This window comes from Eptesicus fuscus, chromosome 5 (assembly GCF_027574615.1).
Source record: "Eptesicus fuscus isolate TK198812 chromosome 5, DD_ASM_mEF_20220401, whole genome shotgun sequence".
NCBI classification, from domain to species: domain Eukaryota; kingdom Metazoa; phylum Chordata; class Mammalia; order Chiroptera; family Vespertilionidae; genus Eptesicus; species Eptesicus fuscus.
The window spans coordinates 75,445,861-75,517,949 of NC_072477.1; the positions used below are offsets into that span (position 1 = coordinate 75,445,861).

Here is a 72,089-nt window from a genome sequence, read left to right on the forward strand (position 1 = left end):
GTGGGAACCGGGTGGAGGGGAGTTATGGGGGGGAAAAAGAGTAACAATTGTAATAATCTGAACAATAAAGATTTATTAAATTTAAAAAATGAACAAAAGTCATGAACAGACATTTCACCAAAGAGGATATATAAATGTTAGAAAAGCACATGAAAAGATGACCATCATCATTAGCCATTTGAGAAATGCAAACAAAAACTACAAACAAAACAAAACCCACTACATACGTATAAAAAAAAAAATGAAAGAACTAGTGAGCTCAGCCAGCGTGGGCCGGTGATTGAGCATCAACCTATGAACCAGGAGATCACGGTTCGATTCCTGGTCAGGGCATATGTCTGGGTTGCGGGCTTGATCCCAAGTATGGGGCATGCACGAGGCAGCCAATCCATGATTCTTTCTTATCATTGAGGTTTCCCTCTCCCTTTCCTTTCCCCTCTGAAATGAATAAAAATATATATTTTTAAAAATAGTGACAATCTCAAATCCTGGCAAGAATGTGGAGAAAGGGATTTATTATACACTGTTGGTGGGAATGTAAAATAATTTGAGCAACTTGGAAACAGTTTGGCAGTTTCTTACAAAACTAATCATATACTTAATATACTACTCACCAGTCACCACAATCACAGGTGACCACACCCATTCACCACATCCAGAGAAATTAAAACTGATGCTCATAAAAACTGATACAGAAATATTCATAGAAGCTTTATTTGTAATAGCCCCAAACTGGAAACATCAAAAATGTTTTTCACCAGATAAATGGGTAAGCAAACTGGTACAATAAAAAGGAACATTGATACATGTAACAACTTGAATGGAATTCAAGGTTACATACTGTATGATGCCATTTGTATAACTTCTTGAAATGGCAAAATTATAGTGTTAAAGAGCAGATTAGTGGTTTCCAGGGGTTAGGTAGAATAGTGGGAGGATGGAGAATGTGGGGTGATAGTAAATAGTACAAAGGGTCCTTTGTGGCAATGGAACAGTTCTCTACATTCATTGTGGTGGTGGTCACATGCATTTATACATGGATAAAATTGTGCAGAACTACACACACACGTAAAAACTGGTGAAATCTAAGTAAGGTCTGGAGTTTAATAGTAATGTACCAGTGTTGGTTTATCAGGATTTTGAGGGGTGAGGGTTTAAATTGATTTTAGAACGAGAGCCAGCAAGAGAGATTATTATTCCACTTAATTATGTATTCATTGATTGATTCTTGTACATGCCCTGACCAGGAATCAAATCTGCAACCTTGGTGTATTGGGATGATACTCTAACCAACTTAACTACCCTGCCAGAGCTGATTTCTCAGTACAGTAGGTCCTTGGGTTACGTGGGAGATCCATTACTACGGCGCGATATAACGTGATTTTCGCTGTAAATTGGAACCCACCTACATAAGCACCTAGGTCACTCACATGGAGCACATACACAGCAGTAATGAAGTGAAACAGTAAAATAATTTAAAAGAAAGGTAACAATTCCTGACCTTTACTTGTGGTAAATAAATAATAAAAAACATAAAGCACATATGTACATACGCCGAAATGACAGAACTTTTTTTAAATAAATAAATGGGAGATGGCGATGTAACCACGAAACAACTTACGTCGAGTCCAATGTACCCCGAGGACTGCCTGTACTGACAAGTGTATCATGATAGTTTTAAAATGTTAACATTAGGGGAAACTGAACAATGGGTATGCAAGGAGCTCTCTCTACTGTCTTTGCAACTTTACTGTAAATCTAACATTATCCCAACATTAAAAACTTATTTTTTAAAAAGCAAATAATTTTTTTTCATTTTAAGTTTTTAATGAAAGTTGTATATAAGATTACTTTATTCCTGCATCTTCTCAATTGTTTCTTCCTTGTATTTTCCCTTTTCCTTTCCTACTTGGCGAGATTTGGCTTCACGTTCAAGGATCTTTTTGCGGTCTTTGTCCAGCTTTAGTCTAGTGATAACCACCTTGCTGGGGTGAATGCCCACAAGAACTGTTGTACCATTAGCTTTCTCCCGTTGCACTCGTTCAACGTATATGACATATTTCTTCCTGTAAACCTGGACTACTTTGCCAGTTTGCTGCCCTTTGTAATGTCCTCGAACAACCTGAACTTAATCATCCTTTCGGATGGGCATGGACCAAACACTGTACTTCTGTCTCAGCTCTTTGGAAAGAGGAGACAACATAGTCTTCCTTCGAATGTGGGAAGGTGCATTGAAATGCCTTTTACGGTTCTTGCTCCGGTCAGAAGTCACAAAGGGATTGAACTTCATTTTGATCGCTGGCGCTCCTACGGTGGCCGCAAGAGGGAAGAGACCCACACACTGTTTCCGGTTCTCAAAGGTTTTTTTTTTTTTAATGTGACACCTCTACTAGAATGGCTAAAATTGAGGGGAAAAAAACAGCAGTTAGACAATGGTGTGGGGTAATAATCTATATCCCACTAATTTCACTTTTTTAAAATGTTTATTGATTTTAGAGAGAGAAACATTGATTGACTGCCTCCCACATGCATGCTGGTCTGGGATCGTCGATGAGGGATCAGGCCCCCAACCTGGGCATGTGCCCCGACTGGAAATCGAACCAGTGACCTTGTGGTGCATGGGATGACGCTCAACCAACTGAACCACACTAGCCAGGGTATCATTCTTAGTTTTATTGCCAGCAGAAATAAATACATATGTTCAAAAACAGACGTGCTCCAGAATGTTCATAGCAGCTTTATTCATAATAGACAAAATTGGAAAGTCCAAATGCCTGTTCACAGGATAAACTGCAATATATTTATACACTGTAATACTATACAGCAGTATGAATGAAAAAACCTCAACATGCCACCAATACGAATTGACAGACATAATGTTGAATCAAAGCAGCTAAACAAAGAAAACGCCTACATATTATCCCATTGAAGTTCAAAAGCAGGCCAGACGGATCTCCAGTGTCAGGATGGTAATGTTATTGGTGTGGTGGTACAGTGGCGGGAAGAGGGCACACATGCATGGGACTTTGGTAGTGCTGCTGATCTTCCAATTCTTGATTTCCTGCTGTTGTGTGTTCAGTGTATGAAAAGTAACAGCAGTACACATGATTTATGTACTTTTCTGTATCTAAATTATGCTGCAATAAAAAGTTTACCCAAAAGGTAACAAACACAAAATGAGATACCACTGTACACCCATTAAAAAACCTAAAATACTTAAAATTTCATTTACAGCTAGTGAAAATATACATTAGTACAATCACTTTGAGATGTTTGGCAATATCTATTAAAACTGAATATACACATACCCAACAATTCCATCTGTATATATAACTAAAAGAAATGTGTACACATGAGTTCTCAAAAGCCATGTACAAGAATGTTCACAGAAGTATTATCCCAAACTGAAAACAATCCAAATGTCTTTCAATGATGCTGGAATCTAAGATCAGTTACAGTCCAGAATTGCAGGGAAGTTAACCTCCTTGTGGCATCCCTCAGTCAATGGGGAACAGGAGCCAGTAGATAAATAGGGTCTCCTATTCTCCCATCCTTCAGACAATTCTGGGAAGGATTATGTATCCAATCTCAACAACAAACCCTTATATTGGTTTTTCCTCCTTAACTGTCTGGTTCTTCTCACTTCCTCACTTGTTTCCTGGAATCACCCCCCAGATAAACTCTCTCAAGGGGAGCCCAAACTTCCAACAATAAAATACTATGCCATCTATATATAACTCAGCCAAAACCTATTATGGTGATGCAAGTTAGAGGAAGGGTTCCCAGTGGGGTAACCACTGGAGGGGGCTTGAAGGTTTCTGGGTGCCAGCAATGTTCCCTATCCTGAGCAGGATGGTGTTTAAACAAGCATGTTCACTTTGTAAATCTTCATGAAGCTGTATGCTTAAAGCATATGCATTTTATTATATGTATACTTTCATTTAAAAAAATTAAGATATGCGAGGGGGCTTTTAAGGGAAATGGGACTTAAAGACAGGTGAATTGCAATGAGCACATCCATCTTTTCTGATAATACCCTCTCTCTCTCACCCTTGGCATCAGACGCAGGTTACTGAGGGATTTGTTGGAGGCTGACATTGGAAGAGGATTGTGAAATTACATTACAGTGAAAGAGGGCCACAAAATTCACCTGTAGGAATGCACCCCCTTGAGTTAGGCACAAGGTATTACAACTCCTTCAGATTTTTTGTGTTTTTTCCCCCTTCAGGTGTATTTTTGAAAGTTTGCTCCTTCAGCCTTGCTTGGCATTCCTGATGCCTATTTCCAAGACTGCCTCACCCAGGACTAACCTTCCCCTACTTCTTCCTTTCCCTTTCCCATTCATTCAACATATATTTATGTCCTAGACACTATGTTAAGCACTTGAGATATATATTGAACAGTAATAGATGTGTTCTACTCTAACAAAAACATATCAAATAATTATACAAATTGATGAGTGTGACTGTAATTTACACTATCAAGAAGATTCTTGGTTCTATGATAGCCTATTGACCTACTTAAGAAAGGCAAGGTAGGCTTCCTGGAAGAAGCAACATGAGCTCAACCCTAAGGATGAACGTAAGTTAACTAGGGAATCAATTGGGCAAAGGTGGCAGGGGAGAGAATGGGGAGTAGAGGGATAAAGAGAAGTCCATTATAGTTGGAACAGGTTAAGTGAGGGATCATAGGTTAAAGGCTGGACAGATGGGCAAGGAGTGCCATTTATAGTCGAGTAAACTGTGTTAAAAAGTTTTGTCATTATCTAAGGGCAAGTAAAGTCAGAAGAGTTTTAAGTGGAAAAGCGCCATGATTATATGTATTTTGAAAAGATCACTATGGCTGCTGTGGAAGTGACTGGAAAAGGATCACAGTGGATGTGGGTATACAGGAGGCTACTGTAGTAAGCCAGGAGCAAGGTGATGGTAGCTGGGAATGGGATGGTGGCAGTCAAGATGGAGAGAAATAGAACAGTTTAACAGATATTTAGGAGGCACATGAACTTTATCCACAGCTATACAATATGGTATGTCATCTGATCTGAGCAAATATATTCGTGTTTGTATCAGTTAACAAATTGCATTTTGTTAACATTGGTTCTTTTTTCACTAGCACATTTCTTCTTAGAAAAAAAGGTGTGTGGCTACATTGCAAGTGCATTGTGCCTGGGATATTCTGAAGCTGCTAAGTACAAAACTAGTGAAGAACAGAATTTAAAATTGCAAAACTGGGGGCGGGGAGATGGCTAAGGAATCAACAGTAAGGAGAAAACAACACCCAAAGGGCATTGTAAAGAAGACAACATGAAAAACAAATGTAGAGGACAGGTAGGAAAGGGCCATCTTGGTGGGAACAGGATTCCTCAGATACACCAAAGGTAGGATAATACTTTCCTAGATCTGTAGAGATCTAGGAAAAAATGAACCTTTGAGTCATTTACATGAAGACTGAGGACTCCTTGACGAAGTGAGGGACTCTGCATTAACCTTTTGCACTCGGATGTTGAGTGTGACTCGACACGGTTAGCATTAGTAGCATTAGAATAAAGGAATCGAGAAAAAAGCGAGTGCAAAGGGTTAATATTCTTACTCAGGTGAATGCATAAGAGGGCAAGTCAGCATAAACTTCAGGAGTGCTGCCATGTGGTTGGTCCACTGGCTGTAGGACCCAGGTTATGTACCCAGGTAGCTGCCGGGCCTGCCAGAAGAATGGATCAGTATTGTAGGAGGGAATGAAAACACTAACGGCAAACACCAAGGCTGCTGTGGAACAGTGAGAATGAGGATATGACTACTCCTGGGGGGCGGCGGGGGGAGGAGTAGATTCTACTAAGGGCTGCTTTCCCTCTGTCCAAGGCAGAGAGCTGGAAATTCGCTGTCATTGCAGGATGGGAGACTTGGCAAGGACAGGGCAGACCACCATAGCATTCCCAGCAGTTACAGTCAACTTTCTGGCAACTAAACCCCAGTAGCTTCAAGGACTTTGGGAATGACCTAGCTGCACTAAAGAAGTTTTTGTGGAGAGTTCATATCAAGTTCTGGGAGAGGGGCAGGTTTGGCTGGTTCCTAGGGAGAGAAATATTGTGGATGAGGTTGGGCTGGCAGTTGGCTCTGGCTGGCTCCTTAGCAGACCACCTGGCCCCACTACAATTTCCCCCAGCACGGCCAAGAGGGACTTTTTAAGTGTCTCATACCTGTCTGTTATCAAGTATTCTTTAGGGCAAGGAGACAAGAGGCCAAAAAGTAGCCATCAAACTTTAAGATTTTGAAGTCTGGGAGAAAAAAGTAAACTATGGACCAAGCTAGCTGGAAATGTGTGGGAGTTTGAGTCACTGAACAAATAGATTTTCAGGCTCACCTTTCTTCCCAATTCACTTGTCCCCAATTCACACCAGAAATAATTATTGTGGCTTGTGAGGATTTGCAAAGGTCAATCAATCCGTGTCAGTGAACCCCTTTCACATTAATTAACACTTTTGGTGTAAAGACCAGTCTTTTTTAGGAAATTCTTGCAATTACACTGCCAGATGTTTTTAATGGGCCATGAAGGCATCAAGGTACAGGGCCAAAGTTGTGTAATCAAGTACTCTGACAGAGAGGAATTTTTACAAGGTATTTGGAAAGCTTATGTTGTTTGAGGTAGAAGAAATGGTTTAAAATAGGAGTTTCTGGGTGATCCAGGAAGAGCTAAGGACAATGGGTGGAAGTGTAATCTCTGAATTTTTGCTACATTTCTAAAGCCCAACCATGTTGCATAAAACAGCATTTCAGCTCTTAGCCAGGCAATTTTCAATGTGCTTTTGCAGCTATTATGACTATGAGCCACTCTAGCACAATGCATATACAACATTCTGTAATAGTGGTATCTGCCTTGGGCTTCAGGCACTTTAAAAAAAATATTGTATACTGCAAGAGGCATTGCTATATCAGTGTGACCTACATGGACTGGGTCTGCAGTTGTAGAGGTTCTCACACTAGGAAAATCTTTTCAACGTTACGGTCTAGGTCCTAGAAGTATGTTATTTTCAATGAACTCAGCACATAAAATATGTTGGAAACAGACACATTTGTAGAACTTTGAATTAGTAATCAAGCCTTCTCTAGCATGCTATCTAGTAACTTTAAATCCAGTTTCTCAGTCACACTAGCCACAGGGCTACTATATTTGTCAATGAATAAACAATTCCATCATCACAGAAAATTCTACTGGACAGTGCAGAAGCTTTAAGAGTGGTGGGCCAATCAAGTTGGGCTTTAACATGCTTTCCTCCAACCTCAGAGAATAAAGATTTTTGTCTTCAATCCTAGCTTTTCTCTCACCTTTACCCCTACCCACATACCTCCTTTACGTGATTTCTATACTTTGGCCAGATTTTAATGCAGGTATATTCTCAACATTTCAAACACACACATCCCAATTGAAAAATGATGATGCCTGAGTCCCAGTGACTGAGATTTAATATCTGGAGTACACACCTGGGAATCAGGATTCTAAAGCTCCCTTGGTCATTTTAATGCACAACTAAGGTTGAGAACCATTAGACAACTAATTTGATCAAGTACTGACAACCATTGTAATTACAATTTTTTTAGGTTTGTGAAAAGCATGTTATTTTTGCACAAGGAAATTTGTCAGACTTCAGAACATCTTTTGTCCCTCAAGCTCTTTTATTCCTGTGTGACCTTAAAAAAATAATCTGGCATGCTCAGGACTGAAAGAGAGCACCATGCTTTCTTATCCCCATTCATCTTGGGCTTCAACATATTTCTATGAACTACCCTTTTTTTGGCATTCACCCCATTGTACTATTTCTTCTCTCTTGCTATTACAGTCTGCACCTCTAATTTAAGCTGTGGGGGAAGTGTCCCACCTACTTCCCAACAGGGCTAACTTCACTACTCTTCAAACAGGTCCTACTTTTCATAATTGGGGCTAAATATTTTTTTAAATTAACGAAGTTACTAATACAACCACATACTGTTTTCAGACCTTTTCCTTGGTTTACTTAACTTCAATAGGATTAATTTACCAAAAATCCAAACCTGGAATTTTACAACATCCCTAATTTAGTCAGTCTCCTCTGTAAACACCTGGAATTCTCTCATCAGTCAGGTATAAACCCATATCTAGCTTTTTCTCTACTTTAACTAAATTTTTAATTTATGCCAAACTCTTTCTAAACACTAAAAATTCTCCCAACATAGTGTCCATATTAGTCAAAACCAGTATAGATGATATCTGTTCTCTGTGAAGTACAGCATTGATAAAGCCTGTTAAGTACTTTTAAAGTTACTTAATAGTCCATATTCTGCGTATTACATATAAATCATTTTTCTGATTACCCTCATTTCTGTCATAGCTGTGTTTTATTCTTAATTGGTTTCCTCCAGTTACCAAGGCGCTTTTTCTTTAAACTTAAATGCATTTTCTTGGTCAAGGTAATCTGAACTAGGGTCCAGAAACTCAAACCCCAATTGACATTAGTGTATTTCAGTGATTTTTCAACTGATATGCCACAAGAATTAAAATATGCAATACCTGACTATTTAGTCAGAAATTCTTACCTCTTTTCCTTTAGACTGTCAAATTAAAACACGACAACAGCCAACACAATAGCTGTCCGGTGTGAATGAACTGAAATCTACTGGGAATCCTCTTTTCAACTATTTTTTGTCAGATCAGCAAAAAAAAGTACTTTTTGGTGTGCCACATAATTTTAATGTTTGTGTACTATGAGATGAAAAAGGTTGAAAATCACTGGTGTAGTTTAACTTCTCTTATTCTAAATAGAAAGGTCAGTAGGAATGTTTATGTGGCTAAGTCCTTCATTTCCCCAGTCCACAGTCAATAATGATGCTTTCTAGTTCTCGCCTAAAAATTACTGAATCACAGGCTGGCCACATATTCTCAGAATAAAGTACATCTTTCAACCAATCCCATTAAATATACAGCTATTCCCTAATCCCCAACTATTTCTGTAACATTACCTAAACACTAGTACTTGTAAAGTTTAGTTTGTCACCTGTTGTTTTACTTTCCCTGTCATACCCCTAGGCTTTGCTGCTAAATTGTCCAATAGATTCCTTTGACATTTTATAATTACTGGATGGCTGAAATGAGTGAATTTTCTTCTACTCCTTCCATTACATTCTCAGTCCTCATTTGACTTCAGTTTATTCCTTTCCAACTTACCATACCTTGCTGTTCCTGTTTGCATTTTCTTTTCTGTTACACCTAAGTTTCCTCTGTAAAAGGTTTAAGAACCTGCACAGACTAGCACAAATCTTATAATCTTTATAGGCTTAGGATGTTAAGGTAACATTTGAACTGAAATCTACTGGGAAACCTCTTTTCAACTATGAAGGCTTTAATTCACAGTAGCCTGAGAACAGGAGTGTAAAATGACTTTTCCCTATGAAAATAACCTAGACACATCTTTTGTCAATAACCCTGCGTGTGCAGAGGATGGATGATCATTTCTCTAGCTATTAGAAAGAGCTATTCCTCAGTTTCTTTCAATATTTAGTTTGGAAAGAATTAGACACTTTCGCCTTAGCTGGTTTGCCTCAATGGATAGAGCGTTGGCCTGCAGACCGAAGGGCCCTGGGTTCGATTCCAGTCAAGGGCATATGCCTGGGTTGTGGGCTTGATCCCCAGTGGGGGGTGCAGGAGGCAGCCAATCAATGATTCTCATCACTGATGTTTCTCTCTCTCCCTTCCTCTCCGAAATCAATAAAAATTAAAAAATGAAGAAAATAGACACTTTCCCCTTGGCCAGTATGGCTCAGTTGGTTGGGCATCATCCCGTGCACTGGGGGGATTGCACATGCCTAGGTTGGGAGCTTGATCTCAGGTAGGGGGCATGCAAGAGACAGCCAATTAATGTAAAGTTCTCACATCAATGTCTCCCTCTTTCTTTCTAAAAAATCAATAAAAATGTTTTAGCCTGGCTGGTGTGACTCAGTGGTTGAGCATCTACCTATGAAACAGGAGGACACGGTTCGGATTCCTGGTCAGGGCACATGCCTGGGTTGTGGGCTCAATCCCCAGTAGGGAACATGCAGGAGGCAGCTGATCAATATTCTCTCTCATTATTGATGTTTCCTATCTCTCTCCTTTCCTCTCTGAAATATATTAAATAGGTGTTATTAGTATTTTAGAACAATGACCCCTTTCTAAGAATCCAGCTAAGCATCCTACTTTGTCATGAGTTATGTGTAAAAAGTGAGTTTGTGTAGCATAGGAAATCACATGACTAGAAAACAAGGTGGGTAGTAGTATGTTTATCAACTTAACACAAAAGCTACTTTTATACTGGGGATCTCAGATCCAAGGGCAGCCCATAGTTCAGCCTCTTTCTATTCTGCTTTGTTATATAATGATTTAGGAGATTCTTATAAATAGAACTTAAGAAGTCTGGGTGTACCCTATGCCTAAAAATCATTGCAAGAAATTGGGGAGGGGCGCACAAAAATTAGTTCATATGAATTGAACTGCAAGTAAAATAAGTGTGTAAACCTCACTACGTTCTCAGTTACCTGGGAAAGAGGTTTTCTATTTTCAGTAACACTGGGGCAAAGACTCAGAATCCAGAAGGTTAACTGGTGCTACAAACAGTAATTGAAAGGACAAAAATGGAAGAAAGTAATTGTCATTCTCCAGTTGTTTCAACTTCCCTAAAATACTGACATGTTTGAATCTTTTAAGGATGAAACAATTTAGCACACAACAAATATCTCAAAAAGGGCACAACTGGACCACAAAGCACTGGTGGAAAAGCTTAATCTATTTCCCAATTTTTTTTCATTAGGGTATAAAAGCAATTTTGAAAACCCTCCATTCCACAAAGTTACTTTTCTCCTTAATGTTTACACTCACCCCAATGAAATATAATTTGAGTAGTGTGTGTTGTTATGCACAATGATTATGATTCAAATAAAAATACACGTGGTACATTCTAGGGGTTTTGTAGAAACCGCTGTGAAACAAAGTATTTGAAATAAATATAAAATACAAAAATAAAAAAAACCAGGTTTTTTTTCCTCCAAATTCCTGGTTTAATAAGGATGTGTTTATTTTGAGAAAAAACGGTCCCAAACATCAGGCTGTTCACAAAAATAACCCACAGTATCAACTTTAGAAAACAAATCTTAAGACTATTACACTAATTATTTACCTAGAGGATGCATTTGACATGCCAACTCTCATTCACAAAAATACATTGTTACATTTGTGTTGAACAGCCCCACATAGCACTCTTATATGGGGTATAACACATACCTCTAACTCAAAGCTGCTCTCGGGTGCTACTCAACTAATGCGATTGCCTTTGCAGTTAGGAAAGCAACTACTGAACTCATATATGAATGAAAAGAACTGTACTCCCTACATAACAAGAGATTATTTTGGAGACAGTTGATAAAAACCATACATCCTTTTTATTGTTAAGTCATAAAGAGGTATCAAAATTAAAAGCAAAAATTACAGGGTAAGACTTAACACAACTACTAGGAGCATCAAAGGAAGTGAAAATGGGACTAGGCGCAGGGCAATATGAATTAATGAACATGGGAGGGACAAGATAGGGAGAACAGTGAGCATGTGCTGAAGGTACTAGGGAGAGGATCTGGTGAAAATTTTGATCTCAGACAAGCGCCTAGATAAAGAAATAATGGGACAACATTTCTAAACCCCACTATGTGCTTAAGAGTCATCCTCGCCATTGGCGCTGTCTCTGTCATCCTCTCCTTCCTCAGCCTCTTTTTCATCATCCTTGATCAACTCCAGCTGTGAGAAACAGACACAAATAGGATGGAGTTAGAGGCACTCCATGTGTCCCTGATCCCCCCTCCACCACCTTTTTCTTTCCTTTCCCGTGGTTTTCACCTGGTCATCCCCCCGATCTTCATTATCATCATCATCCAGTAGGTCCCCCTCCTCAGCAGAGTCCTCTGCACCCCCCTCGGACTCCATCTTCACATTAGTCTCATCTTTCTTCAGGGAGCTGGTGGTCTGCTCCTCTTCTGTCTTATCATTCTTCATCTCTACTGGGGATGAGAAGGACAAGTCTGTCCAGGGATATTAATGTCCATAGGGTGTAAACAATGCCCACAAAACTGCACCACAAGTCTAATTCCTCCCACACAAATGCCCTTCCCAATTCAAACTCCCCAAGTTTCACATTCAATTGCTTTATACCCACGATTCCAACATATACTTTCAATTACCTTAGGTAATTAACCCAACTCTACACCCCCCCCAAAAAGTAGCAATACCATTTACCTGCTTGTTTGCTCTGTTCCTTTTCAATTTTTTCCAGGCTTTCCAGTAGATAATCCACTTTCTGTTTTATCTGGGTCAATTCCTTCTTAATGGCCTGAAGGTCATCTCCTTTCACTTTTAAAATAAATAAAACCTTAGATGAGAATCAAATGTAACAGAAGCTACAAGTTACCAAAAACATTCCTACCATACTATACACTAGTAGCCAACAGGAAATCCCTAGGGAGAAATGGTATTAGTCTCAGAGGTAAGGACCCTTCAACCTTATAACCGATAAAGGAAAACTCAATCTAATGTGCTTACTCCATTACCAGTAGCATTCTGACTTTTGTGGACCTGCTAAAGACTTCAATTCCTTTTTATTGTATTTTTTTTCAATTCCCTTTTAAAGCACTTTCTCTGTACAGTTTTACTGACATACATTACAAATTTAACAGGTGCCTCAACTCCCTGAAGTATTCAAATTACCAGGGTCTTAAGGACAGAAGGCAATCTAGAGTTGGTCCCTTAATCATTATATTCTCTTCTTTTATTATGCAAAGACTTTTCTACAAAAAGTGAAATTCTTAGCAGCATTAATTTCATTATTTCAACATAGAATAAATACCATGAAGCTGCAATAATACATACACTTTGCAGACTTGGAAGAAGATCCTCGCTGTCCACTCTTAGAATTGAAGCCACTTTTGCCCCTTCGTGATGTGTTTCCTGATACACGTTGGCGTTTTGAGGGCACTACAGCCCGAGCAATAGGAGGAGGAGGAGGAACACGTGCTGGGTAACTGTACATCCTATTGGATAAGAAGAAAACAGAATTCCTTCACAACTAAATTAAGTCAGCAAGACCAAACAACTGTTAACTTATAAAATAATAAATTAGCCCAGCCATTGTACTGTTTGAGCGTTGACCTATGAATCAGAGGTCACAGTTCGATTCCTGGTTCAGGGGCACATGCCCAGGTTGTGGACTCGGTCCCTTTGATCAGGAGGCAGCCGATCAATGATCTCTCATCACTGATGTTACTATCTCTCTCTCCCTTCCTCTCTGAAATCAATAAAAATATATTTAAAAAAAGATAAAATTAATGTATAATCTCTCAATCACATCTTTAAACACACACACACACACACACACACACACACACACACACACACAAACACTCCTCCTAGTAACTATAATATAATCAGGTCCACTCAAGAAAGATACAACCAACAAAGGGGATCTGAGCAAATGTAAACTTCCTTCTTATTTAAAATGTCACCTTAGGTGACACAAAAGAGCCATCTCTTAGCTTTTCCAAGTAGCCCAGAATCCTCTTGCTCTCTTAATCACATGCCTTTCCAAGCAGGTGCAGCATTGTTCAGGAATATTTTTAAAAAATGAAAGAAAGGGGGGGAGGCAAGATGATAACTCCTGCCCTAGCTGGTTTGGCTCAGTGGATATAGTGCCAGCTTCTGGTCAGAAGGGTCCCAGGTTTGATTACGGTCAAGGGCATATACCTTGGTTATGGGCTCATTTCTCAGTAGGGGGCGAGCAGGAGGCAGCTGATCAATGATTCTCTCTCATTATTTTTTTTTTTAAATATATTTTATTGATTTTTTTACAGAGAGGAAGGAAGAGGGACAGAGAGTTAGAAACATCGATGAGAGAGAAACATCGATCAGCTGCCTCCTGCACACCCCCCACTGGGGATGTGCCCGCAACCAAGGCACATGCCCTTGACCGGAATCGAACCCGGGACCCTTCAGTCCGCAGGTTGATGCTCTATCCACTGAGCCACACCGGTTTCGGCTCTCTCTCATTATTGATGTTTCTCTCTCTCCCTGTCCTTTCCTCTCTGAAATTAATAATTTTTAAAAAGATAGCTCCTCTAATCCCAATAAAATTGAGTTAATCCAAAATCTAAAACTTTGTGAGCCTAGAACAAAATAAGGGCTCAAGTATTAGTTTAAGGAATAGATGATGGTTAGCTTCTTTCACCCATCTTGCAATTCAATGGAAAGTCTCCCACCACTGTATAAACTATTTTTCTTCACCTTTTATCAATACACCTTGATGGAAAAGATATATAGAGTAAGAATCAACAAAAAAATTGCCTGACCTCTTCCTGTAACCTTTATCATATAATCCTAGTCATCAAAGAGAAAATCTCAACTATACTTGACTCTTCTCTCCTACAAAGCATCTACTTATGTAACTTTAACCCAATAGTAGTAAATCTCATCAAGACCTCCCATTTCTTTTTTTTTAGAAATATATTTTATTAATTTTTTACAGAGAGGAAGAGAGAAGGAGAGTTAGAAATATCAATGGGAGAGAAACATGGATCAGCTGCTTCCTGCACACCTCTTACTGGGGATGTGCCCGCAACCAAGGTACATTCCCTTGACCGGAATCGAACCTGGGACCTTTCGGTCCGCAGGACGACGCTCTATCCAATGAGCCAAACCGGTTAGGGCAAGACCTCCCGTTTCAACAATTACAATGGTAACTACTTGCACCTTTCCTCCCCTCCAGTTCCTCTTTTCTGGCCATGGGGCTGTTTCTAAGATATCAGGATAGAAGATAAAATTCCTTCATGTGCCATACAAAGCCATTTACAATCCTCGTTCTTCCCAACTACAGCTGGCTTCTTCCCCCAAATACCCAGATATACTCACAACTATGTATCTTTATTAAAGTGAAACCTTCTCACCCTATCTACCTAAATGCCTCCTATCTATTATCAAAGGCAGGTTCAAATACAGCCCTTTGTGAAACTAAATGGGGCTCTTTGAATCTTAACAGGGAAGCTTATAGCTACCCAAAGGGCAAGACAATTCATCTTTCTATGAAACAATCCTCTACAATGCAGGACACACAGTAGCCCCTGTTAATTTCACAGCACTTTCTTCACGGTATACTATATTGCTTGTCATACAAGTGTCCTATTTAATCTATGAGTTGATGTATTTCATTCCCTTTCTAATCACGGTATGGCGGTATGGTGGCATATTTACTTATTTAGAGGCCCGGTACATGAAATTCATGCACTCATGCGCGCATGGAGGGGGGGGGGGCGCGGTTAGATCCCCTCAGTGCAGCTTGCACCCTCTTGCAGTCCAGGAGCCCCCGGGGGATGTCCAACTGATGGCAGGGAGCAGGCCTAAGCCGTCAGTTGGACATCCTTAGCGCTGCTGAGGAGACAGGAGAGGCTCCTGCCACCACCACTGCGCCCACCAGCCATGAGCCCGGCTTCTGGCTGAGCGGCGCTCCTCTGTGGGAGCACACTGACCACCAGGGAGCAGCTCCTGCATTGAGTCCCAATCTCGCTCAGTCCCAATCAGCTGGACCCCAGGAGCAAGCTAACCTACTGGTCGAAACGTCTACCCCCTGGTGGTCAGTGCAAGTCAAGGCGAGCGGTTGAGCAGTCTTAGCATATCATTAGCATATTACACTTTGATTGGTTGAAAGGCCGACCAGACAACTGGACACTTAGCATATTAGGCTTTTATTATATAGGATACTATATTGCCTAATATTATATGGCTTCTAATGATCAGTAATTTCAAAAGTGCATAATAAAAATTAATGTAAAAATATTTTAAATAAATTACAGAATTTTAAGAATCTGAAAAGAAACGACTGCAAAGTATTTCAATGGAACTGTTCACACAAGAAGACCTCTATAAAGAACTGCTACAGCAACAATTTTTCTAGAAGCAAAAAAATTCTGAACAGGACACAAATGAAACTGGATCTTTGTCATGACCTTCTAGGTTTATTAGACCTTCAACATCAACAAATAATGTTTTGCACACAAGGGTGACTTATACAACTTCCCTAGTTTTAAACATAGATTCCCATAAATACTCATCCTAAAAGAAAAGGCTATTTTGGGCTTATATTCCTACCACAAAAAAAGTATGTTTGTTAACAAATCTTTGGATAATTATAAACTATGTATGATCATGAGTTTATAGTGTACTTGGAACAGTTATAGTGTATCTGAATGTCAGATATTAATTTTTTTAAAATGGTAGTTTCACATAGACAATTTCTGTTGAATTCATAAGAACTTTCACACCTGTAACATCAGCAATGGCCTTAGGAACAACTAGAATCCAAAATTCCACAAGAACAAGATGGCAAAGCAAAAACTTGCATTAAAAAGTCTTCCAAAGTAGATAATCTTTAATGATTTCAGGTTAACAGTTCTTAACACACACACACACACACACACACACACACACACACACACACACACACACACACTGAATATCAGTAACCTTACTGGAGTAACAGGCAGCAGCATTAAGGACACAGAATCCAAATCTGTGTTGTCTCCTGCTCAGAAGACAGCATATTAAAATGTCAGAGATTCAGGTAAGTTTTATTGTTTGATTATCCTCTCCAGTTTTAAAGGTATTTATTTACAATCATTGGGACTTGCTAATTAACACCCATTAATATCAAAGCAAATATACAAATCACTGCAATTCACCTAACAAAACAGTTAATAACCAGTTTCCTGATATTTAAAATTTGTTTTCCCTTACAAAACACCCACTGCCTATATTCCTTAAGTTTATGTCAAAACTCAGACTAGGCCTGGTGGGTGTGGCTCAGTTGGTTGTGCATCATCCTGTGCACAGAAAGGTTGCCAGTTTGATTCCTGGTCATGGCACATGACCAGGTTTCAAGGCTTAATCCCTGGTAAGGGGTGTGCAGAAGGCAGCCAAATCAAGCCCACAATCTGGGCATGTGATCGGGAATCGAACTGTGACCTCCTGGTCGACGCTCAACCACTGAGCCACAGTGACCAGGCTGTACCTTCTTATAATAAAGAATCCAACATAGTTGGTTTAGGATCACTAATTAGGATAACAAATATCTTAACCTTACAAATAAAGTAACTTCAGAAGAACTTCTGAGTAAAAGAAAACACCATTTTCCTGAGTAGTTTTTTCCATTCTTCACTAAGCCTGTTCATTTTCCTATCACAGAACTCAGTACTATACTTGACCAACTCTTTAATAGCTATCACTTGCTTATTCCATTAGTCTTCAGATTAGAATGGAAGGGGGAAGACATTCCTTTTAACAGACACACCATATCATCGAGCAATACATTAAAGAGTAACTAAAGGTATTCTCTTGCCTCTTTAAAAACAAAGAGGCCAACAGTGTGTTGCCATCCATTTTTAGGACTAAATAGCAATGGTAAGAAATTTGAAGATATTTCTGCAAACATCTAAATTTCTTCACTGTCCCTTGCCGTCTGTATCTTTTTTATTAAGTTTTACAAAATTCCTCACTTAAAACTATGTTTCCAAACAAGTAGGATTGTCCCAAAAAAATGTATACACACTTTATAACAACTGATAGGTCGATTGATGCTGCTTCTTTGCCGATTTAACCCATTGTAATAATTCAAAGTGTATATACATTTTGGAGGAACACCCTGTATTTACACTGTGAAATGATAGGGATGTTCAAAGTTTTGCTGCCTTACCAAGACAACTAAAGTAAAACTTCAGAAGACTATTTTCTTTTCTTTTTTTTTTTAAAAATATATTTTATTGATTTTTTTACAGAGAGGAAGGGAGAGGAATAGAGAGCTAGAAACATCGATGAGAGAGAAACATCGACCAGCTGCCTCCTGCACACCCCTCACAGGGGATGTGCCCGCAACCAATGCACATGCCCTTGACCGGAATCGAACCTGGGACCTTTCAGTCCGCAGGCCGACGCTCTATCCACTGAGCCAAACCGGTTTGGGCCAGAAGACTATTTTCATAAAGATAGGGTTACACTGTCTGAATTTTATACATACAACTAGAACCCTGATGCACGAAATTCGTGCAAGAGTAGGCCTTCCTTCCCCTGGCTGCCTCACAGCCCCAGCTTCATTTGGAAGGTCCTCCAGAAGGACATCTGATTTTAATTAGCATATTATGCTTTTAGTATTATAGATTTGAAAAAGAGTTTCTTACCTAGAGTTCACAATACCTCAGAAATTATATCCATAAAACGTGTATTAAAATTTTTCTAAGAGTGTCATGACAAAGAAATAGGTAATAGTCACAGAATTAAAACTACTTCCTTGTTCTATGTTAGCAATGATTCTCAACCCTCCCAGGACATTAGAATTCCTTGGGAGCTTTAAAAAACATACACCAATAAAGAGTCTACCTAACCCAGCTGTATAAAAACCACTACAGGTGTACTTGGGCATGTGTATTTTTTAAATGTGGCCAAGAGATTCCTATGTGTGGGATGGTAGTGGATAAAGTGTAACTGCTTCAGACAAATCCAGTTATTCACAAAATTTCAGGACCTTTAAGTCACTCTATCTGTGACCAAGTTTTCCCAGATTTGTTCTCCCAACTAAAGTCTGCCATTTTTATAACTTTAGTATTTTTGAAGTAGAAAAATATGTGTTTAAACAAAAAAATCTGAAATCTCTGAAGACAAATGAAATAATGAACGAGATTCAAATCATACAACCTTATGGCATTCGAGGATTTTTACGATGTAGATTCAAAACATTTTTCCAGTCTTATTCCTTTGGCCTTTTAATACTTAGCTACCATAGTCTACCTGATATTTCTCAAATACAAAGGCAAAACTAACACTTATTTATCAAGTCCAATGGATAAGTATGGTCAAATACTACCTGCCTGATCCCCCTAATTGCCTAACTGCTCTCTCCTGCCAGCCAGATGGCCCTAACTGCTCTCCCCTGCTGGCCTCATCCCCCTAACTGCCTATCTGCTCTCCCTTCAGACCCCTGCTGCAGGCATGCTGAGAGCTCTCAGCCACAGCCCTGCCCCCATCCTGATTGGTTGTTATGTGATGGTGTTACAGCCAATTTGCATATTCCTCTATTGTTAGTATAGCTGTTTCCTTAATAATTCCTGAAGATTATCTGAATGTCAATATAATACCAATACTTTCTGCATATCATGCCACTCCCCAATAATTAATTCCTATTATCAGCTGGAGGTGGAAGAGGGCATAGAGGAGATAAAAGGTGATGGAAAAAATAGAGCAAAATAAAATTTAAAAATTAAAAATAAAAGCCATCCATAATCTATCCCTACCCACACATCTTTTAATTTTATTTTCAATTTTATTTCTTAGGAATCTCCAAAAAATATTAATGCTGTTCTGAAAGCACAAGAAGAAATCATTATTCCAACCTCCTTATCTTTCATTCATTCATTCATTCATTCATTCATTCATTCATTTTTAATTGATTTCAGAGAGAGGACGAAAGAGGGAAACATCAATGATGAGATTTGTCGATTGGCCGCCTCCACTGGGGATCCAGCCCGCAGCCCAGGCATGTGCCCTGACTGGGGAATCAAAGGATGACCTCCTGGTTCATGGTTTGACGCTCAACCCTGAGCAACAATGGCCATGCCAACCCCCCTACCTATTAGAACTATATCACTATGATTACTAATCTATAATATAAATCTTAACACTCTAACATTAACTCTCAAAGCAATTTGTATTGTTAATTCATTATATATACTGATTATAGCCTATTTTGTATTAGTTTATTTGCTTAAAGTTAACTGTACAAAAAAGTTAGGAATCATTTTTTAAATTTTACTGTAATCCCATACAATGCAAAGCCAAGTGGCAAGTATGCCATAGGGAAATAATGAAGAAACATAACACTGCTATTTAAGTCTCATTTCATCATTAGTTAAGTCAGGAAGTCCTTTTACTTGGCATACAAATTAAAACAAAAAGAAAACTGACGTGTTTCAAGAAAAAACCTTAGTCTAGAAAATATTGGACATGTCCCAATATGCCCTAAAGATATATAAACTGATTCTTTGAAATCAATAGAAATGTCACCTTACTAGTCTACCTCAATTTGTGAAAGGGAAGTATTTTTCATTTTGTTTTTGGCAGAAAGAAGAGATTTTGTTTGAGAATATGTTGTTCGTTACTACAAAGTAGAAAAACAAAATGATTCTCACTAGCTGCTTTTTATCAAGATAGACAAAAACTTTTAACATACCTGTCATAATAATCCCGTTGAAAGTCATAGTCCAAGTCAAAAGAGGAGCTGAAAAATAAATACCAAAGAGCATTAATTTGAAGCCATTAATGTCAATTCACAACAGCAGATAGGGGAAAAAACCCCAAAGCCCATGCCAAACCAACCACAACAAATAGATCAACAGATTAGCATGGAACAACTTCCAATCATTCAAATAACATCACTGAATTCTAAGCATCTTAGGCCACTGAACATGCAGTGGACAAATTCAAATTCAGGCGAAAGTTTTGCTAAAATTTCAACACACCACATAATAGCTAAAATAAGAACACTGAAAATTACAATAGTAAACTAAACACTCTTAGGCCATCTTCCCTCTCTTACTCCTCAGCTCCTGAGAAGCTAAACGCCTCTTGAAGAATTTTATAATTTATGCTAAATATCAAAGTATTCTTTAATTGCCAAAATCTCAGGGAAGTCTAATAATTTTATGGGAAATGGGTGAAAAGGAAGTATATTAACAAAAAATTAATAAAGCATTACTTTGACACAGATAAAACATACTACAATTAGCCCTCCCATATCCAGAAAAACAGATAGAGAATATGCCCACTGATGGACACAATGGAGTTATAAATAATAAAGTTCCGGACCTGAGTAGAGGGGACGGAGAAGGGTGTTCTGGTACTGACCCGTACATCTCCGCTGCAGATCGTTTCACACCTGCTTTTCCTCGGTTCACTTTTGGCTCTGCAGCCAGATTAATATCTGAAAAAAACAAAGAAAAAATTTTAGTGATAACTCTGTTGGGATTTTTAAAAGTGTACATGAGTCATATAAATAAAGATCTAATACTGTAACCTTTCCTTATGATATAAACACTCAAGAATTTTTATAAGACTTGAACTTAATCTTCCATTCCTTCTGTACCAAAAAAGTTTTCATTATTTATAACACACCAAGTTTGTCTTTGGTACCTTACATGCTCAGCTCCTACTTCAATGAAATGCTTACCATTCAGAACACCCATTTTGTTCACTTAGTTACTCTCACAGGAAAAAAGTATCAGTGACTAATAGTTGCCTTTCCAGAAATGATTCTGTATATTTTAAACAAATATATTAGAAATGAATGACCTCAGAGATTTTATATGGCAGTTCATGAATTAATATAACTATGGTATCCTTAAATTTCCCCAAAGGCAAATGTTTATTCTACTTGTAAGTAGAACCAATTCTTAAAGTTGCAAGTATTTTACAGAAATGCTTAACCACCTGTACATGCACATACATACTCACCAAGAAAAGGGAAATAAAGAGAAGGAAAAAAATATCCTAGTTTGTTTGTGTGTGTGTGTGTGTGTGTGTGTGTGTGTGTGTGTGTACACATACATACATATATATATGTATGTATATATGCCTAATATGCAAAGTGTCCTGTCTGGGAGTTTGATTGCTTGCTATGACGTGTGCTGACCACCAGGGGGAGGCATGGCACGAAGGAAGGCGCCAGCAGGGAGCCAGCAGCCACTAGAGACCCTACCCGTGCAAAAATTTCATGCACTGGGCCTCTAGTTTCCATATAAAACATAAATATTTAAAACACCCATTCTAGCAGCCAACTACTTAGCCTGTCCATCCACTGCCTACAAAACAAGAGTTCAGCCGAAACTGGTTTGGCTCAGTGGATAGAGCGTTGGCCTGCGGACTCAAGGGTCCCAGGTTCGATTCCAGTCAAGGGCATGTACCTTGGTTGCGGGCACATCCCCAGTGGGGGATGTGCAGGAGGCAGCTGATCGATGTTTCCCTCTCATCAATGTTTCTATCTCTCTCCCTCTCTCTTCCTCTCTGTAAAAAATCAATAAAATATTAAAAAAAAAAAAAAAAAAAAAAAACAACAAGAGTTCATGTACTTCCTCATTAACAAGAGGCAACTGTAGCTCTTTTAAAACTAAAAAAAAAACAAAAAAACCTCAACTCAAATAACCAACTAAAAAACAGACATTTAGTACATTGTCTTTTTGCTAAATAGACAATTCATGAATAATCTTCAATTCTTGGTCCACTAAATTCATTTCTAATTTTAAAAATATATAATTTATTGATTTTTTACAGAGTGGAAGGGAGAGGGAATTAGAAACATAGATGAGCCGAAACTGGTTTGGCTCAGTGGATAGAGCGTCGGCCTGCGGACTCAAGGGTCCTAGGTTCGATTCCGGTCAAGGGCATGTACCATGGTTGCGGGCACATCCCCAGTAGGGGGTGTGCAAGAGGCAGCTGATCGATGTTTCTCTCTCATCGATGTTTCTAACTCTCTATCCCTCTCTCTTCCTCTCTGTAAAAAATCAATAAAAATATATTAAAAAAAAAAAAAAAAGAAAGAAACATAGATGAAAAAGAAACATCAATCAGCTGTCTCCTGCACACCCCTACTGGGGCTGTGGCCGCAACCAAGGTACATGCCCTTGACCAGAATCGAACCTGGGACCCCTGAGTCCGCAGGCCGACGCTCTATACACTAAGCCAAACTGGTTAGGGCCATTTCTAATTTTTAATATCTAATGTTTATAAAAGCCTTGAGCTTTTACAGTTTTGACTATAGTCGTTTATAACATTAAAGATAGGAATTAAATTTTTAAAAAATGTATATTCTATTGATTTTGAGAGTGAGAGGAAGGGAGAGTAAGGGAGAGAAAGAGAAAAATGTATGAAAGAGAAACATCGATGACAAAGAAACATGGATAGGCTGCCTCCTGCATGGCCCCTATTGGGGATTGAGCCCACAACCCGGGCATGTCCACTGACCTGGAATCCAACCAGGGACCTTTTGGTTCATTGGACAATGCTCAACTAACGGAGCCACACTGGCCAGGGCAAGATATAATTACATTTCTTAGAAAGCAATTTTGCCCTAGCCATTTGGCTCAGTGACGTGGATTGAAGGGTCCCAGGTCCGATTCCAGTCAAGGGCACATGCCTAGACTGCAGGCTTGATCCCCAGAAGGGGGCGTGCAGGGGGCAGCCAATCAATGATTCTCATCACTGATGTTTCTATCTTTCTCTCTGAAATAAAAAAAAATATATTTTAAAAGCAATGTTTAAATGTAAAAAAAGAAACAAAGGAACTAAACTATATCAAAGTTGATTAGACAACTTTACAGATTTCATGTGATTCCAAACTGAGTCAATACCCAATAGATTATATATTAATAAAATTGTATTTAATAATCTTAATTTTAGTAAAAACACAAGTATGGTTATTTTAAAACTGTGGCACAAAGTACACATAAAATTGTATTTTTTCTTTTCTTAAAAAGTGTAAGTACCTCCTAATCTACCCACTGAATCTAGTCAGAAGCAATTAAAATTCATAACAATAACTCCTGATATACAGACAGTGGTTTCTAAATAATTCTCGTTAAAAGGAGCCAAGGCTCTTGGGCAAAAGGGCAAATTCCAAATTTATGTCAAGCTATATACCAGATGACCTGGACTATCTTCTGGTGCCAGAGAACGAGGCAACAATACATTATTCCATTAGGAAGGTCACGATGACATAGGGACCGACTTGAAGGTGATCCACTAGGCTAAAGAAATGATTTTGAGCTCTAAAGAAAGATTTGTGGCTCTATCCAGCTAGCTCAGTTGGTTAAATCACATCCTAATAAGCCAAGTTTGTGGATTCGACTCTTGGTCAAAGCACATACAAAAAGCAACAAAGCAATGTTTCTCTGTCTTTCTCTTTTCTCTCCCTTCCGCTCTCTAAAAATCAGTTTAAAAAATTGCAATGGACTAAAAACACATTAATTTAAATATACAAATTCAAAATAATAGTAAATAAAAGCAATAACTGACTATATTTAAAGGTTGCTAGAGGATCAATTACACAAAAATTTGAAAAGATTTATTCTGCCTTTCAAATGTGAAATTAACAAGAAGCTGTTCAGTTTAGAAAAATTACAGTTAATAAGTACAGAAGGAATTAGAAAACCCACTCTTTTGAACCCCTAATAAATTACCTAAAAAATACCATTCACCGTAAGGTGAAAAATCTACGGGAAACTTTATCAAAGATAGGTCAGGATGTCAAACTTGATCCCACAAATTTTCTTAATATCACCAAAAATGGGACAACTGTGGGGTAGGCCATCAAATGTGATACACTATAAAGCAACCAATGAATGTATAAATAAATGGAACAACAAAATCAATTATTTCTCTCTCCTCTAAAATCAATACAACTGCCCTGGCCGGTTTGGCTCAGTGGATAGAGCGTCGGCCTGGGGACTGAAGGGTCCTGGGTTCGATTCCAGTCAAGGGCATGTACCTTGGTTGCGGGCACGGCCCCAGGAAGGGGTGTGCAGGAGGCAGCTGAACAATGTTTCTCTCTCATCGATGTTTCTAACTCTCTCTCCCTTTCCCTTCCTCTCTGTAAAAAATCAATAAAATATAAAAAAAAAAAAAAAAAAAAATCAATACAACTCAAATTTTTAAAAAGAAATGTATATCTGAATTCAGATGTTTTATAAGTATGCATACACAATGGATTTCAAAGACTTGGTATGAAAAGAGAATGTAAAATACCCCAATCATATTTTTAAATGATTACATATCAAAGTGACAATACTTTGGGTATACTGGGTTAAGTAAAAAAAAAAAAAAAGTTTTAAATATATCTTATTGATATTTTACAGAGAGGAAGGGAGAGGGATAGAGACAGAAACATCAATGAGAGAGAAACATCCATCAGCTGCCTCCTGCACACTTCCTACTGGGGATGTGCCCGCAACCAAGGTACATGCCCTTGACCAGATCGAACCTGGGACCTTTCATTCTGCAGGCCAATGCTCTATCCACTGAGCCAAACCAGTCAGAGTGGGTTAAGTAAAATTAATGTCACCTCTTTGATACTTCTTTTAATATAGTTATTTACAAATTTAAAAATCACTACATGGCTCACATTCTATTTCTATTTAACCAGCAGTCCTCCAGATCATAGGGGTAGAAAAAACTTAATGATAAGGAAGCAATCAGTTCAGAGTGTAGGAAAATACTAAAGGCTTTTCCAACAAATAGAATGTCATAAAATTTTTAAATGGAAAAGGGATAGAAGAATTAACAGGTTTAAAGTGTCTCTAGCATAACATGCTGGAGTTCTACCAGAAGCTTTTCATGAATTATCTCAATCAATTTATCTAAATCCTCTTGACACAGTACTAATACATCAGGTAAGAATAAGTAATAAACCAAGATACTATTATCTCCATTTGAAGAGAAGAGAAAATATAGGGCTCAGCCAAGCTAAGTAAGCTGCCTAACACAGTGTGAAGCCCCAATGCAGAGCCAAGTAATCTGATTCTGCAGCCCATGAGTGACTAAGCTATATTGTATTCTACCAGTCCACTGTGAGCAGTACCCACAGCCATTTATTACCTTACGAAATATCATTCCTACCTCCTCTACATTACCCAAGACTACCAAGTGAGGGTTATCTAGTCTCAACTACTAATGGCATAATAAATAAAAGTCTGTATTTAGCCTAATATATCTATAAACCTAACATTTTTATTATGCTAAAGTCAATTATCAAACCCAGAAAATCTCCGACTATTAAAATGATAAAAAATTAATTCAACTCATATCTTACCTAAAACCTGGCCAGCGATCATTCTGCCATCTTCTCCTGCCACCGCAGCCCGGGCATTTCTCTCATTAACATATTGAACGAAGGCAAAGCCCTTATGAACAGAGCAACCCACAATTTTGCCATACTTTGAGAAGATAGCCTCCACATCAGATTTCTTCACCACAAGAGTATTGAGATTCCCAATGAATACACGGGAGTTCATGGAGCGAGGATCTGTCTTGTTGGTAACATTGCTGGCCATTGTCTTTGATGATTACGGTTTCCTCACAAAGCCAAAACTGGAAGGGAAAAAAATGCATTCAGGTGAAAAGATGTTAAAAACAAAGTATTTCTTGATAAAACTTAATCTACTCTTATTTTAACCACTGTGACTACCTAGAGTACCAGTCAACCTCCACGGATCTCACAACAGCAAGTCTATTACTCTTCAGAGATTAGAGGCCAAGAATATATCCTTATAGAAATTCAACTCCCCCTACTCTAGTCTATTCTAACAGATTATTTTTTCCCCTCCACAGACAATTGGCAACACAATCTTCTTGAACATTTCATTCTAAATGACCACCGTTATAAAGTCCTCAAGCAAATTAGAAACCCCTAAGCTATCTACTACCAATTTCGACTCATTTTTCACCTTCTCAGTCATGCTAACCTAGCCATTGCTTGCCATCTATCAATAATTCCATATTCTTGCACATTGCTTTTACTAAAACGAGTCTCACTCACTATCCCAAAGATATACAAAAGCCCTCGAGCCCTAGTTGGTATGGGCTTGTTCAGCCTTCAAACAAAAGGTCCCAGGTTCAATTCCAGTCAAGGGCACATGCCAGGGTTGCAGGCTCAATCCCCAGTAGAGGTTGTGCAGGAGCCAGCCGATCAATGATTCTAATCACTGATGTTTCTATCTCTCTTCCATCTCCCTTCCTCTCTGAAATCAACAAAAATTTATGTAAAAAAAAAAAAAAAAGAAAAAGAAAATAGGGATTTGCTGGGGGGGTGGGAGGGGAACGAACACCTCGAAATTCTGCCCATAAACCACTTTAGCTAGATTAATGTGGACAACTGACACGCTGCCCTTCAAGTATAATTAACCTTATTATACAAAGGCAATAAACAGAACCAATTCATTCACACTGGAAATACCTAAGTACCTCAACTGACTTACAATATGCCAGATTCCTTAAGTATCTTTTTATAGAATTCGATGGCTATTTTATTTCCATCTTATGTGATAACCTACAAAATATAGTTGGGACATTTAATACTACTAGATGGTGATGATAAACTGGGTGAAATCAAAAGACCCTAAGCAAGAGAATAAAAATTTCCTCAGACTATTTCAAAACAAAAATTATCTTTATGTATGTTAGACTCAATCTTAATGTTTGGCATTCTTTTAGTTTTTTATCAGTCTGCTGCCAGTTGCCATTCCAACCACCAGTTATGATGGACCTTCTTTTGATTTAGAGGAACACTGTCAAGATTAAAGATACCAATGTCTAATGATATTTTTCCAATACTCAAGAGAAACATGACAAACTAATTCTCATGGATTATGTTAAAATGTCTTATTATATACACAAATTTAATAAAATAGGTAATATACATCATTTATACATGACTACCACAATTCTGACCCATAAGATACCTAGTCATTTCACAAGCAATACTGATTTTAAAGATGTAACAACTGCCCTAGCCAATTTGGCTCAGTGGACAGAGTGTTTGTCTGCGGACTGAAGGGTTCCGGGTTCTATTCTGGTCAAAGGCATATGCCTGGGTGGTGGGCTCGATCCCCAGTGGGGGGCATGCAGCAAGCAGCCAATCAATGATTCTCTCTCATCATTGATGTTTCGCTCTCCCAACTCCCTTCCTCTATGAAATCAACACACACACACACACACACACACACACACACACACACACACGTACTAATAAAAGGGTAATATGCTAATAAGACCAGGTGACCTTTTAGGCGTCCTTCCTGAGAAAGCCGGGCCCCGGGGAAGCCAACCGCAGTCCCGGGTGCCTGCGGCTGGCCAGAGAGAGTGAAGCCCGGGTTCCAAGTGCATGGACCAAGGCAGAGGCAGTTAGGAGCAATCAGGCTGGCAGGGGAGCAGTTAGGGGCTATCAGGCAGGCAGGAAGAAGTGGTTAGGGGCTATCAGGCAGGCAGGCAGAAGTGGTTAGGGGCTATCAGGCAGGCAGGCAGAAGTGGTTAGGGGCTATCAGGCAGGCAGGCAGAAGTGGTTAGGGTCTATCAGGCAGGCAGGCAAGCAGTTAGGAGTCAGCGGACCTGGATTGCAAGAGTGACATCCCCCGAGGGTTCCCAGATTGGAGAGGGTGCAGGTGAAACCGAACAATTCAAATCCCCAAGCAGACTTAAATTTATGGTTAATAAAAGCACTTATTATAAAAACAAGAGTAAATAGTTGTACAATACATAACAGGAGGCATTTATAAATTATGTGCTTAGGAAATACATATATTTTAAAAGGTTTTGTAGGTATTCTGCTTTTGGTTAATCTTTATTAACAATCCTGATCTTAAAAGATGTTCTATAAGACCATTCAATGTTTAGGGAACACCAAATTTAGCTATATATGTACTAATATCCTAGTTATGCTGTTAAATGAAATTACATTAATCTTCATGAATTAGCTGTTACTTTAATAATCAACAATCCAGAATCTTGATGGAAACTAATGTCCAGTTCATGGATCTAGTTTATAAATTCCAATTGTGCCCACTTTTTGAATATTACAAGTTTCTTGCATATCCTAAACACTCCATAATTCCTCAGTGATTAAAGGAATCATTACAGCCTTTAAAAGTAGTCATTTTTAAGTGAAATTCATTAAGACAAATTCACTATCTGTTTTTAAAAATATATTTTTATTGATTTTTAGAAAGGGAGAGAGAGAGAAACATCTGAGTTGCCTTCTGCACCCCCCCCCCTCCCCCCCCCAAACAGGGGATTAAGCCTCTAACCCTGGGAATCAAACTGGCAACATTTCAGTACACAGGACAACACCTAACCAACTCAGCCAAACTGGCCAATGAGATTGCTTCTTTTCAATTTAATTGATTTTAGAGGGGGAACATCAATTTATTGTTCCACTTATGTATGCATTCTTTGGTTGATACTTGTATGTGCCCTGACCAGGGATCAAACCCACAACCTTGACATATCAGGATAATGCTCTAACCAAATGACATAGTACTTGGCCAGCGCCAAATTAATTTTCTTAACCCCAATATTGATTACTACAGAAGATCTAAGTAAATAAAGTATGTAGAATTTTAGAAAAGTATGTTTCCTTCTTAAAATTGGTTTGAGTAAAACTCATATGGAAAAGATTTATGAAATGATTATGTTCCCTGGTTATTCTGCATTGTTTAATTCACTTGTAGAGATTAAGTGGATATGATTTCCAGAAAAACAGAATTCCACCAGAGTACAGATAATAGAAAGATAAAGACTGCCCAGCTGGTGCACCTCAGTGGTTGAGCATCAGCCGATTAACCAGGTCACGGTTCAATTCTCAGTCAGGGCATATACCTGGGTGGTGGGCTTAATCCCCACTGTGGAGAGTACAGGAGGCAGCCAATTAATGATTCTCATCATTGATGTTTCTATCTCTCTCTTCCTCTCTGAAATCAATGAAAATATTTTTTTGGGGGGGAGGGGGGAGATTTTAGTGGCAGTGCAAAGAACATGATTAGTGGATATAGAAATGTATTGATTTCTACTTCTACAATCCCAGTCATATCCTAAAAACAAGAAAAATAAAATCTATATCTGGATGAGATGTAAGAAAACTGTCAATTTTATTTCCACTATTCATTCTAAAGTTTGAGCTTTCCAGAGTATCCTCTTAACAGAGGCAATCCTATCTTGGATTGTCAATGTAGCTAAAAAGGAAATGTTTATAACAAACAGCCCATTTCTCGCCCCCCCCCCCTTTATTAATCCTCACCAGAGGATATTTTTCCCATTTTTTCCCCCCAGAAAGTGGAAAGGGGTGGGGGGGGAGGGAGGGAGCGAGGGAGGGGGAGAGAAGACATGAACTGATTGGTTCACACACAAGCCTGAAAGGGAAAGGGTAGCAAACCCACAACCCCGGTACGTGTCCTTGACTGGGAATTGAAGTGGAGACCCCCCACCCCCCCTTTTTTAGATTCTATTGATTTCAGAGAGGAAGGGAGAGGGAGAGGGAGAAAGAGAAATAGAAACATCAATGGAGAGAATCCTTGACTGGCTGCCTCCTGCACACCCCACACTGGGGATCGAGCCTGCAACGTGGGCATGTGCCCTGACCGAGAATCAACTGTGATCTCTTGTTCATATGTAGGTCAATGCTCAACCACTGAGCAACACTGGCCAGGACATAGCCCTTTTCTCTTTAAGTTCACATTAAATGTCAAGAAAATTCTGCAGAGAATAGGTACATAGCAAGGTAAGAAAAGCAGACTGAATTATCTGACAATTATAGGGAAATACAAGGTTCAAATGGTTCAGAAATACAGGTTATAAAGGTTCTGGAATTTGCTGGGAGCTGAGCCAAATCAGTTTATAATTGGAATCAAGCCTTCGGCTCCCTTGCCTTTATGTAATGGCCACTAGAACTCCATCTTTAGTGGAAAGGGATGGAGAGAATGATATCTGACAAACAGTGCCACTCAGAGACTGTTCCGTATAATATCTGTAAATATTTACTGCAAAAAACAGGGGGTAGAGGGGATAAGTAAACAAGCCACAGGAAGTTTCTAATGGGCATTTCAGTTTTCTACCTCTTCATCCTACTCTTCATCCTACTCACATAAATTAATCACAATGTACTTACTTATATCACATAATGTTAGTTCAAAAAAGAAATGAAAGATGGCACCAAGTATGTCTTATTAGATGACAAATCATACTAACTAGAGAACAAAAAAAAATAACTTACCTCAGAGTTGGAAATTCAGAACTCTACCTTATAATTTTCTATATTACGATCCCCTAAAACCTAGACTCTACATTTAATTCAAATTAGATGCAACTGTCATACCTAATACGCTCTTTCACATCTTTCTTTGAAGAATTTTAAAGACAAAGTGTCACTAGATGGCAGCAATGAGTTGGCAATTTTTTTAAAAAAAAGATTACTAAATCTTGAGTCTAAGGATTTTCTATTTTATAGTGTCATACAACTTGTCAACAGTTTTTCAGTAACTTTTGAGTATTATAATTTCTCTGCTACTTAGAGCATCATCATCTTGTCTCAGTTGTTTTCCTTTAACACACTTAAGAGCTTCTATTTTGCCCCCTTCAATCCCTTTTAATGCCCTTCCCCATGCTACTTTCATATTACTCTATCTACCTGGCCTACCTTTCCTCTCCCTTGTACCTTTTTACATTCATCAACTATTTTTTTTTCTCAGTATTTTTTTTATTTCAAGAAAAACTATTTTAAATATAATGTAACATGCAATAAGCATTAGTATTTCAAGAAAAACAATTTTAAATGATGTCACATGCAATAAACACCAATTATTCAAAAAATATTATATTACATGCAATAAACATTAATCAAGAATAAAAGAACTTTAGTATATATAATATCACCAAAACTGTACTAACATAGTATGATACCACAAAGATTGTAGAAAATATTAAAAATTCATCAACTATTTTTTTCTGGCTTCTTCAGAGGGGAACAATGAACTCCCTAGGTGTCTACAAAAAGAACAGGGTGCTTTAGCCCTAACCGGTTTGGCTCTGTGGATAGAGTCGGCCTGCAGACTGAAGGGTTCCAGGTTCGACTCTAGTCAAGGGCATGTACCTTGGTTGCAGCACATCCCCAGTAGGGGGTATGCAGGAGGCAGCTGATTGATGTTTCTCTCTCATTAATGTTTCTAACTCTATCCCTCTCCCTTCCTTTCTGTAAAAAAAATAAAAAATAAAATCAATAAAATATATTTAAAAAAAAAGAACAGACATGATCTCAAGGTAGACGATCATGGAAAGACCACTAGCATGAGAAAGTAGCACATGGTAATATTTATAGGACATTTTCAGGCCAGGAAAAAACAAAGTTTGCCATTTTTAGATAAATTATGCTAACTGCTAATTCTAAGAATTAAAAAACTAAGAAAATGCACAAGATATTAACAGGGGAAAATGAGTAATTCAATAAATGGTACAAGGTAGCCATCTAAAATAAATGGGGACCAATCTCACCCTGTACACCAAAATTAATTACAGATGGATCAAAATTTAAATGTAAAAAGTTACATATGCAATTGTCAAAACCTCAAGACAGCCCTGGGCCACTGTGGCTCAGTTGGTTGGAACATTGTCCCATACACCCGAAAAGGTTGTAGGTTCAACTCCCAGTCAGGGCACATACAACAAATCAATGTTTCTTTCTCTCTTCCTCCCCCTCTCTAAAATGCAAGTCGGTGTGAGGATTAAAACAAAACAAAAACTGCCCAACCAGATTGACTCAGTTGAGCGTTACCCTCTGCACTAAAAGGTTGCTGATTTGATTCCTGGTCAAGGCACATACCTGGGTTGCAGGTTCAGTGCCTGGTTGAGGTGAATGAGGAGAGCACCCATAGATGTTTCTCTCTCTCCCTATCTCCCCTCCACCACCCCCCTACTTGGGTGAGAATTTAAATAATAAATATTTAAATTAGAAAAACAAAACAAAACTCAACAGTTCCCAAAATTATGAGCAACAGAAAAAAGGCAGAAAATCCAAAAATCATAAACATGAAAAATTGTTTTAAGAATATTGAACTTTAGCCTAGCCAGTGTTGCTCAATGGTTGCGCATCAACCTATGAACTAGGAGATGACGGTTTGATTCCCCGTCAAGGCACAAGCCCGGGTTGTGGGCTGGATCCCCAGTGGGGGACATGCAGAAGGCAGTCTGATCAATGACTCTCTCTCATCATTGATGTTTCTATCTTTCTCCCTCTCCTTTCCTTTCTAAGATCAGTAACATTCTTGCCAATACCGGTTTGGCTCAGTGGATAGAGCATCGGCCTGCGGACTCAAGGGTCCCAGGATCGATTCCGGTCAAGGGCATGTACCTTGGTTGCGGGCACATCCCCAGTAGGGGGTGTGCAAGAGGCAGCTGATCTATGTTTCTCTCTCATCGATGTTTCTAACTCTCTATCCCTCTCTCTTCCTCTCTGTAGAAAATCAATAAAATATATTTTTTAAAAAAACATATTCTTTTAAAAAGGTAGCAACACTTCTGGAGGTTCACCAAGCTAAATTCACAAGCAAACTCATTAAAAATAAATAAATTTAAATAACACTTTTAAAAAGAAAACTTGGCGAAGATTACATTCAGACAAATGTTAATGCTACAATTACTGAGAGAAAGTTTTCTGGATTAGAAACAAATTACATGGTCTCAAAGTATTATCCCACTAATTACTGACTGACTATGAAGGGGAAAATGTACCTATATAATGCAGGTCACCACTTGAAAAACAAGTAGTCTGAAGTCATATGCCTCCTGATGTGACAAAATAATATATCATCTAAGCAATACCCTTGGTAAAATATTTGATCTGAGTATACATACAGGAAAATAGACAACTTCAAGTTTGTGGGGACATTACACCATCACTGTTAAAAACTCCTGGGGGGGGGGAGGGTGCCGAAACCAGTTTGGCTCAGTGGATAGAGCGTCAGTCTGCGGACTGGAAGGTCCCAGGTTTGATTCCGGTCAAGGGCATGTACATTGGTTGCGGGCACATCCCCCGGTGGAGGGTGTGCAGGAGGCAGGCTGGTGGATGTCTCTCTCTCATCGATGTTTCTAGCTCTTTCCCTCTCCCTTCCTCTGTGAAAAATCAATAAAATGTATTAAAAAAAACAAAAAAACAACTCCTGTGGGGCGGGGGGAGTAGGGGGCCTTTTCTTGATTAAGAATGCAACATGTAGCCCTGGCTGGTTTGGCTCTATTCATTTGGCTCAGTGGATAGAGCATTGGCCCGTGGACTGAAGGGTCCCAGGTTTGATTCCAGACAAGGGCACATGCCGGGTTGTGGGCTCAATCCCAAGCAGGGGGCGTGCAGGAGGAAGCCAATCAATGATTCTCTCTCACTGATGTTTCTATCTTTCTCCCTCTCCCTTCCTCTCTGAAATCAATTAAAAAATTTTTTTAAATAAATTGAATAAAATCATTCAGGAGAGGGGAGAAAAAGCATACAGAGTTGCTAGAGCCTAAAATGGGAATGGTGTAATTTTTATTTTATTGATTTTAGAGAGAAAGGAAGGAAAGAAAGAGAAAAAAACCAATGAGAGAAACATCAACCAGCTGTCTCTCCTGGGAGGAGGGTCAACCTACTGAGCCAACATCATCCAGCGTGGGGATGGTGTATTTTACTTATGTGCATTTTACATATCTGTTCAAATGATATTTAAAGATACTATTATAGCAAATGGAAAAATATGTCAGGTCACACACTTTAACAAGTTGCCAGAAAATAACATTTCATTTATCCTGTCAAATTTGCTAATAAATGAATGACGATCCAATGGGATGCAGAAGGGAACTGACACTTGCACTGCTCTAACTAAGTAAACCTTTCTGTAGGTTCACGTGAAAATTCTTAAAGGAAACAGACCCAGAAACAAGGAGGCATGGATCAGACTGTCGGGCCTCAGAGGGAGGGTAGGGGAGGGTGGGGGTAGGGGGGAGAGATCAACCAAAGGACTTGTGTGCATGCATATGAGCCTAACCAGTGGTTAAGGACAACAGGGGGGTGGGGGCATGCGTGGGGAGGAGTGTGGGATGAGGACAAATATGTGATACCTTAATCAATAAAGAAATTTTAAAAAATAAATAAATAAAGTGAGAAATTCCTTGACTTTTAGTTTAGTACAAAAAAAAAAAAAGAAAATTCTTAAAGGATAAGTGCCAAGCAATGGGTAGATCTATCTATTTATATTAATTAAGCAATTGACAATGTTAAATTCATGTGATCCTGTTTGGCATTGAAAAAGAAACTTTGGCCATGTATAAGTTTTTAAAATCCCTATGACAAAAAATATTAGAAAGCCACTCAACATGCTGTAGAACACTAAATTAAGCCTTGGCCAGGTAGCTCAGTTGGTTAGAGCCGTGGTCGGCAAACTGCGGCTCGCGAGCCACATGCGGCTGTTTGGCCCCTTGAATGTGGCTCTTCCACAAAATACCACGGCCTGGGCGAGTCTATTTTGAAGAAGTGGCATTAGAAGTTTAAAAAATTTGGCTCTCAAAAGAAATGTCAATTATTGTACTGTTGATATTTGGCTCTGTTGACTAATGAGTTTGCAGACCACTGGGTTAGTTAGAGCATCACCCTGATAACCCAAGGTTGTGGGTTTGATCCCATCAGGGAACAAGAATCAACCAGTGAATGCATAAATAAGTGGAACGACAAATGGATGCCTCTATCTCAAATCAATAAAATTCATCTAAAATAAAACTAAGTGGAAAATGTTTACAATACAGAAGCTCTAAAACAAATACAGTAATGATTACACACTGGTAAAAATATATATTATAAAACAGTGGTCGCCAACCGGTGATCCGTGTACCACTGGTGGTCTGTGAGGTCCCAAAGGTTGGCAACAGCCATTATAAAACACACACACACAAAAAAGCCTAAGCAACCATTCGACTGGTAGCTATGATGTGCACTGATCACCAGGGGGCAGACGCTCAACACACAGGCCTGGAAACATGGAACAGACCGATGTATCTCAGAGGGAAGGGGGAAGAGGAAAGGGGGGCGGGCGGGAAGAGATTAACCAAAAATCTTACATGCATACTAGAGGCCCAGTGCACAGATTCTTCCACCAGTGGGGTCCCTCGGCCTGGCCTGCAGGGATCAGGCCGAAACCAGCAGTCCAACATCCCCCGAGGTGTCCCAGATTGTGAGGGCACAGGCCAGGCCAAGAGATCCCACCGGTGCGCACGAATCCATGCACCAGGCCTCTAGTATATTATAAAAGCATAAATATATAAGTAAACATTCAGCCCTGAGACAGAAATGAATGGACCATAACATCAAAATATTAATAGTGGTTATCTCAGTCCTAGCCGGTTTGGCTCTATGGATAGAGTCAGCCTGTGAACCAAAGGGTCCCAGGTTCATTTCCAGTCAAGGGCAGGTACCTAGGTTGCAGGCTCATCCCTAGCCTGGGCCATGGTCAGGGCTTGTGCATGAGGCAACTAATCGATGTGTTTCTCTCACATCAATGTTTCTCTCTGTCTTTCCCTCTCTTCCATTCTCCCTAGAAATCAGTGGAAAAATACCCTCCAGTGAGGATTAACCAAAAACAAAACAAAAAAAACACACACAAAATAGTGGTTATCCCTGAGTGTTGAAGCTGTATTTTATTTTTATGCTTCTTTTAAGTTTTCAATAAGCATTTCTGCAATTTAAAAAAATTGCTCCTGTCAAAGTATAAATGGGTAACATAATGTGACAAAAATTTTCAAATGAAGATCTCTAAGAAAATATTCCAGAATCTCAATGATTAAAAAACTAAATTATGTAGCTCAGTGCCCTCTAATTTCCTCAAAGAATAATAAAATTCTCTTATGACATCACTTCTCACTCATTGATGAGCAAGCCTCTTGAGTTGCCATCAAAGTCAAGGAATTCACGTGAAGTTACTTAATTCTAAACTTAATTGGCTAATTAATTTCTTCCTTTCACTCTTTAACCATTCATAAGTGGTTGAATTCTTTTTACTTAAAACATTACTCAAGTTGTTCGCTATTCTGACCATCTTCCATGAAAATAAGATACTGTGCCTTATAACAAATACAACTTAATTTGCCCATGTACCATTAAACACAGTAGTACAAATTTGGTTGCTCTTGAAGGAGTAAAACAAACTCTGCATACTATCTAAACGCTATTATTTCTGCCAACTTTGGCACTGTCAACACGTACAGAATTCACTGTTAAGTAAAACCTCTAATTCTTACTTATTAATATAAATGCTAATTCCCTATTTTGTACAATTATTTTGTTGGGTTTCTTTACATCAAGCATAAAACAGGGTATTTAATTCATATTATCTGGTTCTAGTTTGAAGAAAAATTTCATACTTTGATTTTGTTGTGTGAAATATTAAATCTCTCAATTACATACCTTTTACTGATTTGTTCCAACATATTCGAGTCTTACCTAAGTCACTTTAAGTTTTTAATTAGATCAACACAATTTCCCTTCAATAGCAGACTTTTTTAATATATTAGTTTAGGAACAATTATTAATGCTAATCAACTGAGAAGCCCTTCTGCATATTTTCTGTACACTGAAAAGTTCTACCCTGGTTTAGTTTTGAGCAGGACCCTGGTTAAAACTTTAAAAATTATAAATAAAAATTCTGGGTAAATAAAGTCTTTCATAAAAATTTAAACAGCCCTGGCCGGCTTGGCTCAGTGGATAGAGCGTCAGCCTACGGACTGAGGGGTCCTGGGTTTGATTCCGGCCAAGGGCACATGCCTGGGTTGCGGGCTCCATCCCCAGTGGGGGGTGTGCAGGAGGCAGCAGGTCAATGATTCTCTCTCATCATTGATGTTTCTATCTCTCGCTCCTCCCTTCCTCTCTGAAATCAATAAAGAAATGTATTTTTTTTAATTTAAACTAAAAAGGTAGATACAAATATACCTATCCCCACAAATTGAAGCTATGTCCACCTTAACCAAGCTTAATTTAAAAGTAACTAACCTTGAGAAGTTCCTAAAAAGGACATAATACAAGGCATGTCCATACTAAAATATGCCATAAATAAAAAGAACTGGTGAATATCTGGCAATATATACTTGAACACAACACTTCCAAGTCCTTAATAATGTAAAAATGATAATAAATACATCCTAATGATTAGGGGTCAGAGGCTTTGGGGGTCACACAGACCTATTTCCCTTTCAAGCTCAACCACTTCCCTTTGGGAAGCCAATCCCATCAAAACCCAGATTCTTTGACTGTAAAGTATCATTTGTTTCATAGGATAGGTATGAGGCATAAATGAACGCACAGAAAACACCGACATGGTGCCTGGCACATCTCAAGTGTTGCTGCAGCTGCTGCTGCTGCTACTACATCATTTACTATTATTGGTACCTACCACAAAAACTGGGCCAAGGACAAAAAATAGGTGATCAACAAATAATAAAGGTTTACAGAGATTAAAAAATTTCAATATTGCTATAAAGGAAATATAAATTAAACCAAATACCATTTCACCTATCAAATAAAGCCATTTTTAATTTTAATGATCCTTTCATACATTACTTCTGACAGTGTACAGAGGCCACCTGGACTTTTTTCTTTTTAAATCAAAACCCTTAAGACTCTGCATATTCTTTAACTCAATAATCTCACCTTTGAGAACTTACCTGAAAAAAAGGATGTGGACATATTAACAGTAAAAAGTAAGAAAACATGTGCATGGCAATGAAACTGGCTAAATAAATTTCATTTTAGTACATCAATCCAATTGAGTACAAGCAGCAAAAATTATTTTTAATGACAACATATTAACACTGAGAGATGTTCAAGATGTTACATAGCATTTACAAGTTATCTAGGTGATTAGACATTTCAGGATATTGTCGAATTGTGAGGTTTAAGAACTCTTTTTCCAAAATTTTTCTTTAATGAGCAATTCAGAAGTATATAAAATCAAGGAAACTGGCATCTCCAGGGCACCAAAATTTTCACTGAATAGTGTTCAATAATTTAGGTTCTCTCACTTATTTGAAGTCCTAATAAATACAGATATTTCTCTCTACATTCTCAATCTTCACAATAAACTGTGCCATTATTAAAGTTAGTTATCTGTTTCTGAGCACTGCATCAGACTTAAGGGGGGGAAAAAACCACCACCACCACCGAGCATTTTAGAACCCATCATATTCTTCACTAGAGCAGCTTCTACATAGTAAAACCCCCTTCAACAAACATTTACTCTCAGAACATTTAAACCATATGCAAAAAAGTTCCTGAATCTAAAGTACCAAACATCAGAAACATTAAAAAAAAAAACACCCTAAAATCAACATTCAAAATTTCTTCAGTAAGATCAATAAATAGTGACTAGAAACTAAAAGGTCACATTCATTCTACAAAAATTATAAACAGACAAAAAATATACGAGGGGCTTATTATTTATAATAAAACTGAAAACCTATGTGAATGAGAACAAAATGGTCAGTGTATAAACCCCTGGGTCAAGGGAAGAGTAGCGTCTTTATAATACTTAGGATTCACGTTTAAGAATTTAGGAGGTATTTATCTTAAATCAGCAATTTCAATGATTCAGCAAAATACATTGACAGAAAAGGCAAACGGCAATTTAAGTGGAGGTACATAGAAATTCATTATACTGTTTTCTATGTTTAGATAATTTATTTAAAAAGTTGAGGAAAAGGAAAAAACAGTCATAACATGCTGCTGTTTACTGTCTAGTTCTTAATAACGGGATAGGAGTAAAGAAAGGCCAGATATTATAAGGATGTCGTTTGGGCAGCTTCACCAGGAAAAAACAACTTTGCACTCCCGGGGGCGGGGGGTGGAGGGGAGAGGGGCAACAAAGAAAATATAAAGACACATGCCCAGTAAAATTGGGGTGACATATTTGCCTGCGAATCACACATTCAGATAGAGATGGTTGGCCAGAATGGGTGTGGTTAATGCAAGCTTGGCAATATTTGTGATTACACAATCCCCTAACCATAAGAGTTTACTCTGGTTTTCTTGGGACGCTTGATCTGGACTCCCTTAGTTCTCTTGTACACAACCCTACAGCCAACAATCATGTGACACCATTCACAAAATGGACTATTGGACTGCAGCTAGCCTGATGCAGTACTGTTCTATGCAATATGAAATGAAAATTCTAGGCCCTGGCTCTGATTTTAGCTCTACTGAAACCCCAGCTACACTTCTTCTGACTGAATTAATGGAAATGGGACTTTGGAAACCCAGGGGTGTTAATTCCACAGAAATATCGCTTTCTATCATATCTCATCCTTCCATGGGGGCCTCGGGGATGCTTATTCCAGTGGTACCCCAAGAACTCCACTCCCAACAGCAATTGGGGAGACAAGGCCAGCTCCTCTATAATAACATAACTATTATAGTCACAGATATACCTTGAATTGCAAATGCTTTAAAAAAAAAAAAAAAGTAAATCTGTTCAGCTATCATTTATCACCAAGAAATTATTATAGATTGGTCACATTATACCAGGTATATGATCTGCTGAAGAGCACAAAACATTCAAAATACACACATTTCAGGACTGCATGTTTTCCTGATTACTAGCTTAAGAGGCATCACTATTTATCCAGCCTGCCTGTTTGAAATTACTTTGTTGTTAATCCTCTCCTGAGGATACTCTCTCCAATGCTTTTCGAAGAGTAGAAATGAGGGAAGGAGAAACAAACATCAATGTAAGAGAGACACATCTCACATAGACTGTTTGCATCCCCCACTTGCCCCAATCCGGGGCAGAGAGCGAACCTGAAACTTAGGTATGTGCACTTGACTGGGAATGGAATCCTCAACCCTTCAGTGGGCAGGCAGTCGTTCTAACCACTGAACACACCAGCCAGGGCAAAATTACTTAAACTTCTTCAAATGTGCCCATGATAGTTCTAAGTTCTAGGATACAGCGAGAAAATTCTGCATATCTATGAAGCTTTCAGATGATGATATGCTGGACTACAAACCAATGTTCTGAACACCAAAAGTCAACAATACTTAACAACACTTCATTGCCTTATTATCTTGTAGAAAGTTTCAATTGTACCAGTAAACTCCTTTAATCTCAACATTCAGTTCCAACAAACTATACTTTTCAAAGTCTGCCATGGTCTCTTGGAGACATGTTTGGAAAATCAGGATTTTTCAGATTTTACAAGGTAATGACACTAAGCTTTCTTGTATATAACACCCCAGTAGGATCTGTGGAAGGAAATGCAGTAATATTTCCACAGTAATACATATGCAGTCACTAAATGTAACACAGACTATAAACAATCTCATGTCAATTGAGGTCAGGTTCTGTCACCAAATGAGTCTGTCAAACTAATGAGAAACTTTCTTGCCATAGGTTTTTAAAATTCTGAATTGTGAAAAGAAATAGTTTGGATCGGTACAGCAAAAACTTTTATAAGGAAATCTAACTTAAAGCTACTACATTTTCCATCACTCAGACCTTAGCAGCTAAAATATGATTATGCTCTAAACTTGAGAATTTAACAGTAAAATATATATAGTGGAATCCCATCTTTTGTTATCTTGAACTTGATTTTATCAGCCAATATAAAGCTAACTATGCTGAGATTCTCTCAATTTTTAAAAAACTTATCTCTAGTAAACAAAACTTCCCGAATTCCAGAAAGGTCTAAACGAAAAAACATAAAAGCAAAACCATTGTCACCCTAGCTCGTTTGGCTCAGTGGATAGAGTGTCGGTCTATGGACCAAAGGGTCCCAGGTTCGATTCTGATCAAGGGCACAAGCCCAGGTTATGGGCTAGATCCCCAGTAGGGGACGTGCAAGAGGCAGACAATCAATGATTCTCTCTCATCATTGATGCTTCTATCTCTCTCTCCCTTCTTCTTCTCTGACATCAATAAAAATATTTAAAAATAAAAAATAAAAGCAAAACCATCATCCATGTTACCATTTCTAAAGAAATAGAACACAACTGGGAATGCCTCACACAGTTCACAGAATAGTATTTTAGGGTCTGAAAATATATTAAATTTTTGTGATTAATTTTTAAAACCTTATTTTTTACAAAAACATACTAAAATATTGGTGAAATATAGCAAGGATTTACTTCAAAATAAATAAAGGGAGGGAAGGGTAGATGCAGGTATAGACAAAAGATTACCCAAAGGTTGCTAAAGAATGGACAAATTCTTTTGTGTATGTTTAGAAATTTTCCACAATAAAATTAAGATAGCACCAAACATATGCACACATTTATCTAAGAATAAAAATTTTATGAGAGCCCAAGCTGACTTGGCTCAATAGAAACAGTTCTGGCCTTATTCCAGTCAAGGGCTAAGTACCTCAGTTGAAGGCTCAATTCCTCCCCCATTGGGATGCACATGGGAGGCAACCAATCAATGTTTCGCTTTCTGTCTCTTCCCCCTCCCTTCCACTCTAAAAATCAATAGAAAAATGTCCTTGGGCAAGGATTCACACACAAAACATTATATGTGGATCTCAAACTATATACAGAAATATATTCAACGTGATAGCAATTTTCAACTTAGCAAATCCATAACCATAACACTCTTATTCTTTAATTTATACTTATCAGAGGCTGAAATTCCGTGTCCAACCCTGAAATATAAGCCAAAGATCCAAGCAATTTACAAAACTAGAAATCATTAGCAATCACTTACACTGCGAGTAAATAGATAAACTGTCATCACCTTTTGGGAGAGCAATCTAAATTTGAAGTTTTTAAAACATACATGCACTTGAACAATTATATTTCTGGGGATTAACTATGAAAAAATAATCAATGGGCCCAGCCAGTGTGAATCAGTGAATCTATGAACCAGGAAGTCATAGACTCGATTCCGTCAGGCTGTGGGCTGGATCCCCAGTGGGGGTGGGGTGTGTGTGTGTGTGTGCAGGAGGCAGCAGGTCAATGATTCTTTCTCATCATTGATGTTTTTATCGTTCTCTCCCTCTCAGAAATCAATCCTATATAATAAAGAGCTAATATGCTAATTAGAACAAACAGCCCAACAACTGACCTCCTGCCAGGGCTGCGAGGGCCGAGACCCTTGGGCAAATTTTGTGCATCGGGCCTCCAGTAAAAATATATTTTTTTAAAATAATCAATGGTATTTATAAAATTTTAGTTGTAAGGCTAACCAATTTTTTAATGAAACTTTTTTAAATGTTTTGTTTTTAGGGAGCGAGGGAGAGGGCAAGATATCCGCTGCATCCTGCACACCCCTTACTGGGGATCAAACCTGCTACCTAGGCTTGTACTTTGACCAGGAACCAAACCCATTACCTCCTAATTCCTGGGTAGATGCTCAACCACTGAGCCACACCTGGCTGGGCTGAAATTGTTTATAAAAGGAAAATCTTGGGGGAAACACTACCAGCTCAACAACAGACTCCTAGTTAAGTAGAATACTATATAAGTAGGCAACGAAATACTATGTAGAAATCTTATTTACTAACACCTTAAGTTAAAAAAAAAAAAAGCTACTTAAATGAACTGACTTTTATGAAAAGCCTGTATATGCAAAACAAAAGTAAAAATGCAAACTTTTCTTTCTGGGTGATTTAAGTATTTCCCTTTTGTGTGTGGCTGGTTTGGATTTTTTTCCCCCAATATATTTTTATTATTATTAGAGAGGAAGAGAAACATTGATCTGAGAGTGAAACATCTATCAGCAGCCCTTACACACCCCCTACCAGGGATCAACCCAGAAACTGACCAGAAATAGAACAGGCACTCTTTCAGTTGCATGGGGTGACACCCAACTAAGCCACACCAGCCAGGGATGGTTTGCATTTTCTAAATATTGTATGAGCATGCATGGTTACTAAATTTGGATTAAAGGTAAAATAAAGATGGGGTAACGTCTCTTAAAAACCTGCATCAATCTTAAGTCATTTGATTAATCCTTCTTTTTAATTTCAATAAAACCATAATTTTAAAGTTAACTCCAAAATAAAAAATAGGTGAAGATGACTATATTTAAAGGATTAGTATAAGAAATGATAATGCACTATGAATGGTGAATGGTTAAGTCATTTGCAGAATACAGAAAATTCTGCACTCTACGAAACTATCCGTTATTCTGGACTAGCCAGAAAAGCCTAAGACTAGTTCAATTAACTCACAGTTACATCAGTTCTAAAATCAACTCAAGTCACAAGGTAATTTACATGGGAAACAGGATAAATATTTCAGAGTGGTGAAATAGGAAAGTGTATTAGGAAGAAAAAAGTCAGATGTCCTTCTAACCTGTTATGGCTAACTCTTAAAAAAAAATAGCTATACGGTTCTCACTAGAGAATATAATTTTTAAATGTTTTTATACGTTTTTAGAAGGGAGAAGAGAGATTAAAACATTGATGAAACATCGATCAGCTGCCTCCTGCACACCTCCTACCCCTACTGGGAACCAAGCCCACAACCTGGGCACGTACTCTTGACCTGAATCAAACCTGGGACCCTTCATTCCACAGGCCCACGCCCTATCCACTGAGCCACACAGGCTGGGTAAGTTCTTTCAAATTTTTATTACAGCCCCATCACAGGAAACATAGCAGCCTCTGCCCTCAAATGTTAACCTGACTCATTTAATCACAGCCAAACCTATTTTAAGGTTGTTGTTTAACTACCAAAACTAGTGCTAAGCCCATATGACACAGGCTGTAGTTATACTATTTATATCCAGACGCAGTACTAGAAGTGAAATACATCTACAGTTAGTTTTTTAATTAGAAGCAAAATGTATTGCTCATTATAATAATCAGTCTTTAAGCACATAAAGCAAAAGTTTCCTTCCACCTTCCTAAGTCCCTCTCCCTTGTGTAAAGGTAATCAATGTTGTCTTATATGTATCTTTCCAGATATTTCTCTATGCCTTTACATAGTAGAAAATAAAGTTATTTAATAGGTGAGCTATTGAAAGAGCTGGAGTATTGGCAGTGGGGGTGGGAGGCTTTAAGGGCTATTAGAGAAAATATCACTGAGTGGCAGCTTTTGAATAAGAACCTAAATTGGAGAACCTAACCTTATGAATGTCTAGGGGAAGGAAAATCCCCAAAAAAGGCTTTGAGTTAAGAACATCTAATGTGTTCAAGGCACAGTAAAGAGGCCAGTGTGGTTGGAGCAGAATATACTTTTAACAGTAAAGGAGGAGGTGTCTTGTAAATCACAATGGAAAATTTGGCTTTAAGGCCGAAATAGGCGGCTATTAGGGTTTAAGCAATACATTTTTCAAGTATTACATTTTTTCTACTTTTTCAAGTACAGTTGGCATTCAATATTATTAGTTTCAGTTGTACAGCACAGTGGTTATTTACATAACTTCAAGCATTACATTTTGACAGGATTAATCTACCACACACTGGTGGGAAGGAGATAAAGAAACAAATCTATTGCAAAATGCACAAGAGACCATGGTGGCTTGAAACTGGAACAAGCGATGGCAGTTCTGGATGGTGAATTCTTGTTTTATTTTAAAGGAAAAGCTGACAAGATTTTCCACAGGGCCAAAGGTGAGGCATCAGAGAAAAGTCAAGGTTAACCAAGTCTGGCCTAAATGACATGAAAACTGGAATTTAGTTAACAAAAACACTGCAGAAGAAATTGGTCTGAAGGAAGAATAGCACGAATCCCAGTTTTGGACTTTTAAATTAATATACTTAACATTGAAGAGTTTAACTGGATAAGTAACTATATAGATGGGTGTGTCATTCAAAAGAAAAGTCCAGCCCTAGTCAAATAGAACTCAGTTGGAGTGGGAGGCCACAATGACCCACACATCAGGTGGCACGCACAAGCTAAAATGCACTACGCAGTACAGGCTGACATGTTACTGGGTGAGTACACAAGCCAGGGAATGCATTGTGCATCCATGCTTCAGCTTCCCCACCATAGTGATCTAGAGGAACCCAATCACCAAGAGGACCCCCAGATTGAGCACCTCCCTTCCCATTTCAAAGTTTACAGCCTCAGGGCCAGGATATATGCTTCCTTGAGCGGCATACCCAGAATCAAGGAACTACTTCCCAAGTGCCTCCCTCACCAGACCTTTCCTGGACAGGCAACCACACTCACTGTCATGCCACTGAATAACAGTGTATCAGAAGTGTGCAAATATGGTTAAAACTGCAGATGAGGACTGTTCATGATCAGAGTGGTTTGGTAACTTAATAAAGGTCACAATGCTAGTGGCTAGAATACAGATGTGAATCCAGCTCTCATTCCAAAATCCAAACCTTTTCTACTCTGCAATTCTCCCAGGGTTTGGGAAGTTGACTTTTACCAATTTTATTCATACAAATCTAGGAGTCAAAATCAATGTTGTCTTCAGTTAACACTTCTAAAAAAAAAAACTTAACCACCCCATAAATACATAGTTGCCTCCACTGAGTCATCCTGGGGTCATTCTCTACAGGTTAAGCCATCATCTTACTGAATCCTACCCTGTTATGGGGGTACAATCTGAACCCCTCAGAGATTCACTAGGTGCCTCCTATCACTCTCCCTTTGCACAAAAAAGATGACCGCTGATTTAGCAACATCCCTCTGGGGTTGCTTCTAAGATCCATAAATAAGTTTATTTTTAACTGAAAAAAACATTTAAAATGTGTTTATGTCTCTAAAAGAATGCTGTCACATCTAAAGATTCTATAGTTATACTACAAAGCCTCATCTACCGAACTGAGCCAACATGCTGTGGAATCTGCTAGCTGTTCGTCAGATTTCCCAGAGGACCATTAGTACTGCTTCACGCAGGCAGTTTGAAAATAAAAGTTTGAGAGAAACAAAAGCTATTTCAGGAGGACAATGGAATTCCAGTGCATCTAAAAGGTGGGGTAGCTGATGCCCTCCTGTATAGAGCTACCATGATTCTTGAAGTTGGTGGAACAATTGATGCCATATATCAGCTGGCTATGGCTTCATTTCCCAAGAAGCAGGGTTGACGTCAGTTATCCTCCCAGCAATCAGCTGGTTCAATTTCATTCAGCGCTCTATGGACCAGTAAGCTGACAGTAACTGAGTTCTTTGGGATTAATATTAATCGACTTGTACTAACTGCCACCAATAAAGCAGTCTTTACCATGAAAAAAAAAAAAAAAAAAGCCTCATCTACCTAAATAACCCTTATCGTTTCTTCATGCCATTTAAAATGTTATGAATGAAAATATACAAAAAAAAAAAGAAAATATACAAAAATATTTTAAATCCCTTTAAAAATATTTTTAAGTCCAAAGCAGTTTTTTTTTTTTTTTTACTGTATACTTCACATATTAAGTAGTCAGTCTAGTACGATTAAGAGTTGAAATTGCCCTGGACAGTGTGGCTCAGTTGGTTGGAGCATCCTCTCCTATACAGAAGGTGGTGGGTTTGGTTCCATCTGGGCAAATACCCAGGCTTCGGGTTATCTCTCCCTCTTCCTTCGTTCCCCTCTCTAAAATCAAATATATACACACACACACACACACACACACACACACACACACACACACAATTTAAAAAAATAGAAATCTGCAGGGTTAGCTGCCTGGGTTGAATCCATGCTTCTCTATTAGGCAATTATTTAAATTATGTGGTTCAATATTCACATCTCTAAAATATGAATATTGTGCCCTAGCCGGTTTGGCTCAGTGGATAAGAGAGTCAGTATATGGACTGAAGGGTCCCAGGGTCAATTCTGGCCAAGGACACATGCCCAGGTTGCAGGCTCGATCCCCAGTAGGGAGTGTGCAGGAGGAGCCAATCAATGATTCTCTCTCATCATTGATGTTTCTATCTCTCTGTCTGCCCCTCTCTTTTCCTCTCTGAAATCAATAAAAATATATTTAAAAAATAAAATATGAATATTTACATAAGGTCATGATGAAGAGTAAATAACATAAGAAAGTTAACAGTGGTGAACACATGGTAAAATGTCCATGGTATTACATCCAAAGAAAGGAATTCAGGTTCTACTTCATTTTTCCTTTCAAATAGGAAACCAATTATGTCCCAACAAGGGTTGTTAGAAATAACCAGTGACATCTTTCAGCCTACCTAACCTATTCTCTTCAAACTAAGTATATTTGCTCATTAATATACACAAAGAAAACTCATTTGAAAAACCAGGGCAAGTAGCCTCAGACACAGGATCACTACTTTCTTCAAGAGATTAACTATAGGTCTTCTAACTTGCACTTAGTTCCCATTACTAACATTCCCCACAAAACAGCCAGAAAGAAATTCAAGAGAATAGAATCAGGTCTATTCTCTTTAGAATTTCAACAGATAATCTAGATCTTAAACATGACCCCAAAAGGACCTGTATACTATGGTTAGTACTTGTCTACTTTCCAAATTTCATCTACCCTTTGCATTCTTTTTTTGTAATATATTTTTATTTATTCCAGAGAGAAAGGGAGAGGGAGATAGAAACCTCAATGATGAGAGAATCATTGATCGGCTGCCTCCTGCATGCCCTCTACTGGGGATTGAGCCCACAACACGGGCACATGCCCTTGACCAGAATGGAACCCGGGCCTTTCAGTCCGTAGGCTGAGATTCTATCCACTGAGTCAAACCAGCTAAGGCTTATCCTATGCATTCTTAGTGACTCTTCTCCAGTAGTACTTCTTGCTTTAAAGCCTAGTTTCCAATCACTCCCAATTATCTTCTTTCAGATAAGATAATCCATGGACAGATCTCAATTTCACTAGCATCAGGCTCATACTTCCACATTGTAAATTTGGTCCCCTTACTATCTCACCGTTTTTTCATTTCATGGATCTAGATTGCAAAATTGCTATATGTTCACTTTATTTCTCTCAATCTATAGTAATAAAAGGGTAATATGCTATATAGTAATAAAGGTGTAATATGCTAATTAGACCTGAGGTCCGCATCGGGTCTCTAGTAGTCTATAATATCCCAAACAGTTGTTTTGTTCATCTCTATATGCCTAAGGGTGATTTTCAGAATAATCACTCAAATGTTTAATGAATAAAATCCCCACTTGAATGTTCCACAGCATCTCAAAGATCAATGTTTAAATGACTTTCTCCTACTCTCAACCCCTAATCCTTTTGTTTAATGTTTAACTATCCTCATCCCAGAAGCTAGAATCCTAGGGGTCACCCCAAATCCCTCACTCTTCATATCACAACTACCAATAGATGCTCCTAAATTTACCTCTCCTCTCTAATCCCAATACCATTGCTTTTGACCAGGTCAGGCCATTCTTATTCCTTGTAGTTTAATATCTTCCTTATCCTCTAAGCCATTTCCACACTATCAGAATGACATTTCTATGGTAAATCTGTCACTGCCCAGTTTAGAATATTTCAGTAGCTCACCACTAGTTTCTGGATAAAATACAAACTCCTTGGCACAGCATTAAAATGTTTATCATCTGGCCTCCTCTAAAATTCATTTCAACTCCCTTTCTCTTAGAAGCATTTCCTGACCACTTAATTAGGTACTCTTTTTGCATGCTTCTTTAGGTTCTGTAGTTACCTCTAATCATATGACATATTCTCATTCATCTGTCTCCCTCCCTAGGCTGAGTCCCTGAAGTATACCTTCTTTCCTCAAAACCAGAACATGATCCATAAAATAATGGATTTGTAAAATTAGTAAGAAATACATTTAACTGAACCTATAGTGAACAGCAGCCATACAATGACAATGATAGAGAACACCATAGTAGAAATAGATTTCATAGAATAGAGCATTAATAAAACTTGATCTTAGAGGAAGAAAATCTTCCATTCCTTTTCCAGATAACCTTATGACATTATTTAACTTTTTTTCCATTCTGTTTTCCTTTAAGGCTACCTTCAGTGTTTACTTTAACTAGATTTTACCATTTCAGTACAAGTAAGGGGAGGGGTCTAGTATGTGATTTATTCTAGTAACACGGCAATGAATATGCCTTTAAAAAGTATCCTTTTTGCCCCAGCTCAAAACTATTAAAATTAGCTTATCAAAATATTGCACTGACAGTAAAATATTACAGGTTGCAAAAATTTTTTAATTCTTTGGCTATTTATATCCTTATTAATCTCTGCATTATTCCTGTGAATAGAGCAGATTCATTCCTTCCTTATCACCCTTGGGAATACACTTTATTTCCCAACATCTAACTGGGCCACAATTCATCATTGAAAAAGAGGTCAACCCTAGATTTTCTCTAATTTGGATACAAAGATTAAACAGATTTATTTCCCCGTTTAAAGGTTAAAAAGCCTTCCTATCCCTTTGTTTTTAAAAAATCTTCCAGAGAGATAGCATTTTAATATTACAGCAAGCTTGTGGTTTGATTCATGTTAAATTTTAATAAAAAGTCAATAGAATACAACACAAAATTGCTATCACAAACACAAGGAAGACTACTCCAAGTGACAGAAAATTTTCACGAATCTGCAATAAGAAAACTAACTGCTTTGTTGCTAATCATTAAAACAAGCCATTTTAGCCTTGGCTGGGTAGTTCAGTTGGTTGGAGCATCGCCCAATCTGCCAAGGATATGGGAGCTTCCATCCCCAGTCAGGGCACATATAAGAAGCAACCAATGAATGCATAAATAAATGGAACAACAAATACATCTAAAGTGATATTTCTCTCTCTCTCTCTCTCCTAAAAATAAAAAAATGTTTAATAAAAAAAGCCGTCCTAGCTGGTTTGGCTCAGTGGATAAAGAGTTGGCCTGTGGACTGAAGGATGCCTAGAGTTCAATTTTGGTCAAGGGCACATGCCCAGGATGCAGGCTCAATCCCCAGGCCAAGGGACGTGCAGGAGGCAGCCAATCAATGATTCTCTCTCATCGATGTTTCTATTTCTCTCTCCTTCTCCCTTCCTCTCTAAAACCAATAAAAATGTATTTTTTAAAAAGCCATTTCATTCTAAAGTATATTTAAACTTCAGCTGCTTTTTTCATTTATCAAAAATTCCCAGTAAGCCTAAGTTAACTAGATACTTCTAATGCCATTAGTTTACAAAAAATTTAAGTAGCCTCCCTTGGAAACATCTCTTGAAACAAACAAAAGGATTAGTCTAACATTTCCAGAAGCTATCACCTATACCTCCATCAACTATAAACTTAGACTGGTGTATTTCCTAGTCTTCACAATGAAACCAGTGGACCTTACACCTCTTACCATCACCCAGGAAGGGTGTGCATCTGTTCCGAAGGCCCCCCTGGCTCCAGGTCATCCTGGCTGCCGTTGCTCCAGGCTGGGCATCCATGTTGCTGCAGCTTGTGGTTTGTGAGGGGTAGTGTACAGGAAAAGCAGGATGGGATTTCAAGGGGAACAGGAGGAAGATGGCTTTCTGGGAAAATGCCATCACCATCATAGGTGTTAAATAGTACCACACACATTTTATTGCAGCACAGTTTAAAAATTTAACAAATGAAAGATTAAAAATAAAAAAAATAAAAATAAAAAAATTAAAAATACAGACGTCCAGAGATGCTCTAAAACAGTTAAGTTAAAGATCAGGAAAAATAAGGTCACAGACTTAACAGCCAGTTCTTTCGAGCATGGGGGAAGGGATGAGGGCAAGGGTGGGGTTGGGAGAGAAAAGGTTTATGTGATAAATCCACTTAAAAATGCTAATGCCTTCACTTTCTCTCCCAAGATGGAAAACTCCAAAGTCAATTAGGAGGCAGGAGAAATCTTATGAACATTCAGAAAAACTCCATTTTAATCCGTTTAAAAATCATCAGTCATTATCATCATTATCATCACCATCATTAAGTATAATAATAATAAATAATAGTAACTAGTAACAACAATAAAAAGGAAATCAGCGGAAAGTCAGGAAAAATGTAAAAAAAAATGGAATAACTTACTGTAGCTGAAGATCAAAAAAATCTCACTGTAAAAAAACAAAAATAAAAATAGCCCAGATTAGAAAAACGGGAGGTGCAAAAATGTCAAGTCAGTAAAGTTCATTTCTTTTCTTTCCAAAAGCAGTTTCCACAAAAACCGCAAGGGTAAAGTTCTCAGTAGCAGACAAGCAAAGCCCTTTCCACATCATCAATCAATCTTAAAAATACACGAGGAAATAGAGAGGTCAGTTTATGAGAGGCTAAAAGGCTCCTCCTCCTCTAACCCAACTGCTGCAGAAAAAATAGAAATAGAAATTTTAAAAATTACATCTTAAATCCAAGTCCCGTTTTTGGAAACAATTAAAAAAAAAACACCTGTAAATTTGCTGTAGTGCACACCAAGTTGCATCATTATTTTTAAAATGCTCTTTATAAAATCAGTTTTGGAATGGGAATGTGTGTGTTCTGGAAGGGTGGGGAAGGGAGGTTAAAAATCAAAGCTGAGCTCCAGTGAGTAGGGATGGGGTTCGCCTTGCTGCCCTGTGAAAGGAGAAGGGACAGATTGAGTCAGAGTTCCTCAGAAATGTTGTGCCCTAAACCCCCAAGACAGAAACATCTGTCCATTGCTTCTAACACATTTTGGTAAAGCATAACATTCCACTGGGATGGGGAGAGCCTCTATGGAATCACTTCTACCAGTGATTCTCTTCACAATTCTTCAACATTAGTAGATAACTAGAATTATCAAAATAAGCGCATGTATTCCCTTAAGGGTCTCAAAAAAGGTTTAAGTTCAAACTTTCATCTTGATAACCAGTTTGGGCAAGGAATATATATATATATATATATCAAGCCAACAGAGGTAAAGTGAGCAAATCTCAAGGATGAAGGAAGATTAATGAAGGTAAGCAAATTCATGGGTTTTTAAATTTTAAGTCCATGTAGTTTTTTCTGTAATATAGACTGAAGGAGAATGGTCTACCATGAAGATACATGAGAGGAACATCGATTCTCAAAACCAATTAAGTGAACAAATCACAAGACCTGGTAAGTTCTACAGTAAGAAAAGATGCTTTAAACAAGGAATACATTATTTATTCACTGACAGAATGAAAAACCAAAGATGAAGGAAAAGATTATGGCTACTGAATTTTTAATGTCATAAAAACAGGTGAAAAATTATGGTCCTTAAGTTTGTTTCAGTGGTCTATATATAATTAGTGGTCACTAATTTATAAGCAAGTATACATAGCTAATTCAAAGAATCTTATGTAACATAATTATGTAACATAATTAAAAAAAATAACATGACAGCAAAAACAAAATCTGCAATTAGACTGTAGGTCTTTGAGTAAATAAGAATGGACTAGTTGCATTCACATTTCAATACTCAGCCAGGAGGTTTTATTCTCATCAAACTGACTTTGAAAGTGTTCCATAAGTCAACTATATATGAATGACTACAGCAACGGGACAGGTACTGTAAATCTAAAATTTAAACTAAATTTTTTTAAAGCAGACCAGTTTAGGCATGACATGTAAGTTACTGGTATACTTGTTTTGATGTGTTAACTTGTACAAACGCACAAACTACAGAAAAAGTTGTAGAAAAATGTACATCCTTTTAAATGTTATCTCCTTGGATTCAGTGTTTGGAAAGTATCAATTTTTTTTTCTTGGAGTCATAGCCTGAATCTGGTACTTAAAATTTTCAGGATATGTAAATAACTTTGTGGCTCATCTATAAACAAATCCTTTGCACATGTGTCAAAAGACATAGCCTTGACCAGCCAGTGTGGCTCAATGGTTAAGTATTGACCTATGAACCAGGTCACCGTTCAATTCCAGGTTGGGGTACATGCCTGGATTGCAGACTCAATCCCCAGTTGGGGGTCCTGCAGAAGGCAGCTGATCATTCACTGATGTTTCTTTTCTCTCTCACCATCTCCCTTACTCTGAAATCAATAAAAATATTTTTTAAAAGACAAAAGCTTAAAAAGAAGCTATTAATATGACATCTTTCAAAGATGTCTCCCAAGATGTTATAAATTGAGTAGCTATCACTCATAAAAAAAACACAAAAACAGTATTTTAGCTCCTAATTCCAACACTTTGTAATTAATAATATAGCTAAATTATACTGTACTTTGACAATCCTGAGTGGTTTGGATCCCTTCTAAAAGGGTAATTCTCAAAGGGAGGTCTGACAACTAGTATCACGTGGCACTTATTAGGAATGCAAATGATGGGGCCCACTCCAGACTGACTTAATTATAAACTCTGGGGCTAGAGAGCCTAGCAATGTTTTAACCAGCCCTCTTGCTGATTCTGATGTAAGCTCAAGTTTAGGGACTGTGAAGAGTTCATTGAGGAACCTATATTCCCCTAGTTAAGATAAATTCTTTATAAACAAAGTGCCTCATCCTTCCAGTGTACTGACAACAGGTTTAAGCAGCAAGGCTTTGAATGTGTTCCTGATATTATATAAAACATATCCAAGAAAATTATAACTTATCATAGTAAATACACCAAAGAATTTAAAAAACAGCTCAATAGTAATCCTTATTCCCTTTATAGCGTCCACATTTCCAGTATCTTAGATAACACAAGGAGTTATGCTACATCTAAGTCTTTCTGGTTCTCACCAGTCAATTCTCTAGTACAGTGGTCGGCAAACTCATTAGTCAACAGAGCCAAATATCAACAGTACAACGATTGAAATTTCTTTTAAGAGCCGAAAACCGACTTCTGCGCCTGGGCCACGAAGTTTCAATCGCACTGTACATGCGCGCCCACACGTGGTATTTTGTGGAAGAGCCACACTCAAGGGGACAAAGACCCGTATGTGGCTGACGAGCCGCAGTTTGCCGACCACTGCTCTAGTAAATCTAATTAGGTACAAAACCATAATCTTCCCTGATCCCAATGAGAATGAATGAGTATACATATTAAGTATGAGCAAATACAAAATTGTCCCAAAAGACAACTAAAAAAATTACTTGCCTGGCAGGCATGGCTCAGTGGTTGAGCATTGACCTATGAACCAGGAGGTCGTGGTCCATTCCCCGTCAGGGCACAGGCCCAGGTTGTGGGCTCCATCCCCAATATGGGGCATGCAGGAGGCAGCCAATCAATGATTCTCTCTCATCATTGATGTTTCTATCCCTCCCCCTTCCTCTATGAAATCAATAAAAACTTAGAAGAAAAATTACTTAGAAGACTGAAATACTTTCATTAAAGGCAGTTAACATTAATGATATACAAAAACTGCTTCTAATCATAAAACTATTTCTGTATCTTTTCAAAACTTCTAGAAACAAATTATTAGATTTCAATTTTATTTCTGTAACTCATTTATTACATATTTAACTAATATCTAAATCGTTTAACTCATTTGCCTGACACAGATAATAATAGCATTGGGGTGGGGGGTGTAAAATCCAGTTCCCATAACTCCTAGGCTAAGATTTCTTCAACTGTTTTACACTCTCCAGTTAATATCTCACAATTTCATCAGTTAAAATAATCTTTAAGATTTGAATAACTAGCTATTTTGGAGCTTATTCCTTGCTTGTTTAGAACAGGAACTCCATCCAAAACAAGGTTGGTCGCCTGCTATGTGAAACTCTCTAGAGACCTAATTACAAATATAAGCAATGTTTAAAGTCTCTACCAAAGGAATAGCAACCACCAAGCATTCCTGTGTCATCAGCATAGGAAACAAAAAGGTCAGATCTGCAATTTAGTCACCCTTCTAAAACCCTTCCTCTCTCGCAAATATAAAAATGTTCTAATACCTAGGTATTTGAAAACATATCTAGAATCGTTCAGATATTAATTCTATGGCCAAATCATTCCAGATGAACATTAATTCAAAGAATCGTTACCTTGGTACATTTTGATCTAACACATCTAGTGCCCTTCAATTAATTTCAATTCATCAATAACTGTTCTTAAATATTAATTCCTGACATTTATTTGCCAACAATATTTTATTAGGTAAATGATTTCCTAATTTAAGCAATTACTGCTCTTAACTCATTTCTAACAATTCTGCAGTAATAAACTTTAGTTTTAAGCCCATGTATTAATTAGGCTTAAAAAAAAAAAGGAATGCTTTTGATTCCTATTACATTATCTACAATGGTGAGGAATCAACAAATGCATGGGTATCTAGAATAAGAGTACTTTTACTTCCTTATCAAGTAGGTTTCTTAAGGAATAAATTTACCTTGCAGTACTGGTTTACGCGATTAACACATTATGAAAATTAAAATCAACTAAATCTTACACAATAAATAGCAACTTGGTTTTTTTAAATCTTTAGTGTTGAAAGTATTACAGATGTTCCTTTTCCCCTAAATGACCCCTTCTAGCCCGCCTCACCCCCTAAATAGCAATTTCTTGGATAAGGCAATGTGATACTACATAGAAACCTTTTTTATAAACTTATAAGAAATTTTTAATAAAGTTCAGGACCTGGCAAATAGTAGGCACATTGATACTTGCTTTAAAAGTAAGTAGTTATGAATCTTGCTAGTTTAGATGGTCTCAAAAACTAATGCCAGAATATCCTGAAAATTAGACTTTTATCATCTTGGAACATTTTATTAGTAACAAATGCAACCCTCCTAAATATTTCTCCCTAGTGCAGTTTGGGAAGTCCCAGTTACTGCTAGTGGTTGCTGTAATTAGGTTCTTGTAAAGATTCAAATTCAGTACTGAGTGCCTGTTAGTCCTATAGCTAGATACAACCACTTGACTAACCTAGTGGTTAAATTCCTTACTAGTTCCGCTCCTGATTCCATTTAACCCTGGCAACCAACATTCTTATGCCTCTATTTCTTTCCAAGAAAGATAGTAATACCTACCTCAAGGAAAATTCCACTAACTTATATATATTTCAAGTGATTTATAACCTGCAGATAAAAAGTCAGCTTTAATTAGTAGTTAATATATGATTACAATCTTTTAAAAAAATAAGTGAAAATAAATACTTTGCGGTCCATCATTTCCTCAGAGGAGTAAAATAAAGGTAATCTATAAAATACTAAATCTATTGTTATAATATTTATTATCCTTATGCCCTGCGGCACGCTCCAGAATTGAGAGACACGCGGTAAAATGTCTACTTGGTAATCCTTCCCCCCCAACCCCGCCCTATTTTTAAATTTAACAAGAGGCACCAGCACTATACTAAGTTCAACTATATTAACGAGCATCTCGATCTTCCCTTTCATGATCCCTCCTGGAGACCTCATGGTCGTAAAAAATGAAAGGAAAGCAGCCGTTAACACAGAAAGAGAACGAAAAAAGGACACTTCCCCTGCTGATCGTGGCCTAGAGGACACTGGGTTAAATCTACACAAGGGCTGAGGCCTACAAAACTCTCTCCCGCAGAGGACCTAACCCCCCACTGCTAAAGAGAATAAATGGGGGCCTAGTAGTCGAGAAAAGGGTTCCCTCGTCATCTCTCCCACATCCCCTCGCGCTCATCGAGGAACCCAGCGCCTCCCCCTGCTTCTATCTCCTCTACTTACCTGGAGGGAAAAGGGAGAAGAGACTCGGTTCTGAATCTCCTACTCCCGGGTTCTACGTGGAGAAGCCGACTACTGCTCGAGGTCAGCAACGCGGCTGCAACCGCTCAGCCTTCGTCTCTTCACAAAATGGCCCCCGAGTCTCCTCTGCCGCCGAGGCGAAGGCCTAGCCCCCGCCCCACTACTGAGAATCTTCCTATTGGCTGCGAGTTTTCTCGCTCCCGCTTCTAATTAGACAATTCTACCGCTCTTCACAATTCTGTCCAATCACAATAAGCAGTGGGTTAGACTAAGCAAAAGAATTTCCACATGCGTGAGAGGAACCAGTTTGTAACTGGTTATTTTTCCTGTCACTCATCTCCTGAGACATGCTTATTGGCCACTGTACCTGAGGAAGAGCTGGGTGGAAACTCGCCTTTGTAATCGCGTACTGCTTCACATCCGGGTAATCCGGGAGGTCTGATTGGCGGCCGCCCTATCCTATCTCGGCTCCTTAGAGCGCCTCCTAGAAGGACCGCCCATATCTTGGAATTCCCGCTGCGCTAGGGCGGGGAGGGAGTGAGGGATTTCCGCTGGTAGCGGGCTCGGGAAGCATCTGCCCTAGCCTCGGGCCTAGGAATAAGGGGAAGCGCCAAGTGAATATTCCTGCGTTCTGTGTGGATAAAGAAATGAGTTATTTGGGAGCGAGGAGGAAGCCATGAAGACTCAGCCTTGCGGTTTTTCCAACCTCCGATTCCTTCTCAGTTCCAGACTGGAATGTCAGTTCCCTCCTGCACAATTTCACTTAGCCTGTCAAGCCCATCTTCAGACCACCCTTATCTCACCCAGTCCAACTTATTACTCTCCATTGCAAAAGTAAAGGAAGTCTAAAATGCAGGCCTGAAATACCCGTTATCTGACCCCGTCATCTCAATAATACCCTACACATGCCAACCAAATTGGCCTACCCCATTTGTTTCCCCCTCGCCCATCCTAATCTGGGCCCTAGATTACCCTCACCCTGAAATGGCCTGTCTCCAGCCTATTACACTTGATCGTAGCCAAAAGGTGGAGAAGCAAACCCCTCTGTTTACATTATATCAGCTGTGCAGGCAGTGGAGCAGCTCTACTAAGAACGAGGGAGATTTCTCTGGACTGTTAGGGAAAGCAAGGTGCAGAACACTATCTAGATAATGCGATTGTGTGTGTATACATTTTAAGAGATGTATGTACATGTGAATGCAATTTGGTGCATTATTTTGTTTTTTGTATATTTTTTCCTGATGCATTATTTTGAATTAGTTCTGATTTCCAGAGAGATTCATAAAGTACCTATAAGTTACCTGTCAAATAACAAAACTAAAACAATTTAGTAATGAGTTTGATGTCCTTTATTCAAGGGAAAACAATGCACAGAGGAGGAATACAGGACCTCACAGGCAGTGAAGGATTTCAGGCAAGAGCAACTTTTGTATAGCATTAGAAATAGCAAAGCAGAAACGGGGCATGGTTGTCTGAGGTTGATGATCTGACTTTATAAAGATGAATGAACAAAGAAGAGCCCAGAGTTGTGTGGCCTTTATAATTGGATGACTGGATTTCTGTGAAGCAGAGCTTTTACAGGAACAGAAAACTTCAGTTTGCTGAGGTGACACTCTGGCAGGAGCAACTCCATCTTTTTTAATGTTTTTATTGATTTTAGAGAGAGGAAGCAAAAGAAAGAGAGCGAGAGAGAAACATTGATGTGAGAGAGAAACATCAGTAGGCTGCCTCCCACATGCACCCTCAGGGGATTGAAACCACAACCTGGGTATGTGCCCTGAAAGGGAATCAAACAGAAGACTTTTCCGTGCATCTAACAACGCTCAACCAACTGAGCCATACCAGCCAGGCTAGGAACAACTCCATCTTGAATTTAGAAATTTATTTCAACATACATTTGGGGGAGTGAACCTTTTATCTCATTGACCCCAAGAATGAATGAGAAGGAATAATTTATCTGTTTAAAGGGACTCCTTATGGAGTAATACAGAGATTAAAATAAGCAAATATAAGCACTTATATCAACATGGATAAATCTTGAAATGAACATTGAGTGAAAAAAGCAAATTACAAAGAGCCAATCTGCCTAGAAATCTCTGACATCTTCAAATAAACAGCTAAAGGAAGAACCCTACAATATTCTCAAAATGAAAAAAAAAAAAATGTTCACTTACCCAATCAGCATTAATTGATCAAATACAGTAAGCAAGGCATGGGAGATATTATGAAGATTTATATATAGTCCTTGCCCTCAAGCAACTCAATTTAAGAAAAAAGATGGACATCTTTTAAAAATGACTGTAAGGTAGTTTTTAATAGTGTTTAATAAATATAATCGCTTGAGGATACAATTAATTGAACTGAGACAAGATAAAAAATCTTCAATGAAAGTATATTTTAGGCTTAGAGAATAGCTTATATACAAAACAAGATAGATAAAACACCACAGTAAATTCAAAATTTTTAATTAATTTAGTAAGGCTGCAATGTATTGTGCATGTAAGGAATTGTAGAAAATGTCTGTCAGTTCTTAAAGAGCCACATTTACACTACTCTAGAATTTGGACTTTATTCCATGCAATGGGCACTCATTAAAAAGTTGTAAGAAAAGGTAAAAAATAAAAAAAGGACTCCTTATGGTTAATTGGGCCCAAATTTATAATCAGGGTCTAGCAGCTAGCTGTTGTTCACAGGGGGCCTTTCATGCACACTGCGTTTCAGGGAAAAGCCACAAACTGGGCTGCCAAACCTCCGGCATGGTGTTCCTGCCATCTGAGCTGAGCCTTATAAAATAGCTCCTGGGCCCTCGCCAGTTTGGCTCAGTGGATAGAGTGTCAGCCTGTGGACCGGTCCCAGGTTCGATTCCAGTCAAGGGCACATGCCTGGGTTGCAGGCTCGGTTCAACATGCAGGAGGCAGCCAATCAATGATTCCCTCTCATCACTGATGTTTCTATCTCTCTCTTTCTCTCCCTTCCTCTCTGAAATCAATAAAAATATATTTAAAAATAAATAAAAATAAAATAGCTCCTGGTATTACATTTGGACCCATGAGACTCAGACCTTCCCATTCCAATTGGAGTTATGCAGTTATACCCTCATTTTCATCTTTACAGACTAATCTGAGCAGCTCAATAATTGTCACTCAGAATGGGCAATTCTCATCACAACAGTGCTATTGGGACCAATCAAACAGTTTGGATTTGGAGTCCTCACTTGCATGGAAATGCCAATCAAACTACGGGCAGGAACTTCTCTCTATATAAGCCAGCTTCCCCGGAGTCCAGTAGAGCACACTTTCAGCGGCATTTCCCCTGCGTGGACTGTAACAAGTACTGTAACACCTTAGCTGCTTCACTTGAATAAAGTCTCTCTTCACTGCACCCCACAATTGGGTGTCCCGTTGGCATTGAATTGATGACAGTGAACTTGATTGACAACCTTTTCCAGTTGTGTGCATTTCTCTATTGTTTCAATTTTTTGCCACATGTATGTATGTATTGCTTTAGGCTACTTTATTTATTTCTTTTTAAATACATGTGTTTATTGATTTTACAGAGAGAGAGGGATAGAGAGAAACATCAATGAGAAGGAAATATCCATCAGCTATCTTCCATACGCCCCCTATTTGGGATCAAGCCCATAACCAAGGCATGTGCCCCAACTGGGAATCGAACCAAGGGCCTTTTGGTTCATGGATTGGTGCTCAACCACTGAGCCTCACCGGCCAGGTGCTTTAGTCTACTTTAAAAGGAAAAATGAAAAGCATATAAGAAAGAATATACTAAAATATTAATAATGGTTCTCTCCTGGTAGGGAAATTACCAGTACATGTGCTTTTGTGTGTGTGTGCTTTTCTTTACTTTTCAAATTGTCAGCTTTGAACAAGAAATCAAGGGAAAACATACTTAAAATGCTTAAAGCTCGGCTCAATTGCCATATTACAGTTCATTTAAAAGTACCTCATAGCTGTGGTTAACTTTATGGGCTCCAACAATCTCTTAAAACCCAAGATTGGTTGCCTCCCACACATGCCCTGACTGGGGCCAGGTATTGAACTTGCAACCGGGGTACATGCCCTTCACCAGGAATCGAACCCATGACCTTTCAGTGCTTGGGCTGATGCTCTAGACACTGAGCCACACCAACCAGGGCTCTTCTTAATGACCAAAACGATTAACTTAAAAATGAAAATATAAACAAGCAAAAAAATCTTTATCCACAAAGCTTGAAAAATATTAGAATGATTTAAAAAAAAAATCAGAATCGCCCAGCCAGCATGGCTCAGTGATTGAGCATTGACCTATGAGCCAGGAGGTTGCTGGTTCGACTCCCAGTCAGGGCACATGCCTGGGTTGTGGGCTTGATCCCCAGTGTGGGGTGTGCAGGAGGCAGATGATCAGTGATTCTCATCATTGATATTTCTGTCTCTCTCTCTTTCCCTTCCTCTCTGAAATCAATAACATATATATATATTTATATATATTTTATATTATATATATATCATATTATATATATATATTTATATGTATATATATAAATCAATATATATATATATTTTTTTAAATCAGAATCATGACATCCATTTAGTGGTTATGAGGTTAAGTCATATTTCTTTTTCTTTCTTTTTTTTTAAAGCCTCACCCAAGGACATGTTTTACATTGATTCTAGAAAGAGGAAAGAAGAGGGGGAGAGAGAGAGAGACCTCCTGGTTCATGGGTTGACACTCAACCACTGAGCCACACAGGCTGGGCTAAACTTTCTCTTATAGTTTGAGTCTTACCTCTGAATTCTTTCCTAACCAGAACTCAAGTACCAAGGTTGCTAAACCAGTGTCCGGTCTATCCCTACTAGACTAACATCTGGTGCCATTCTCCCCACCAACATTCTCATACATATGTATGTAATGAATTTAGTTATCATTTCTTGCTAATCTTTCTCCTATCTATTTAATTATTAGACCAGCAAAAAGAACCTTGAAGGTAGAGGAAATTTTGTTCCTCCCACACAGTGCTTTGAGACTTATATAATACTAGAGGCCCAGTGCACAAAATTCATGCACGGGGGGGGGGGGGGGGTATCCCTCAGCCCAGCCTTGCACCCTCTCCCATCTGGGACCCCTCGAGGGATGTCCGACTGTCTGTTTAGGCCCGATCCCAGTCAGACATCCCTCTCACAATCCAGGACTGCTGGCTCCCAACTGCTTGCCTGCCTGCCTTCCTGATTGCCCCTAACCGCTTCTGCCTGCCAGCCTGATCACCCCCTAACCACTCCCCTGCCAGCCTGATTGATGTCTAACTGCTCCCCTGCCAGCCTGTTTGCCCCCAACTTTCCTCCTCTGCCGGCCTGGTCCCTCCCAACTGCCTTCCCCTGCTGGCCTGATCGCCCACAACTGCCCTCCCTTGCAGGCCTGGTCCCTCCTAACTCCCCTCCCCTGCTGGCCATCTTGTGGTGGCCATCTTGGGGGCAGCCATCTTTGACCACATGGGGGCAGCCATCTTGTGTGTTGGAGTGATAGTCCATCTGCATATTACTCTTTTATTAGATAGGATTAGTGGGTCCGTGCACGAAATTTGAGCACAGGGGGGTGTCCCTCAGCCCAGCCTGTACCCTCTCCAATCTGGGACCCCTCTCGCATTCTGGGACTGCTGGCTCCTAACTGCTCACCTGCCTCTCTGCCTGATCGCCCCTAACCACTCTGCCTGCTTGCCTGCTCACCCCCAACTGCCCCCCCCCGCCAGCCTTCTCACTCCCAACTTCCCCCCCCACCGCCAGCCTTCTCACTCCCAACTTCCCCCCCCTTGCCGGCCTGATCACCCCCAACTGCTCCCCCCTGCCAGCCTGATCACACCCAACTGCCCTCCCCTCCTGGCCTGATCACCCCTAACCGCCTCTGCCTCGGCCCCGCCACCATGGCTTTGTCCGAAGGACATCCAGAAGGTCTCCCAGAAGGTCTATTTAGCATATTACCCTTTTATTAGTATAGATAGGCTCCAGCCACTTCAAAGAGATATTGTAAAAATAAGTTACTTAATCTTCCTATCTTTCTAATTCCTCAATTTCTGTTCCCCCTTCTTACTGAGGATGAAAAAGGGGCCACATACTAAATCTGACAAGCTTAGAGGAGGCCTGCCATGCAGAGACCTATGATGGTCTGAACATAAAAATTCCTAACTAAAAGCAGTCATGGCAGGTAGTCATGTCCTGGGCGCATATCTTCCTTGACAAAGGCCAATCTTTAACTGAGCTGCCTATTGTCTTTTTTGCATCTATGATAACATTCCTTTGAAATGTCAGAGTAATCTCCTTTCCAAACCTCTCAGGGCACAAGCTCCTGTCAGAACACGAGACCACAGAAACCCTCACTGTTATCTTATTCTCCCTCATACCATCTTTCTGTGCTGTAAATGTTAATTGTTAAGTATCCTGTATCCACCAATGTAAAAGAAATATGTATCTATTCATTTTCCTTCTTATCCAATCTCAGAGACCCCCATACATCTTCCCCTTTGATTCTGATGTGTAAAATAAATGGTAAAACTGCCATTTTCTGGAAAAATCTGTTGAGATTTTGCTTCCAAGCAATTGTCGTCAGTTTGGATTAAATAAACTCATAAAAATTCTTACAGGCTTGGACATTTCTTATGTTGACACTACTAAATGTTTTTCTCCATCTTTTCTCTTTGCTTCTCTTTTAATTTTCATCCTAGCAATGACCTAAATCTGGCTTCCTATAGGTTAAGCCTTCTTTAACACACTTGCCATCTGTTCTCCTTCTGGCTCTGAAGCACAAGATTTTATCCTGTAGTAATTTTTATTATACTAATCTTTGTACAGTTTACAAAGTGCTTTTCAGTTCACAAGTCTTACTGAAAGGTTTGCGACGCAGGAAACAAGACACAGAGTCCAGGCCATGGAAAGGGGGGAGGTTTTAATCTTGCGCTCCCGGGCGAAACTCACCGGTCCGAGAGTGGGCCAGGGGAGTTCGCGCCAAAACGGGGGCTTAGGTACTTCCTTTATACAGCCGTTTAGTGAGGGGAGGGTGGAGAGCATGAGAGATGTGGAATTCCTGCCTCGGGCAGGGGTTTGGGAAGGCTAGCAAGGTTCTGGGAAGAGGCCAGTTATCTGCCAGTTATCTTCGTCACCATCTACCTTGCGGGTGCTTGCATGGCTGTGGTCTTTCCCCCCCTGCCTCCACCTAACACTTACATTTCATAATTAGTACTTATTTTACTATTATGGAAGAAATGGACCTTTTAAGCAAATATCTAAATGTTATAAAAATACTATGTAAACTGGCCCAGATCCTTTCAAATATGAAATTACATTTCATTTAGTAATTACCTTTCACCTGACTGATCATTACACATTTTACTCAAGGACATTTTTATATACAATTTTGAAGACTGTTGGAAGCTGCCCATTGCCTTCACTAGCAGAGAGAGGTGGACAAGGAGTCCGGAAGGCTGGTTAACCTTGAAGGCTCTGGCAAGGGTCAGAGCTAAGCACCCACGGTCTAGTTGAAACAAAGGGAGCTGAAGCAACTTCCACCTTTTAGTCTTATGTAAATCCTTACTGATGGGCTATCATTGGAATTGCCTGCCTAAGGGCTATGGGTGTATCCCAAAACCTGAATAAAAGGGATTAAGGCCTGAGCAAAGCAGAGTCCTTCCTCTTGAGCTGGGCTCCCACCTGGCCCCCAATTCCCAAATTTATATTTTCTTGTCTAGTCTCTTTCATTTGTGTGTGGCCTCCTCCAGAGCCCGAACCCTGAACCTGAATCCTGAACCCTGAACCACGCGGGACGTGGGGGGGACACTCACAGAAGACCTGTCTTAATGTCTGAAAAACATTTCCAATATTGTAATTCTTATCTTTTGTTACCATGTATTCCACAACTCCACCCCTGACTACTGACTTTTTGTCATCTCAATGCACATTCAGTTACCTAAAACCTCAGAACTCACTCTCTTGCTCACTAACTTATGTCCAAAGAACCCTGACTACCATTACCTTCTGGCATAGCAGAGGGCCAAAACATGGTAAATTTTGGAAATGTAAAGAAATGTAGAATTAAGGACAATAAAGTAAACTACATGCTAGTACGCATTTCACTGGACAGATTCAAACATTAAGGAGATACCATTAAAGTCCCTTTCATTCTAATGAGTCCTAAAAAGCAAGAGAAAGCCTTATTAAGCTTCTGTGAGTAAAGGTTTCCAACAACCAAATCAAGTATCAATTTTCAAATTTAAATTTTTTTATAATGCAATAATAGAAAGGTTTTTAAATTTTTTATTGAATTTATTGGGGTGACATTGGTTAATAAATTTATATAGGATTCAAGTGTAAAATTCTATGATACATCATCTGTATATTGTATTGTATGTTCACCACCCAAGGTCAAGTCTCCTTTCTTCACCATTTATCCTGTTTTTGCCCTCTTCTAGTACCCTGTTTCAAATTAAATTTAAACCAAATAGAATTGGGGACAAAAATGTCCAAAAACTGGTCTGGCTGGTGGGGTTCAATTGGTTGGGCTTCCTCCCATGCACCAAAGGGTCACCAGTTCGATTCCAGTTCAGGGCACATTCCCAGGTTTCCTGTTTGATCCCCGGTAGGGGGCATGTGCAGGAAAAAGCTGCTCAATGTATCCTTGTCACATCAATGTTTCTTTCCCTCTCCCTTCCTCTCTCTTTTTTATATTATTAATATTTTTAATACATATTTATTTATTTCAGAGAGGGAGGGAGAGGAAGAGAGAGATAGAAACGTCAGTGGTAGAAATCCAGCCTGAAATCTTGGCATGTGCCCTTGATTGGAATCAAACCTGGGACCTTTCAGGCCGCAGGCTGATGCTCTATCCACTGACCAAACTGGCAAGGGCTTCCAATACTTTTTTAATCACAAAAAATGTTATATCTCCAACTCTTTATTGATGACTGAAATTCCTATAACATGGAACAAAGTCTACATTCCACATTCAGAAGTTGTGGGGGAAGGGAACATTCTCCCCCTTCCCATATTGGTTCTTATGGCTAGTTGAGTAATTAAAATGACAGGAGAAAATCATGTTTTAATATATACACACAGGAAATTCACATAAGCATGAAAATTCTAAAACAGTAAGGCAGAATAAGGTGTGTATGTCATTCTGGATTAAGGAGGAGATAACAGCCTGAAAGTGAAATAAGGCAATTCACAGTGAGTTGAAAAGAGTTAATGTTTAGTAAACAAATGTTTGCTGGGCAATGTTTAGTAAACAAATGTCTAGAGACAATGGGTCAGAGAGAGGCCTTTGATCCAAAGGGGCCTGCTAGGTTCCTCCCTATCTTCCATACTAGTTCGTATTGTACTGTGGTCATCTGTGGTGGCAGTTCTTCTGGGACAGGCCTTCTATCTCAAATGCTTTTTAGATATTTTGGGGGAAGGTCATTGATTCTTCCTGAGTCTTCTGTTTCTTTTCTAAATTAAATGTATAGGGTGACATTGGTTAATAGGAGCATATAGGTTTCAGGTGTAGATTTCTATGATACAAGATCTGTATATTGCACTGCCTGTCCACCACCCAAAGTAAATCTTCCATCACCGTACATTAGGCCCCTTCACTCCCCACCCACCAACTTCCCTCTGCAACCACCACACTGCTGTTTGTGTGCAAAGTTTCAGTTGTATTTCCCAAATATTGTTACCAGAAGAGGGACCTGGCCCTTAGGGGGTCTGCTTAGGACCAGTTGGTAGTGTGTGGGTTCTTGACCTCATGCAGGAAAATGTTCACAGCAGGAGTTCAGGTGAATTTTAGAGCGTGTTTATTAAAGCTGGGGACAGGGAAACAAAGGACCTAGGATAACTGGAAAGGAACTAGGGGAAATGAGTCTAGGCTGGTCTTTGTTGGCTCACTAAGAAGTCAAAGCGGGCTTTGGGGATAGGTTCAGGCGGTTCGCCTGGGACAAGCTCAGCTGCTCATTGCTGCCCTGGTTGCAAGCCTTGTGGGGTCCCTTAGAGTTTAGGAGATGCACGCCTTTGGGGAAATGAGATGGGTTGGAAGAGGGGAGAGGAGTGGGTGTGAGTCTGGGAGGGAGATTGGCTTGGTACCTTGGTTTTGAGGAGTTTTAAAGACTGGATGTTTAGGGGAGGTCTTAGTGGAGGATTTCAATAGAATATTCATCAGTTTTATGCTGATATACCAAAATGAGATTTATTCTCTTAACTTTATTTGTCCTCTGATATGGTTGGCAAATGACACTAATTGAATTTCTGCTGTTTCTCTGAGTAGGTGATTTAAACTATTACCCTCTGGTTGGGGAGGAGAAGTGCAAATCATTCACTCTTAAGTGTTGTTGGTTTAAGGAAGATAAAATTTAATAGAAGACTGCAAACCACTATTTAACTGTCTATCTCAGTTTTCTATTATGCTTGTACTAGCTGTCCTGTCTTATGAGAGAAATCATATGGTTCTTAACTTTTTCCGACTGGCTTATTTCACCTAGTATAGTATTCTCAAGGTCTATCCATGTTGTCTCAAAAGGCATTATTTCATCTTTTCATATGGCTGAGTAGTATTCCTTCCAATGTGATCTTTATTTGTGCTGTCAGTCTTTATTTTCTACTGTTCTTTTTTCATAGTTACTATATATTTTCTCATGCTGTTGAGCATCTTTACCACCATTATTCTGAAGTCTGTTTCAGATAAATTTCTTATCACTGTTTCATTTATCTCTTCTTCTGAAGAATTCTCCTGTTCTTTCATTTGGGGGTTGTTTCTTTGTTTCCTCATTTTGGCTGCCTGTTTGGGTTTGTGACTATGTATTAGGTAGATCTGCTACATCTCTCAATCTGTGCTACAGGACAGTGCCAAACGCTGTTTCTTGTAAATATTTCTCTCTTTTCTGCGTCCAGCATGGCTAGAGAGCAGTCCAGTTCCTGAGTAGGGGCGGCTGGGGATTGAGAAAATGGAAGAAAAAGATAGACACAGAGATAGAAGTAAAAAGCTGGGACCGGGTGGGACTGCTGCCCTCTTCTGATGGAGAGACAGTGACCTAGAGCCGATGCAGCGTGTTTATTTTATACCCCCAAATACCAGAAAGTTTTATTAAAAGTCAAGACAAAGGAGATTATTTGATTCTTGAGTGGGCCTGAGTCCTATTCATTCCTGATGCTTGGCTGGATTTACATAATAAAACCCACTCCCTGGCACCTGGGCAGAAATGAAGGTCAAGCTGACAACACTTTTGCCTTTTGGCAGAATGTGTTTCCAGTGTGTAGCTTTGCCTACCGCCCTGGATTCAGCTGACAATTTAAAGAAATGCCCATGTGCCTTCCCAGGCACTCTCTACAGTTTCTGACTAATTAGATCAGGCAAAGACTCAAAGCCTCCACAACTGTCTCTGGTTGCAGACTGAAAGGATTCCTCTTGATCTGCCTGCAGGCAATCATCCACAGGTGTGGCAAGAGGTTTTTTTTTCCAACAGGATGAGGTAATTTTTTCTGCTTGGAGGCTAATTGTTATTCTCAGTCTCTTAAGAGGCAATGTGTTTTCCAATAGGGTCAGTTAACTGTCTTCCTCCCAGGCAATGCCATCTATATAGAAATTATCTGCATGAGAAAGATTACCTCTGCAGCATGAGGGAATGGCTCAGGACAGGAAACCGGGGTGTCTGCCTTCTGAGCTCTAACCCCAGAGCCCTCGATCCTGGCTTCTGCTCACCCAGCTCCAGTCCACTCTGCTGTTCCTCTGTCAGAACACAAGATGAGTGGCTCCACAGGGAATTTTATGCATTGGCCCTTTATAAGAGGGGCCTGAATTTCCAGTTGTCTCTTCCTGGTATGTCAGGAGCCAAGAGTTGGTCAAAGGATTAACTCTGACCTTACTTCAATAAGTTACTGAAACAGAAACTCACGGAAACTATGCCCACTTCCTCTTGCCTGAGGACAAAGCATTCCTTCTGTAGCCGCCCTTCAACCACCACACCCTTTATCTATAGTCAGCACCCTTTACGACTTTAGCCGATTATCTAAGTCCACATGACCCGTTCAGCCCCCACCCCTCCGAGGCATCTCCCCTTCTAGAAACCACATATAAGGAATACTGTAAGAATAAAATTTCAAGGCTTGATCAGAAACCCTTTTGTCTTGCCTCCATTCTTCTGCGTCCCTTGTCTGTCTCTCATTCTCTTAGGTGCGCCACCTCGGTACCCTCGTTAGAAGACCCCGCTGGCCGGGGCACTGGTAGAGAGCTACCCTGCACCTTTTCACAGCCAGATATTATGTGGGTACCCTTCTCAGTTCTGGTGCTCTCTGCTGGGGGGCCCAGCTTGGGAATTAAACCCCAGAGTTCTCAGTGGCAATCCCCCACAGCTGAGATATCTCTCTGGAACTTCAGCTGTTGTCTGTGGGAGCCTGGCCAGCCCTTTCACACCTCTGCCCCTCCTACCAGCCTCTATGCAGTCTCCACTTTTGGTCCTCGGTTGTCATTCTCTCTAGCAAGTCTTCCATTGATTATTCAGTAAGTTTTTCTGTATTTTAGTTGTAATTCCAGTTTAGACCTAGGAGAATGTCCATAAAACATCCACTTACTCTGCTGCTATTTTTTAATCTAGTCCTCTCTTTGTCTTTAACCTTTGGCATTTTAATTGAGATGTGTCTTAGTGTGGGCATCTTTGGGTTCCTCTGGTTTGGATTCACTGTGCTTCCTGGACTTGTAAGTATATTTCTTTCACCAGGTAAGGGAAGTTTTCTGTCATTATTTCTTCAAATAGGTTTTCAATATCTTGCTCTCTCTCTTCTCCTTCTGGCACCTCCATAATGCAAATTTTGGTACACTTGAAGTTGTCCCAGAGGCTCCTTATATTGTCTTCATATTTTTGCATTCTTTTTTCTTTTTGCTCTTCTGATTGGGTGTTTTTTTCTTCCTGATATTCCAAATCACTGATTTAATTTTCAGCATCCTCTACTCTACTGTTGAATCCCTATAAATTATTCTTTATTTCAGTTACTGTATGCTTAATTTCTTTTTTTTTTTTTTTTTTAAATTTTTTTAAATCTTTATTGTTGAAAATATTACATATGTCCCCCTTTTCCCCCCATTGACCTCTCCTAGCCCACCCCCACCCCAGGGCTTCACCACCCTATTGTCCATGGGTTATGCATCTATGCATACAAGTTCTTTTTTTTTTTTTTTTTTTTAAATTTCTTTATTGATTAAGGTGTCACATATTTGTCCTCATCCCCCCATTCCCATCCCACCCCTCTCCCCACGCATGCCCCAATCCCCTGTTGAACTTAACCGTTGGATAGGCTTATATGCATGCATACAGGTCCTTTGGTTGAACTCTCCCCCTCCCCCCACCCTCCCCCTACCCTCCCCTATCCTCCCTCTGAGGCCCGATAGTCCGATCGATGCCTCCTTGCTTCTGGTTCTGTTCTTGTTCCTCAGTCTATGTTGTTCATCATTTCCTCTAGATGAACGAGATCATATGTCACTAGATATATACTAATAAGAACTGAATGTGAGACGAGCAATAATATTTATGCTGACAGGCAAATGAATCAATCTGTAGCGAGCTTCCCCCTGGACCAACAGTTCTTTTGAGACCCAATTTCAATGTCCAGTAGTTCCTTATGTGTACATGTCAGCACTGACCCCTCAGCTCTGGATGGTGGACAAATGGTGGTAACGGAGGTCCGACTCCCTCTGGTTTGGTCTCGGCCGAACCCAGGGGCACGGCGTCACCTAGACTAAGGGGCACGTGGCCTCACCCATACCCAAGGGGCGCGTGGTCTCACCCGGGCCTGGGACCCAGCCTCACCCGGATGGATCCAGGGGCACACGGCCTCACCCGTACCCAGGGACGCTTGGCCTCTCCCAGACCCAGGGACGCTTGGCCTCTCCCAGACCCAGGGCCACTTGGGCTCACCCGGGCCTAGGTGCACGAGGCCTCATCCGGATCCAGGGACGCATGGTCTCACCCGGGCCCAGGGACGCTTGGCCTCTCCCAGACCCAGGGGCACGTGGCCTCACCCGGGCCTAGTTTCACGAGGCCTCACCCGGATCCAGGGACACATAGTCTCACCCAGACCCAGGAACGTTTGGCCACTCCCAGACCCAGGGCCACTTGGGCTCACCCGGGCCTAGGTGCACGAGGCCTCACCCAGATCCAGGGACACATGGTCTCACCCGGACCCAGGGACGCTTAGCCTCTCCCAGACCCAGGGGCACGTGGCCTCACCCGGGCCTAGGTGCACGAGGCCTCATCCGGATCCAGGGACACATGGTCTCACCTGGACCCAAGGACGCTTGGCCTCTCCCAGACCCAGGGCCACTTGGGCTCACCCGGGCCTAGGTGCACGAGGCCTCACCCGGATCCAGGGACACATGGTCTCACCCGGACCCAGGGATACTTGGCCTCTCCCCGACCCAGGGCCACTTGGGCTCACCCGGGCCTAGGTGCACGAGGCCTCACCCGGATCCAGGGACACATGGTCTCACCCAGACCCAGGAACGTTTGGCCACTCCCAGACCCAGGGCCACTTGGGCTCACCTGGGCCTAGGTGCACGAGGCCTCACCCGGATCCAGGGACACATGGTCTCACCCGGACCCAGGGACGCTTGGCCTCTCCCAGACCCAGGGCCACTTGGGCTCACCCGGGCCTAGGTGCACGAGGCCTCACCCGGATCCAGGGACACATGGTCTCACCCGGACCCAGGGACGCTTGGCCTCTCCCAGACCCAGGGCCACTTGGGCTCACCCGGGCCTAGGTGCACGAGGCTCCAGGGACGCATGGTCTCACCCGGACCCAGGGACGCTTGGCCTCTCCCAGACCCAGGGCCACTTGGGCTCACCCGGGCCTAGGTGCACGAGGCCTCACCCGGATCCTGGGACACATGGTCTCACCCGGACCCAGGGATGCTTGGCCTCTCCCAGACCCAGGGCCACTTGGGCTCACCCGGGCCTAGGTGCACGAGGCCTCACCCGGATCCAGGGACACATGGTCTCACCCGGACCCAGGGACGCTTGGCCTCT

The 72,089-nt window shown here is 39.6% G+C and overlaps 2 protein-coding genes and 1 pseudogene across 17 annotated transcripts; 1 reads left to right on the forward strand and 2 right to left on the reverse strand.

Annotated features, from left to right (window-relative positions):
* Window positions 1–1,788: 1,788 nt before the first annotated feature.
* On the reverse strand, window positions 1,789–2,345 carry LOC103302742 (60S ribosomal protein L26-like; annotated as a pseudogene).
* Window positions 2,346–11,419: 9,074 nt separating this feature from the next.
* HNRNPC (heterogeneous nuclear ribonucleoprotein C) lies at window positions 11,420–57,189 on the reverse strand. 16 transcript variants are annotated; one of them, XM_054716414.1, is made up of 12 exons: window positions 57,050–57,188; window positions 56,381–56,428; window positions 51,885–52,049; window positions 51,531–51,556; window positions 50,836–51,007; window positions 25,931–26,208; window positions 20,938–21,052; window positions 20,303–20,350; window positions 12,913–13,100; window positions 12,283–12,396; window positions 11,887–12,068; window positions 11,420–11,787 (listed from the first exon to the last, which is right to left on the reverse strand). In XM_054716414.1, exons 6-12 carry the CDS (start codon window positions 26,169–26,171, stop codon window positions 11,704–11,706), a joined length of 972 nt encoding a protein of 323 aa, XP_054572389.1. In that variant the 5' UTR covers window positions 26,172–26,208; window positions 50,836–51,007; window positions 51,531–51,556; window positions 51,885–52,049; window positions 56,381–56,428; window positions 57,050–57,188; the 3' UTR covers window positions 11,420–11,703. The 16 variants fall into 16 exon arrangements, with proteins under 16 accessions (XP_054572389.1, XP_054572396.1, XP_054572394.1 ...); XM_054716421.1 differs by lacking the exon at window positions 56,381–56,428 and having other exon boundaries at window positions 11,887–12,044; window positions 57,050–57,189; XM_054716419.1 differs by lacking the exon at window positions 56,381–56,428 and having other exon boundaries at window positions 11,887–12,047; window positions 57,050–57,189.
* LOC103302764 (cytochrome c oxidase subunit 7A2, mitochondrial-like) lies at window positions 46,395–46,717 on the forward strand. The gene is given in 2 exon segments (XM_054716428.1): window positions 46,395–46,472; window positions 46,474–46,717. Coding segments are annotated over 2 exon segments (252 nt in total). The 3' UTR covers window positions 46,648–46,717.
* Window positions 57,190–72,089: the final 14,900 nt, after the last annotated feature.

Coding starts and splice junctions, on each gene's coding strand:
- HNRNPC (XM_054716415.1), bottom strand. CDS start 26,171: ATGGCCAGCAATGTTACCAACAAGACAGATCCTCGCTCCATGAACTCC. Junction 20,351..20,937: donor TCTCCGTCCCCTCTACTCAG/GTCCGGAACTTT, acceptor TTTATTTTTCAG/CTCCTCTTTTGACTTGGACT. Junction 11,788..11,886: donor AAGATCGGGGGGATGACCAG/GTGAAAACCACG, acceptor TGTTTCTCACAG/CTGGAGTTGATCAAGGATGA.